Genomic DNA, 71,777 nt, shown 5'->3' with positions numbered 1-71,777 from the left:
GCTGGTGGCAGAGGTGAGCATCTGGGCTACTTCTTCTCTGGAAGTTGGAATTAGACCCGTAATCTGTGGGTTTTATTTATTTATTTTTTCCTCCCTCTGAGATTCCAAAACTCCCCACAGACCCACCATTGAGAGGGTCTCCTGGTGTTTGGAAACTTCTCTTTTAAGACTCTCTGCCCAGGACAGGTCTCCATCCCTAACTCTTTTGTCTCTCTTTTTATCTTTTATATTTTGTCCTACCTCCTTTCGAAGACGATGGGCTACCTTTCTGGGTGCCTGGTGTCCTCCACCAGTGTTCAGAAGTTGTTTTGTGGTATTTGCTCAGCGTTCAAATGATCTTTCGATGAATTTGTGGGGGAGAAGGGGTCTCCCTGTCCTCTTCCTCTGCCATCTTAGGACCACCTCCTCACTTATATATTTTAAATGACTATGAGGAAACACATTTATAGGAATCCACACAGTCACAAAAAAGACTATTTTAGTCTAGCTTCACAGCTAAGGAAGCTGAGATGTAGAGAGATCAGGTAACTTGCTGAAGGTCACTTTGCTAATAACTGGCATTAACAGAAAGTGTAATCCTAAATTACATCAGACCGATAGTTCTCAAACTGTGATCCAGGAACCTCTGAGGTTCCCAAGACAGTTGAGTTTGTACATTCAAAACCGCTTTTGTATGTGTATAGAATTTTCCCTGAGACTCCATGCCATATGATAGCAACACCTTGAATGCAGAAGCAGAGATATGAATCCAGCTATCTCTTGTTAAGTCAGCCACTCAAAAGATTTTCAAAAATAATGCCAATCTTTTCACTTATTTTTTTCTGTTTTGGAAAATATCGTTTTTTTTAAAACCTAGAAAGTCATACCTATGTTAACATGCAATGTGCTTATTATCATTAAAAAATTATATTGATAAATATTTTAAAAAATCCATCAGTGTCCATTTTTAATATGGTAAATGTCCATAGATACAGCCCACATAGTCAAAAACTCTTTGGAGTTCTCAATATATTTAAGAATATTGTGGGCCTGGTTGCTCAGTGGTAAAGAATCCACCTGCCAAAGCCCAAGATACAGGATTGACCCTGGTCCAGGAAGATCTACATGCTATGGGGGAGCAACTAAGCCCCATGTGCCACAACTGCTGAGCCTGTGCTCTAGGACCTGGGAATTACTGAGCCCATGTACCACAGCTCTGAAGCCCATGCACCCTAGAGCCCATGCTTTGCAACAAGAGAAGCCACTGCAATGAGAACCCCATGCACTGCAACTAGAGAGTAACCCTCGCTTCCCACAACTAGAGAAAGCCTACATGCAGCAACAAAGACCTAGCACAGCCAGAAATAAATTAAGAAATAATAATAAAGTATTATGGAGCCCTGAGACCAAGTTCTTTGAGAATAGATGTGTTAGATAATTTCTAAGTTTTTTCTCAGCTCTAGAATTTAAGAGTTCTCTATCCATTAAGCAGTTTTGGAGGGCAGGGACAGGAGCTCAAGATCATTAATCAGTGTCAGAAAAGAGGGGCAGTCTTGAGGCCTGACTCCATGCTGAGATTCTACATAGTCTGACTAGTCTTGGTTACCTGGATTTATTCTTAACTGCTTAACAGCAGAACTTAACTGCTCTGTAGACTTCTGAAAACTCCCATTCCTGCCTTGGACTTATGGATATCTTGCAGTCTTAATATTTCGTTCCTTTATCCTTCATCCTCTTTTCTGCTTGTCTGCCATGGCATTTTTTATCTCAACCCTGCTTCCAACTTTCTATACTTAGTCTTCCATAACTAAGGTTTTATAGTACCTGAACACTTCTGGGCTTCAGATTAGCCCCAAATGGTTTATCTCATGTTGCCCCTTCCATGGACATAATTACAACGGATTTCATGTTTTAAATTCTTTCTCGTTGATTACCTCTGGCAAAAGGAACAGGGTGGAAGAGAAAAAGAGTGGACAAGAAACCTCTTTTGTAATACCTTTTGCATTACTAGTCAAAAAATAAATGAAAACTTTGTTTCAAGTGAAGAAAAAACAAAAACAAACAAACCCCACCCCCAAAGTCTCCTGAAAAGTAATTATTTCTGCAAACTTCCTTATTTGGTCAGTGGCATTCCTTGCAGCAAGGGCATCACCTTGCAGGGTGGTGACAGAAATAGGAAATATGTCATAGGTCACTGCACAGTCAAGAATGAATGTGCATTTGAGGACAGAGACTACCTTTTCCTGGCTTCAGGTTTTTGTTTCTTTTCCTTTTCAGTTAAATGAGTCATGCTTTGGTGGAGTAAACTGAGAAAATATTTCTTGGCCTCTGTTACTGTTAAGAAAATGATTTAAAAACAATTTGAGTGTAGTATAAACTTAGATCTACGTAGGTATCCTATGTGTTGTCTAGAATATACATGCTAGATATGCTTCATACTTTGTGTGTATTTGCTGGTATTTAATTTAATTGATGGTTTCCTTGGGCTCTGCTTTTGTTGTTTTCTCAATATTTTCCCATGCTGATGTATTTGGAGAAAGGAGGTGCTATTCCCAAAGAGATCACTTATTGGCTATGACATCTTTTTTTTAAAAAAACTTTTTGTTTTTCATGGGAATATAGCCAATTAACCATGTTGTGATAATTTCAAGTTGGACATCCGAGGGACTCAGCCATACATATACATGTATCCCTTCCCATCATGAGATCTCTGGCAAGACTTGTCCTGCGTTTCCATGACCCACATCTTTGAAAGCCAGTTAGGAGGAAAGCACAAGGTCAAGACAACAAAGTCTTTCAGAAAGTTGAAAGAACTATTCAAAACCTGAGTAATATTATTAACTGCTTCTCTTGATTAGTTCTCAAAATACCATGGGAAGGAAACAGGTCACTAGGTATTGATTCCACTTTTCAGATTAGAACAAAGCTAAAGACTGTTGCATGAGTTCCAAAGCAAACTAATGGTCAAGTCTGCTATATCTACTTCTTCCCAGTCCACGGAAATGACTTCAGAGCTAGAGGCCAGCACTTAGTGTTCTTCTAAGTGGGAGCAGCAGCATGGACAGTCCTAAGGGAACCCATTTCCAGATTCTCATTTCATGCTTCATCTGTGAAAGCAGGCCTGCTTGCTCAGGCGGCTTTTCCCTTTCTAAAGTCTCTTTCATAATCTGACCTTCTCTTAAATACTCTTTCTCTGCCCTGGACTGCCCCCAGGAAAACCTCTTAGGCACCACACAATGGGACACTTGAAAACACGGATTTCTGAAAAGGTTCCTTGAGTAATTAGTCCAAGAGCAAAAACAAACTGCCCACAATATGTCTTCCATTGTCTTGTATTTTTTTATTGGAAGGAATTAGCCTGCATTGGAATATTCTGAATTCAGATATTATGGAGTGTGATAATAGAGTAGGAATGACTTCATCTCTTTTGTCTCTAGTTTATTATTGAAGAAAGCCTCATTCCTACAACAAACTCATGGAAGCAAAGCAAACATCAGATCCTCAGAATGCCTTTCTTGTTTTTTAGAATTCCATTGAATCCTCAATCCAGGACATGTCTTTTATGGAAAGGATTGGTACAAGTTAAAATGCTGATTTTTTTCAATGAGACGTGTGTTCTAGGACTAATAAATTATTCAAGATATGCTGGATAAACTTATCAACAAAAGTTTTATGTGATTTCTCCCAGATTTTCTGTGCATCAGTCTGGTAGTTCATGAAGGCAATTTTTTTCAAAACATATCATGAAATATTTATTCCAATAGCAGTCAATCCTCATCTTTTTTTCTCTTATAAAATGTCAATGACACAAAAGCTGGACAAATTAGTGCAATATATACATTTCTCTTTCATAGTAAAAGTTCAATCTTGATATAAAGCAAAATTAGTAAAGTTAATTGTGATATTTATACATCATTTTATTTAATTATTTTCAAAAGCTGAACACCTAGCATTGATATACACACATGCAAACATCAAAGAAATGCCATATTTTCCCTTATATTTCTTGCTTTATAAATAACTTACAATGTTAACTGCATATTACCTTAAAGTATACTTAATGACAAATGCATGATTATGTTGTTTTTATAAATTATTCTAAATGTGAATAAATTACATAAGAGTTATTGAGGGGCTCATATAATTTATTCACATTTAGAATAATTTGTAAATCTTAGTGTTTAGTAATATATTTTATACAATCTATTTCATGATTTATTTTTCAGTAATTTTTATATATTCCCCCAAAATGCCTATTAACATATTTACTTGGATATTAAAAGTCAGAGAAATTATCTCTGATTTAGTTTATTGATTTCAAAATGAGGATCAGAGTTGCCAGTTAGGTTTTATGATGAATATTTTCCATAAATAGGATGATTTAAATCTCTTAAGATTTTTTGACAAAAATGTATTTTAAATGTGGGGTGAGATAAAATTATTTTTATTGGAAAAATGTTGAGTTGGTTGTGATGCATTAGAGTTAATATTTTTATTTTCTCAACATCTTCTGAGTTTATCAAATTAAACAAATATCTCTGAAGTGAAGGAGTAACATATAATACATTATGATTATATAATCCTCAACATTAATAATTATGTATAATAATTCTTGAAATTTTAAAAGTTATGCTAGTTTACAGGGATTGAAAAAGTGAATGAATCTAATAAGAAGGCAACAAATTCTTTTGCAAGTTAGTGATTTGTTTTCATCAAAATCAAAGGAGGAACTTGTAACAAAATGATGACTCTAAGAAATGATCACTAGTGACTGCTAAAACCATTAGATGAAAAGCTGATTGGGACCTTGATAAGAGTGGATACACTGAGCCCACTGATTAGTACTGTCATGAAAAAAAAGATATATTCAGACTTTACGTACTTGCAGTGAAACCAGAAGCATGCAGACACCACTTCCTGAAGGATTCTTGCTAAAGTTATCAACTCAGAATCTGACCAAGCCTAAATATCAATTTTCAGGAAATACAGAGGCCAGAGAGATAGAATCTGTAAAATCCAGAATGTGGAAAACCATACAAGAAGAATGATCCAAATATTGGTTTTTCAACAAACCATTTACAAGAGGAAAGAAAAACAGGAAGAAGAGTCTACCATTAAAAGAGACAAGGGAAATATCAGCCAAAAGCAATTCGTGGGCATTGTTAGGATCTTGAGTTGAAAAAAACAACACTGAAATCCAAACCAAAACAAAAAACAAGAGCACAGTATGAGACAACCAGAGATCTGAATGTTGGCTGAATACTGGATTACTCACAGTTTTTAGGGATACTAGTTTGTTTTTAAATGAGTCCTGATTTCTTAGAGCTATCAGTTCAGTTCAGTCGCTCAGTCGTGTCTGACTCTTTGTGACCCCATGTATTGCAGAACGCCAGGCCTCCCTGTGCATCACCAACTCCCGGAGTTCACCCAAACTCATGTCCATCGAGTCGGTGATGCCATCCAGCCATCTCATCCTCTGTCATCCTGTTCTCCTCCTGCCTCCAGTCCCTCCCAGCATTAGAGTCTTTTTCAATGAGTCAGCTCTTCTTAGCGCTATATATAGAGGTATTTACACATGAAATGGCATGATACTTGGGATTTGCTTCAGAATAATCCAGCAGTGGTGAAGAGTGGGAGTTAGGGGAGAGGGGAGAGTGGAGAGATCCAACAGGACTGGCCATAGGTTGATAAAATTGTCTAAAGCTTGATACTGGTCACATTGAGGTTCATTTTATTATTCTTCTACATTTATATACATGAGCTTTTCAATAACAAAAAATGAAAAGATAGATTGAAAAAGGGAGTCTAAAAAAATAAACTCACTGAAGGAATACCTAATTTAGCTGTCAGCAGATAGATCACTGAAACTAATTTTTTGATGATTAACCACTGAGTGGCTTTTGGCACATACCTTGGAAGGGCTGAGTGACTGACACTGATATAACAAAACTCTATTCCCATCCACTTGTTTATGTGAACAGTGCTTGAACATATAGAAGCAAAATCAAGAAATAGGAGTTTATGTTGAACTCTTTCATTTGGCAAGAGGTAATAGTTACCCATGAATTCAAGAATAAACAGGAAAAAAAAAACCCCTATCCATCTATTAAGAGATCTGTATTGTCAACAATTTTTTGTGTTTAATCATTGTATTATATATCAAAATGTATAATACTTATGCTGTTTTGAAAAATGTATACTAATACCAATTATTATAATCCAATCCAGAAGAAATTTTTAATATTTGGAGCCCTTAGTATCAGGAAACTAAAACAAAAACAAAAACCTTAAAAAATTCACAAGGATAAAAATACGTGGGGACTGCTGGGCATACACACTGAGGAAACCAGAAGGGAAAGAGACACGTGTACCCCAATGTTCATCGCAGCACTGTTTATAATAGCCAAGACATGGAAGCAACCTAGATGTCCATCAGCAGATGAATGGATAAGAAAGCAGTGGTACATATACACAATGGAGTATTACTCAGCCATTAAAAAGAATACATTTGAATCAGTTCTAATGAGGTGGATGAAACTGGAGCCTATTATACAGAGTGAAGTAAGCCAGAAGGAAAAACATAAATACAGTATACTAACGCATGTATATGGAATTTAGAAAGATGATAACAATAACCCGGTGTACGAGATAGCAAAAGAGACACTGATGTATAGAACAGTCTTATGGATTCTGTGGGAGAGGGAGAGGGTGGGAAGATTTGGGAGAATGGCAATGAAACATGTAAAATATCATGTAGGAAACGAGTTGCCAGTCCAGGTTCGATGCACGATGCTGGATGCTTGGGGCTGGTGCACTGGGACGACCCAGAGGGATGGTATGGGGAGGGAGGAGGGAGGAGGGTTCGGGATGGGGAACACATGTATACCTGTGGCGGATTCATTTTGATATTTGGCAAAACTAATACAATTATGTAAAGTTTAAAAATAAAATAAAATTAGGAAAAAAAATACGTGGGGAATTTAATGGCAGTATCCTTTTAAGGAGAAATAGGAATGATGCAAAATATTGATAGTTCTTTTTTCTTATGTGTATGAGCCATACATTCTGGTTTCTTCATATATATAAGTGGCTTTTTGTTGTTGAAAACTGAATATTTTAAGTAAAATAATGTAGCAACTCTGGAAACATAAAATATTTGAGAGTTAAAGAAGGTTTTATGTATTTTTACAAATAGATGATGGGGTATCAAGTTAGAGCATTAAGATTGTATGGATATATTTAAAAGAATGATGTAACAGTTTTATTTTAAATTATCATTATTTATAGTATGCCAGAGAGCTGCCCTTTTAGCACAGCCAACAGAGCATCAGTGAAGTATAATACACCAGAAATTACATCTTTTGTAACTCTTTAAAATTCAGAAATGTTAATTATTAGCTAAAAATGAGTAAAATGGCTTCCCTTGTGGCTCAGCTGGTAAAGAATCTGCCTGAAAGGCGGGAGATCCTGGATTTGATCCCTGGGTTGGGACGATCCCCTGGAGAAGGGAAAGGCTACCCACTCCATTATTCTGGCCTGGAGAATTCCATGGACTGTAATCCGTGGGATCGCAAAGACTCGGACATGACCTAGCGACTTTCACTTTCACTTTGGGGCTTCCCTGATAGCTCAGTTGGGAAAGAATCCGCCTGCAATGCAGGAGACCCCAGTTTGATTGCTGGGTTGGGAAGATCCAATGGAGAAGAGAAAGGTTACCCACTCCAGTATTCTGGCCTGGAGAATTCCATGGACTGTATAGTATGGGGTCACAAAGAGTCAGACATGACTGAGCGACTTTCACTTTCAAGAATGAGTAGGGAGACTACTTAGGTCTTTTTTCCTTTTATTTATTTCTTATTGAGTAAAATTCACAAAACATAAAATTAACCATTAACCATGTTAAAGTATGCATTTCAGTAGCATTTAGTATGTTTACAGTGTTGTACAACCATCACATCTATTTCCATCACATCATTTTCATCATCTCAAAAAGAAACTCTGGACCCATTAAGCAGTCATTCCTCCTGGCAACCACTAATCTGTTTTCTGTTTCTGTTGATTTAATACTCTTCATATAAGTGGAATCATGCAACCCATAACCCTGACTAGCTTCTTTCACTTACTGTAATGTTTACAATGTTTATCTAAGTTGTAGCATGTATCAGTATTTCATTCCCTTTTTATGGTTGATTAATATTCCACTGAGTGGATATATCACATTGTGCTATTCATTCATCAGCTGATGGACCTTTGGGTTGTTTCTACCTTTTGGCTGTTATGAACAGTGCTGTTGTTATGAACATAGTTGTACAGATATTTGTTTGAATACTTACTTTCAGTTCTTTTGGATCTATACCTAGCAGTGAAGTTGCTGAGAATTCTATTTAAACTACAATTAGAAAACAAAATCTAGGGACTTCCCTGGTGGTTCAGTGGTTAAGACTCTGCTTCTATTGTAGTGGGCATGAGTTCAATCCCTGGTTGGGGATCTAAGATCCCACATGCAGCACGGCAGAGCCAAAAAAAAAAAAAAAAAAGGCAAAGAAAACAAAATTTTCTTTCTTTGCTGCTTACTAGATTAGCCCTTTTCTGTTTTAATGACATCCTTATAAATGCTAAGCTTCCAAGCCTCTATGATGAAATAGTGCCAGAGTTAGCTAGCCCCTTGCACATAGCGACCTTTCTCCAAGCTGATTTGTTTGGCATGACAACCGGAAGAGACCTCTAGCTGTGCTGAACTGTGCTTCTCATGGACTGAGTGGGAGTGCTAAGGGAGAGACATTTCTGTGTCAGGCTGAAGGAAAACCACTGCACTGGGGGCAAGACCCAGGCATCACAGTTTTAAAAAATCTTCCCAGGTGATTCCAGCGTGCATCCCAGTTTAAGAGCTGTGTTGATGGAATTTCCTTTGGGAAGTGTATCCTGGTGGAAAGTCCCGGGACCTTTGGAATGGGTTTTTATAAACTTATTTAATATTGGTTCAGTAAGGATGGATATATTCTAAGTCACATGAGCAGTTCCATTCATCCTATGTAGTAAGCATCCGTTTCTTTCAGTTAAGGGGACTTTGGAAAGCAAAGAGGCTGTGAGTATGGTGAGATGTCAGCAAAGCCAGCTGAGCCTATAACTTAGCCTATAACTTAACAGGGCATCTTTACAGTGAGCTAATGAAAGGGACCTGAGCAACACTTGCGGACCATTGGGGTGTGTACCTTATTGGTGCCAAGATAGTATTTACCACTGAGCGGAGGAGCCCTGTGGGCAAGGATTTGTGTTAGGGGATCTATGTGTGTGTGTATGCGTGCTTAGTCACTTCAGTCATATCCAACTCTTTGCGACCCCATGGACCGTAGCCTGCCACATTCCTCTGTCCATGGGACTTCCCAGGCAAGAATACTGGAGTGGATTGCCATACCCTCCTCCAGGGGATCTTCCCGACCCAGGGATAGAACCCTCATCTCCTGTTTCTCCTGCATTACAGGTGGATTCTATATTGCTGAGCCATCGGGAAGTCTAGGGAACTCTATTTACATGTCATCAAATAAGAAATCTAAGTTAATAATAATCATAATGAAAGATACTGAGTGAAGGAGTAGGTATGTTAATACTTTTGAAACATATTTTAAACCTAACTCGGGTACATAAGCATTTACACATTTCAAGTGTGCTTCTATTGTGGAGGGAACTGTAGGTTGGCTCAAACCAAACCCTTTCCATTTTCTTTCTGTTATAGAAGCCAAAAAGCAAAAATCTTGCCTTCCTAATTCCTCTGCTGTTGGAAATAGCCATGTGACATAATTTTGGCTGTTAAGAATGTAAGACTATGATGCCAGGGATTTTTGTCTCTTTCGTTCTCTACTGGTCAAAACTCATCAAATTATACACCCTAAAAATGTCCTGTTTGGTGGAAGGATGACAGATGTTGTTTAAAGTTACAAATTTGCAACAAGTAGTAAATAGGTCCCAGAGATTTAATGCACAAATAGTGAATTTGAAAGTGTTAGTCGCTCAGTCGTGTGTGACTGTTTGCACATGGACTGTAGCCTGACAGGCTCCTCTGTCCATTAAATTCTCCAGGCAAGAATACTGGAGTGAGTAGTCATTCCCTTCACCAGGGAAATCTTCCCAACCCAGGAACCCACATCTCCTGCATTGCAGGCAGATTGTTTACCGTCTGAGCCACCGGGGAAGCTATGGTTTTTCCAGTAGTCATATACAGATGTGAGAGTTGGACCATAAAGAATGCTGAGTGCTAAAGAATTGATGCTTTCTAATTGTTCTGGAGAAGACACTTGAGAGTCCCTTGGACAGCAAGGAGATCAAATCAGTCAACCCTAAAGGAAATCAACTGTGAATATTCACTGAAAGGACTGATGCTGAAGTTCTGATCCTTTGACCACCTGATGTGAAGAGCTGATTCATTGGAAAAGACCCTGATTCTTGGAAAGACTGAAGACAGGAGGAGAAGGGGGTGACAGAAAATGATATGGTTGGATGGCATCATTGACACAATGGACATGAGTTTGAGCAAACTCCAGAAGATAGTGAAGGACAGGGAAGCCTGGCGTGCTACAGGGTCACAGAGTCAGACACTATTTAGCAACTAAACAAATGAATGAATAATGAATATAGGGCTTCCCAGGTGGCACTAGTGGTAAAGAACCCTTCTGCCAATGCAGGAGATATAAGAGACGTGAGTTCAATCCCTGGGTCAGAAAGATCCTCTGGAGGAGGGCATGGCAATGCACTCTAGTATTCTTGCTTGGAGAATCTCATGGACAGAGGAGCCTGGTGGGCTATAGTCCATAATGTTGCAAAGAGTCCGACAGGACTGAGGCCACTTAGCATGCACGCATAGTGAATATAAAAATATACTATATAACCATCAAACTTTCTGAGAGACTAGAACTTAAAAATTCCAACCACTAAAAAGAAAGGATAATTATGTCATCTGGAAGAAGTGCTAATTATCACTATAATAGCAATCATATGACAATATATAAATGTCCCAAATTAACATATACCTTCATGGGAAATAGATGGGGAAACAGTGGAAACAGTGTCAGACTTTATTTTTTGGGGCTCCAGAATCACTGCAGATGGTGACTGCAGCCATGAAATTAAAAGACGCTTACTCCTTGGAAGGAAAGTTATGACCAACCTAGATAGCATATTCAAAAGCAGAGATATTACTTTGCCAACTAAGGTCCGTCTAGTCAAGGCTATGGTTTTTCCAGTGGTCATGTATGGATGTGAGAGTTGGACTGTGAAGAAGGCTGAGCGCCAAAGAATTGATGCTTTTGAACTGTTGTGTTGGAGAAGACTCTTGAGAGTCCCTTGGACTGCAAGGAGATCCAACCAGTCCATTCTGAAGGAGATCAGTCCTGGGATTTCTTTGGAAGGAATGATGCTAAAGCTGAAACTCCAGTACTTTGGCCACCTCATGCGAAGAGTTGACTCATTGGAAAAGACCCTGATGCTGGGAGGGATTGGGGGCAGGAGGAGAAGGGGATGACAGAGGATGAGATGGCTGGATGGCATCACTGACTCGATGGACGTGAGTCTGAGTGAACTCCGGGAGTTGGTGATGGACAGGGAGGCCTGGCATGCTGCAATTCATGGGGTCGCAAAGAGTTAGACACGACTGAGCAACTGAACTGAACTAAGTTTACACAATGTTGTGTCAAGTATATTTCAGTTTAAAAAATTTAAATGTTCAGTCTATTGTATATCAATTTTATTTCAACAGTGAAAAAAGAACAGTTGTTAATAAAATTAAAAGGCAAATTAGAAAATGGAAAAAAAACAGAAACAAATTTCTCAGCCCTACAGGAAGTTGAAGTCAGAATCCTGAAAGGAAAGGAGGCATCTGTTTCTCTGAATTTCAAGTCAGTTGCAAGGCTAGCTGAGATTTATCTAGCTAACACTAAGTGTCACCATTGTGCTTTTTAAAAAAATGTAGCTGATGGTCATGTGTGCTATTTAATATTCAGGACCAAGGAAGGTCTTAAAATCCTAAAAGATGATGCTGTGAAAGTGCTGCACTCAATATGCCAGCAAATTTGGAAAACTCAGCAGTGGCCACAGGACTGGAAAAGGTCAGTTTTCATTCCCGTCCCTAAGAAAGGAAATGCCAAAGAATGCTCAAACTACTGCACAATTGCACTCATCTCACACGCTAGTAAAGTAATGCCCCAAATTCTCCAAGCCAGGCTTTAACAATACATGAACTGTGAACTTACAGATATTTAAGCTGGTTTTAGAAAAGGCAGAGGAACCAGATATCAACTTGCCAACGTCTGCTGGATCATCGAAAAAGCAAGAGAGATCCAGAAAAACATCTATTTCTGCTTTATTGACTATGCCAGGCCTTTGACTATGCGGATCACAATAAACTGTGGAAAATTCTGAAAGAAATGGGAATACCAGACCACCTGACCTGCCTCTTGAGAAACCTGTATGCAGGTCAGGAAGCAACAGTCAGAACTGGACATGGAACAACAGACTGGTTCCAAATAGGAAAAGGAGTACGTCAAGGCTGTATATTGTCATCCTGCTTATTTAACTTACATGCAGAGTTCATCATCAGAAACGCTGGGCTGGAAGAAACACAAGCTGGAATCAAGATTGCCGGGAGAAATATCAATAACCTCAGATATGCAGATGACACCACCCTTATGGCAGAAAGTGAGGAAGAACTAAAGAGCCTCTTGATGAAAGTGAAAGAGGAGAGTGAAAAAGTTGGCTTAAAGCTCAACATTCAGAAAACGAAGATCATGGCATCTGGTCCCATCACTTCATGGCAAATAGATGGAGAAACAGTAGAACAGTGGCAGACTTTATTTTTGGGGGCTCCAAAACCACTGCAGATGGTGACTGCAGCCATGAAATTAAAAGACGCTTACCCCTTGGAAGAAAAGTTATGACCAACCTAGACAGCATATTAAAAAGTAGAGACGTTACTTTGCCAACAAAGGTCCGTCTAGTCAAGGCTATGTTTTTTCCAGTAGTCATGTGTGGATGTGAGAGTTGGACTATAAAGAACGCTAAGCGCCAAAGAATTGATGCTTTTGAACTGTGGTGTTGGAGAAGACTCTTGAGAGTCCCTTGGACTGCAGGGAGATCCAACCAGTCCATCCTAAAGGAGATCAGTCCTGGGTGTTCATTGGAAGGACTGATACTGAAGGTGAAGCTCCAATACTTTGGCCACCTGATGTGAAGAGCTGACTTATTTGAAAAGACCCTGATGCTGGGAAAGATTGAAGGTGGGAAGAGAGGGGGACGACAGACAGTGAGATGGTTGGATGGCATCACTGACTCAATGGACATGAATTTGAGTAAACTCTGGGAGTTGGTGATGGACAGGGAGGCCTGACGTGCTGCAGTTCATGGGGTTGCAAAGAGTTGGACAGACTGAGCAACTGAACTGAACTGAACCAAGGGAGGCCATCCAGTGTTTCAAATTGTTCCATTTCTCCCCTCTCCTTATCGCAGGATGCGATTGCTGTGGCCTTATTAAAACTCCCTGAACCCTGACTGTGTCTTGTATATGATTCATTCTATATGCCTTGAGCTGGGTGATGCTGGAGGCTATCCATGCTGGAAGGAAGAGGCCAGGGAGGGCACTGGCCTCAGTGCTCCTGGTGGAGGGCCTCTCTGGTGCCGTGGTTCCCACCTTGGAGTCTCTGCCTCAGCCCTGGGAAATGAACAGTCCCCTGGGTTCTGTTACCAAAAGCTAAGGCTTTAACCACAGTTGTTGAAGTGTCCAGTGGTCTTGGAGCATCCAAACCCACCAGTTTGGTACAAGAATCCACATGTAACACAGAACTTATTGTCCCCAAAGTCTTTAATGATTCCTGGGCTTTGGCAAGAAATATGTATTGCATATGAAATATAGGAAAATGGTTCATGAGACCTCACATTTAATTTGTTGCATTAGTAATTTAGAAATTTATGTTTAGGGTAGTGTAGTTCATGAGTATATAGGGTCTTGCCTTCAGTGAAAAGAGTAAGGGCTCTCCACGTATTAGAAACAGAACTGCTCTGGCTTGGAAGGGATGCCTTGGTAAAGGCTTATTCACAGGCTTATTTACCTTTGATTTAAGGAAACTAGCCCCAGTCATCTAGGCAGAGTATGTTTCATCTGTTTTCTGTATTGATGCATCTAAGAATTTTTAACCCACTTTTTTTAAATTTGTTTGACTGTGCCCAGTCTTAGTTGTGGCAATCAGGATCTTTGTTGCAGCATTTGGAATCTCTAGTTGTGGCGTGTGGGATCTAATTCCCTCACCAGGGATAGAACCCAGGCCCCCTGCATTGGGAGCACAGAGTCTTAACCACTGGACCATCAGGGAAGTCCCCCAACTTATACTTGTGATAAATTTTGATGTGATGTCTGTCATCTTGAATGCCTTTAATTTGTAATGATTACTTTTATCCTGTTTTGTGTCCCTTTTGCTTTTTCATCAATTTTTTAAAAAAAAGATATTTCTCCTGGTTTTATTTTACTAGAAAAACTGTTGAGGTTTAAAAAAAATTCTTTAAAGTATTTCAGATGTAGGAAAACAAAGAGAATAACAAACACCTGTGTACCTGCCCTCAGCTTTGTTTCTGACCATTTTGTCATGGCTGTTACATATGTTTTTTAGAACTAAACCACTGCAGATGGAATTGAAGCCCCCTGTGTACCTCTTTTGAATTGCTTTCCCTCTCTGTGGTTCCAGAGGTAGTTACCTTATGAATTGGGTGTTATTCATGCCCATAGATGCTTTTACACTTGTTATATACGGTTATTTCCATAAGCATCATAATACTATTTTACATGTTTGAATCTACATAAGTAGTAAACTTGATGTTTTCTTCTGCAGCTTGCTTTTTAAAAAATATCGCTTTTAATTTCTGGCTGCTCTGGGTCTTCGTTGCTTCTTGTGGGTTTTCTCTAGTTGCGGCAAGCAGGGGCTATTCTCCAGTTGCAGTGTACAGGCTTCTCATTGTGGTGGTTGTGGAGCACGGGTTCTAAATGCGCAGACTCAGCAGTTGCAGCTTGAGGGCTCCAGAGCACAGGCTCAGTAGCTGTGGCACACAGGCTTTAGTAGCCTTATGGCATGTGGGATCTTCCTGGACCAGGGATTGAACTTGTGTCCCCTGCACCACAAGGTGGATTCTTAACCACTAGAGCACCACTCACTTTTTAAATTCAACTTTATAGAACTGGTATTTAACCGCATAGCTCAAGTTCATTCATTTTCACTGATGTTTAGTATCGTGGTTTCATATTTCCCATCTCTGTCTAGCTGTGCTATAGTCTAGGTCTGCATTCAGTTTCACTTTCTCATTGACTGCGCTCTGTTGTCCAACCCATCCACTGAGGGTGTCTGTATTCACTTGTAAAATCTATTTAGTTCATTTTCACGTCTGTTTATAAAACATCACTTTCCTCAAGGTTTTGATTTCTTCTTTTACGTCTTTATTTATGTTCAGACTTATCTTACATTCTCTTTTCTTATTAATCCTAGATCTTGGACCTTGCTTTTTGTCTCATCCACTTAACCTCAATCAAAACTGCTTGTTTTTTTTTAAGTTTGTGTGCTTATCTCTAGTGGAGTTTACTTTTTCTGCTACTCTGAAGAGATAAGGAAGGAGGAGCCAGTGTATATATATATAAACCTCTGCTGGGGGTAGCGGACAACAATAACAAAAAAACCGTATCAAACATTAAAAGATTACTGCTAAACACAGAGCACAGGCACCTCAAGTTAATGATTTTAATGCTTTTCTTTGTATGGAAAGATTCAAGAATTTGGGTTCACTGAAAATTTTCCTTGAATATGTATCTATGTAACCAGGGGTTCTACCCAAAGCACAGAATGCTTCCTATTTTTCTCCACCCTAAATTGCCCTCAGGTGTATTATGGGTAGGAGTCTGCAGTGGCTAGTGTCTTGATCCTTGTAGAACTGAAATGGCAGGCAACATTATTTCTTTACAGTTGCTAGGGTATCTGAGTTAGCCATGTGGTGATGCCAAAACCATAGGAGACCTTGCAAGAAGATAGGAGGACCACCTCACAGGGTAGGCTCCAAGAAGACCAGGTGCATGCGGAAGAAAATACAGCTCTAGGAGGCAGTGGACCCAGTTCCTAGATTCCCCATTAAGGCTTAGTGGCAGTGTGGCACTGGCATTTTTGTTGCTACACTATTCGAAAATAGTGCCTTCATAGTAAGTGTCTGAGCCAGAGAGCTGGACCCCCGAGGTGCCTTTCATTTCTGAGGCACTGGAGTACCTCCCTCTTCCTGGAACTTGAGCACCTAGCAGATTATCCATGATATGTGACCTAGGGGCCACTGCTGGAGGCCCTCTCCAACTGATTTACATCTTTGGCTCAGACTTGGTTAGGTTCACATGCATATAACTGAAAATCCAAAATAATAGAGCTTAAAATAAGACTGGAGTTGATTTTTTCCTTTTTAAAAAAGAGATATGGAGATAGGCAGCTGCACACCATCAGCGGGAATCCTGGTTCCTTCAGGTTCACCACACTGCCATCCATCAGATGTGGCCATATTCTCATGGTCTAAAGCAACAACTGGAGCTCTAGCCATTCCAGGATGTGGGATGGAGGGAAGGAAGAAGATCATGTCACCTTCCTTTCAAGGGAATATTCTATGAGTACTGAAAATATTCCCACTTCATTGTGTAGACCTTGGTCCTGGGAGACCCACAGACTTACAAGGGTGGCAAGAAATGTCCTTGGCTGAGAGGCAAGGTGCCAATCCCTAATTCAGTTTTCTGTTACTAAACAAGATGGATGAATGGATGTTCGTGTAGGCAGCCTCTGACACTACCAGTATGTCTTAACTTCAGATGTCTAAAGTAGTTTGCATGTGCTGCCATGACAAAACACCACAGACTGTGAGGCTATGTAACAAAAATTTATCTTCTCACAGTTCTGCAGGCTGGAATTTCAAAATCAAGGTGTTATCAGGTTTGATTTCTCCTGAGGCTTCTCTCCTTGGCTTGCAGAAGGGCATGAGGGGCAGTCATGGAAAACAACCCAGACCATGAAGAGGTTATCAGTCCCACTGGGTACTATGGCACAGTAGGCAGCAAGTGGGTACAAGCATGTGCAGGGAGGCCATGTGAGATGCCTCTGAATGCACATGTCCGTCTGCCGGGAGTGCTGGGGTGTAGCTTGAGCAGCCCTGTGTTGAGGTATCCATTATGGGGTTCAGAAATGACATGTGGGGACAGACAAAATAAAGCACATTGTAGAAATCATGTTGCCCATACTTTCTTTTTTAAAAAAGTTATTTATTTTGTCTTGGCTGTGCTTGGTCTTTTGTTGCATGCGGGCTTTCTTTAGTTGTGGCGAGAGCTCTTTGGGTGTGAGCTTCTTATTACAGTGGCTTCTTGTGGCAGAGCACAGACTCTAGGGTGCTTGGGCTTCAGTAGCTGTGTGCACAGGCTTAGCTGCCCCTCCACATGTGGAGTCTTCCCGGACCAGGGACTGAACCTGTGTCCCCTGCATTGGCAGGTGGATTCCTATCCTCTGTACCACCAGGGATTCTGCCATTACTTTCTCATTAAAGATGTAGATTTGTCACAGATTTTTCTCCAAACTAGAATTTATTTTTTAATTTTTTATTGAAGGATAATTGCTTTACAGAATTTTGTTGTTTTCTGTCAAACCTCAACATGAATCAGCCACAGGTATACATATATCCTCTCCCTTTTGAACCTCCCTCCCCATATCCCACCCCACCCCTCTAGGTCATTACAGAGCCCCTGTTTGAGTTCCCTGAGCCATAAAGCAAATTCCTGTTGGCTATCTATTTTACATATGGTAATTAAGTTTCCATGTTACTCTTTCCATACATCTCACCCTCTCCTCCCCTTTCCCCATGTCCATAAGTCTATTCTCTATGTCTGTTTCTCCACTGCTTCCCTGTAAATAAATTATTCAGTACCATTTTTCTGGATTCCGTATATATGCATTAGAATATGATATTTCTCTTTCTGACTCACTTCAGTCTGTATAATAGGTTCTAGGTTCACCCATCTCATCAGAACTGACTCAAATGCGTTCCTTTTTATGGCTGGGTATTATACCATTGTGTATATGTACCACAACTTCTTTATCCATTCATCTGTTGATGGACATCTAGGTTGTGTCCATGTTCTAGCTACTGTAAATAGTGCTGCAATGAACAATGGGATACATGTGTCTTTTTCAATTTTGGTTTCCTCAGGGTATATGCCTAGGAGTGGGATTGCTGGGTCATTTGGTGGTTTTATTCCTAGTTTTTAAAGGAATCTCCATACCGTCTTCCATAGTGGCTGTATAATTTACATTCCCCCCAACAGTGCAAAAACATTCCCTTTTCTCCTCACCCTCTCCAGCATTTATTGTTTGTAGACTATTTGATGATGACCATTCTGACTGGTGTGAGGTGATATCTCATTGTGGTTTTGATTTGCATTTCTCTAATGATGAGTGATGTTGAGCATCTTTTCATGTGTTTGTTAGCCATCTGTAGGTCTTCTTTGGAGAAATGTCTGTTTAGGTCTTTTCCCCACTTTTTCATTGGGTTGTTTGTTTTTCTGGCATTGAGTTGTATGAGCTGCTTGTATATTTTGGAAATTAATCCTTTGTCAGTTGTTTCATTTGCTATTATTTTCTCCCATTCTGAGGGTTGTCTTTTCACCTTGCTTATAGTTTCCTTTGCTGTGCAAAAGCTTTTACATTTAATCAGGTCCCACTTGTTTACTTTTGTTTTTATTTTGGTTACTCTAGGAGGTGGGTCATAGAGGATCTCGGCTTTGATTTATGTCATTGAGTGTTCTGCCTGTGTTTTCCTCTAAGAGTTTTATAGTTTCTGGTCTTACATATAGGTCTTTAATCCATTTTGAGTTTATCTTTGTGTATGGTGTTAGGAAGTGTTCTAATTTCATTCTTTTACATGTTGCTGTCCAGTTTTCCCAGCACTGTTTATTGAAGAGGCTGTCTTTGCCTCATTGTATGTTCTTGCCTCCTTTGTCAAAAATAAGGTACCCATAGGTGCATGGGTTTATTTCTGGGCTTTCTATCTTGTTCCATTGGTCTGTATTTCTGTTTTTGTGCCAGTGCCATACTGTCTTGATGACTAGCTTTGTAGTATAATCTGAGGTCAGGAAGGTTGATTCCTCCAGCTCAATTCTTCTTTCTCAAGATGCTTTGGCTATTTGGGGTCTTTTGTGTTTCCATATGAATTGTGAAATTTTTGTTCTAGTTCTGTGAAAAAAATGCCATTGGTAATTTGATAGGGATCTCATTGAATCTGTAGATTGCATTTGGTAGTATAGTCATTTTCACAATATTGATTCTTCCTACCCAGGAACATGGAATATCTCTCCATCTGTTTACGTCATCTTTGACTTCTTTCATCAGTGTCTTATAATTTTATGTGTACAGTTCTTTTGTCTCCTTCAGATCAGATCAGTCACTCAATCGTCTCTGACTCTCTGCAACCCCATGAATCGCAGCATGCCAGGCCTCCCTGTCCATCACCAACTCCCAGAGTTCACTCAGACTCACGTCCATCGAGTCAGTGATGCCATCCAGCCATCTCATCCTCTGTCGTCCCCTTCTCCTCCTGCCCCCAATCCCTCCCAGCATCAGACTCTTTTCCAATGAGTCAACTCTTCGCATGAGGTGGCCAAAGTACTGGAGTTTCAGCTTTAGCATCATTCCTTCCAAAGAAATCCCAGGACTGATCTCCTTCAGAATGGACTGGTTGGATCTCCTTGCAGTCCAAGGGACTCTCAAGAGTCTTCTCCAACACCACAGTTCAAAAGCATCAATTCTTTGGCGCTCAGTCTTCTTCACAGTCCAACTCTCACATCCATACATGACCATAGGAAAAACCATAGCCTTGACTAGACGAACCTTTGTTGGCAAAGTAATGTCTCTGCTTTTGAATATGCTATCTAGGTTGGTCATAACTTTCCTTCCAAGGAGTAAGCGTCTTTTAATTTCATGGCTGCAAGTCACCATCTGTAGTGATTTTGGAGCCCCAAAAAATAAAGTCTGACACTGTTTCCACTGTTTCCCCATCTATTTCCCATGAAGTGGTGGGACCGGATGCCATGATCTTCGTTTTCTGAATGTGAGCTTTAAGCCAACGTTTTCACTCTCCTCTTTCACTTTCATCAAGAGGCTTTTGAGTTCCTCTTCACTTTCCGCCATAAGGGTGGTATCATCTGCATATCTGAGGTTATTGATATTTCTCCTGGCAATCTTGATTCCAGCTTGTGTTTCTTCCAGTCCAGCGTTTCTCATGATGTACTCTGCATATAAGTTAAATAAACAGGGTGACAGTATACAGCCTTGACGAACTCCTTTTCCTATTTGGAACCAGTCTGTTGTTCCATGTCCAGTTGTAACTGTTGCTTCCTGACCTGCATACAAATTTCTCAAGAGGCAGATCAGGTTAGGTAAGTTTATTCCTAGATATTTAATTGTTTGTTGCAGTGATGAATGGGATTGATTCCTTAATTTTTCTGATTTTTCATTGTTAGATACAGAAATGCAAATGATTTATGTCTATTGATTTTGTATCCTGCAACTTTGCTAAATTCACTGATTAGCTCTAGTAATTTTCTGATACCATCTTTAGGGTTTTCTATGTACAATATCATGTCATCTGCAAACAGTGAGAGCTTTACTTCTTCTTTTCCAATCTGGATTCATTTTATTTCTTTTCCTTCTCTGATTGCTGTAGCTAGGACTTCCAGAACTATGTTGAATAATAGTGGTGAAATTGGACACCCTTGTTAGAATTTATTTTAGTATGGCGTGAAGAATCTTATTTTCTTTTCCTATTGTAATATCCAAATGTTTCAGCATAGTTTACTAAGAAACCCCTCCTTTCTCCACTGCTTTTTTTCAGCTCTATCAAATGATTGACATACAATTGAATTGAATCAGCTTGTTGATTTCTGTTAAAGGGTCTTGCTGGGGATTTTGATTGGATTGCTTTAAATACATAGAGCAATTTGGGGATAATTGACATCTTAGTACTGGTTTTTCAATCAGTGAACAGAGTATCTCTCTCAGTTTATTAGGTGTTCTTTCATCTCTTCTATCATAATTTTCATCATGTGTATCTTACACATATTTTGTTAGATTTATACCTATTTCATGTTTTCTGTGCTGTTGTAAATGGTACTATTTAAAAAATTTTATTGTAGTACAGGAAATTTTATTGCTGCATATTTCAGTTTCCATAGTTTTATCTTTTTGCACCTTTAACTCTGTGATCTTGCTAAACTCACTTGTTAGTTCTAGCAGTTTTGTAGCGTTCTTTGGATTTTTTTTTAATGTAGATAATAACGTCCTCTGCAAATCTTAACAGTTTTATTTCTAATCTCTATGCCTTTTATTTCCTTTTCTGGCCTTTCTGCACTTGCTAGGACTCCAGTGAGATGTTGAATAATAGTGGGAAGAGCTGTCATACCTGCCTTGTTGCCAATCTTAGAGGGAAGGCATTCTGTCTCTGACCATTATGTTTTCAGCAGCAAAGACATAATCACGTCAAATCATATCAATATACACACTGCAACAAAACAGTTTAAATACTTTTGGGTCGGCTAAGGCAAAAATGATCGTGCATGAAACCGAAGTTCCCCTATAACTGCAATTGTAATGTGATAGGAAAACGTAGGATTCCTATTGCTGACAAAGTCAGCACTGCTGATACTGTTGTGGTCCTCGCCAACACAAAATGGAAGGAAATTCTAAATTTCAGCTAGAGATTAGCTTAACGATAAGCTTTTTCTATTTGATATCGTCCGTTAAAGTCACGCGCCTGGAGAGGAAAGCCAGGGACCACAGAGACGTGTGCTGTGGCTTCCTAGAGAGGAAGTTCGCGATACTTGGGTGCCACGGCCGACGTAGTGACGCACTTCTGCTCACACCACATATTGCCCTTTTCCTGAGGTGAGTTTCTGGGTCTTGTCGCCTCAGCGAGCCTGCTGGGAGCACACCTTTCACCCTGGAGAAGGCTGTCCGCTTAGTCCCTCGTGTCCAGGTGGAGGGAGTCGGGCGGCGCCACCTGGTCCGGGGAGCTAACGCGCCCGCCGGCCAGTCTCCCCCAGCCCGCGGTGCCTTCGCCCCAGTCCTTAGTGGCCGCCTTGTGTAAGGCTGTGGATGAAAAGGAGACGCCGTTTGATCTCACACAGCCACAGCCTCCCCTGCTCCCTGGGCTGCTGCTGCTGCTGCTAAGTCGTTTCACTCGTGTCCGACTCTGTGCGACCCCATAGACCGCAGCCCACCAGGCTCCCCCGTCCCTGGGATTCTCCAGGCAAGAACACTGGAGTGGGTTGCCATTTCCTTCTCCAATGCTTGAAAGTGGAAAGTGAAGTCGCTCAGTCGTGTCCGAATCTTCGCAACCCCATGGACTGCAGCCCACCAGGCTTCTCCGTCCATGGGACCCTCCAGGCAAGAGTACTGGAGTGGGGTGCCATTGCCTTCTCCCTGGGCTAGCAACTACTAACTGAGCCGCTAAATGCTAGTTGCTGTTCTAGGTTCCCAAGATGCAGCTGCGAATGAGAGGGCCGTGGGCCCCTCTCCCAGGGACCTTTCAGTTTAATTAAAAGTCCTCTGTTAATCCAGTGCGATCATTCTTGACGTGCACAAGTTCTTGCAGGACTTGATCTCTTACAACTTCACCTTCGTCTTAAGCACATTCCCCTTGATTCTTTGGACTTTCACTTCAAGAACATGTTTCTGCACATACTGTTAACTTTGGAAAGATTTTCCTTTCAACTTGAGTAATTCCTATTCTTAAGCTTCCGCATCTAGGATAAGGTATCCCTGTCACTAGTCACGATTGTGGTCTTAAAGCTAATTCCGAGGATCTTTGATTCTTATTTGTGTTTCTTTTAGTTTAAGCCCCGTGAAGGAAGGGATCACACCCTTCTTTCTCTACTGTTTGTCCTGTGTCTCACACTTGGCCTGGAATGAAATAAGTTTGTGATAAATGTTGGATAAAGAAAACACAGTGTCTTAAACGGAGAGAGGTGGTATACAAGAAAGAGAATACAGTGCTAGTGGAGTGTGTAGCCAGGGGCCCTGACCTGGTCTGTAGAGACAGGCTGTGGTGAGCTGGCAGTTACCTATATGAACAGAGGGCCGACTTCTGAAAAGTGTTGCACACAGTCTATCAGTTACAAAGGTTCTAAAGGTTGGAGAAGAGTGGTTCATGCAGAGGAAACAGCAGGTACAAAGGTCCTAAATTAGCATTATAGAGAAGCTGAAAGGCCAGTGTGGCAGATGAGGCTAGCAGGAAATGGCCACATGCAGTGAATTTCATTTGGGAAAACCCTGGCTTTTTGGTAGGATATGACTGCGGAACAAGAATACAAAGTGTCTGTAGGGGATCAGCCCTGGGATTTCTTTGGAAGGAATGATGCTAAAGCTGAAACTCCAGTACTTTGGCCACCTCATGCGAAGAGTTGACTCATTGGAAAAGACTGATGCTGGGAGGGATTGGGGGCAGGAGGAGAAGGGGACGACAGAGGATGAGATGGCTGGATGGCATCACTGACTCGATGGACGTGAGTCTGAGTGAACTCCGGGAGTTGGTGATGGACAGGGAGGCCCGGTGTGCTGCGATTCATAGGGTCGCAAAGAGTCGGACACGACTGAGCGACTGATCTGATCTGATCTGATCTGTAGGGGATGATATAATTAAAGTGGTGACCCAGACATTTTTGCCTGTTGAAGTGGTCTTTTCATGGTCTTTTGCTAATTGGTTTCTGGTTATCACTGGGTCCTAGAAGAGGGTGGTGAACAGAAAAAGATGTGTGCCCCAAGATCAAGAAAAGGAAACCTTACTTTAAGATGATTTTTCTGATTTGGGGGGCTACCTTTATCTGTTTTTTTAGCCTTAGAATCCCTTTATTGAGTTCTAAAAGAAAAAATCCTGTTGGGATTACTGTTGGAAGCAATTTGATGTAGTTATTAAAAGCTTGGCCTCTGGAAATCAGGCCCATCTGGTTTGGGATCCAAGTTCATCCATCCACTGGCTGAGTGACCTTCATAGAGAAAATTATTCTCTTAAGACTGTTTTCTTATTTGGGAAAAAGAAAAGGTTTAAAGAATTATTGAGGTGATTGAATGAGTGGATATATATTTATCATCCAAAAACATATTTCTTTTTTTTTAACCATTTATGTTCTCAGTAAAAGTTTATTTTTAAAAATAAAGATCTAGGTTGCTTCTTACAGGGTTTGCTTTGAGTTTTCTGATGTCTTGCTTGTTTGCTTTTTGTGTATTCGTGTTCCCCTGTTCTCATGTCTTAGGACAGACAGTGTTGCACGATGTTGGTGAGTACAAGCTCTGGTACCCAAGGTCAAGTTACTTACCTTTCAAAATCTTAATTTCCTAAGAATTCAAACCTCATGGCATATTGTGGGGAAATATTCATATACCATTTACTCAGTGGCATTTAGTAAATGGTTGTTGCTGTTATTGGCAGATTTGTTTTAAAAAAGAGCCTTTTTCTGGATTGGCTCACTTTTGTTTCTCTTTGCTTCTTCCCTCAGCCCCTGCCCTTCATTGAGAGAGAGCTCAATAATGGCTGTCATGCCCCTGAAAGTCTGGCACCAGGTGAGCTGTGATTCCCTCAGGTCAGCCTTGGAGAGATCTGATGTGAAGAAAGAGGGGGATGAGAGAGATGATTCTGGCAAGAAGTCTTAGAGCCTAAGCAATCGGAAGACCCTTGTTGATTCTCATCAGTAGGACTGGATGCTGGGGGAAAGCTGATGACGCGGGAATGAGCAGCCAGAAGTCCAGCAACAGTGGGTGCGTAGAGTGTCCAGGGATGCAAAAGGATAGTCTCCTGTACTCTGAGGATCTCTGTTGAGCTAGTGGGTTCCCAGGTTTAGTGGTTCCTCCTGCAGAGGGCCCTGTGAGAATGAGGGACTCAGATTGGCATTGTAGGTGTCCATTACACAGTGGGAGTAATCAAGATCAGGGAGACCACAAGGTTTTTGGGAAGCAGGGGTAGAGCAGTAGCGAGAAGAAGACAAGAAGAAGGGAGCTTGTACCATTTATTCAGAAGTTGACTTGGCTAATCAAGGCAGGGGCCTATGACAGGAAAAATCTGCACTAGGACAAAACACCTGAAGTTAGGGATCCTATAAAGCCTCTGTGACATTGTGGCCTTGAGCCAGTCACTTAGCTTCTTTGCACCTTAACTTCATCTGTAAAGTGAACATTAAATACATATATAGGATAAGGAAATTGATTTCTTGAGTTGATTTCACTTTTTGAGACTGATGAATTGCTGGGTGTTCCTTAACTATTTCCTTCTTTCTGAGATTTATTTATCTACTAACTCAGCATCTATGAACCATATCCCAGGTCCCTGTCCTGGATTTCTGATATCTGGCTTGTCCCTCTGCCTGACATTGTCTACCCTGCTGCTCCCATCTTCTGATATTACAAAAGTTGTCAGTTACTGGTATCACCGGGTCACAAGCCTGACCACTCAGTTTCTAGGTTGCTGAGTAGTTGTTGACTCTGTTCTCGCTTGATACCATTTTCAGAGTCTGACTCTTTCTGGCTACTCTATCTTCCATTTGTCCCATCTTTTATATTGACCTCCTTCAGGGTTTATCATTCCTTTTCTTAGATTTTGTTTGCAGAGCTTCCTAGATAGTTTATCTGTACAGTCTTGTGCTTTCCCCTCATCATTTGTTACCTGATAGAGCTTGGTTTCCTGAGCTCGGATTTTATCCTGTAGTCCAGGATTCTTGGACTTTAGTGCACATAAGAATCACCTGGAGGGCTTATGAAAGCACAGATTGGACTCGGATGGGGCCTGTGAATTTGCCTTTCTGGCAAGTTCCTAGGTGATCCTGCTAGTGTGGTGGGCTACCACACCTTGAGAACCATTGTTGTAGTTCCTGATGACTCATTCAAGGAAGTCATTCAGTTGACTGAGTCAGTTTGTCCTTACAAGTCCATGATTGTATAGCTGGCTGAGGATGGATTCAATGCAGGACAGGCCTAGAATTGGAGTTAAGTATTCCTAGCAGGTACTAGTGAACTGATTGTATGATAGTGAAGAGGAATCCGATTCCAGAAATATTTAGAAAATAAAATTGACAGGATTTGATTACTGACTACTTATTGGAAATGAGCAGTGAGTAGGGCAAATTAGTCCTGGATGAATCTCAAATTTCTAACTTAGGAGACTGGGATGAAATTCATACTATTTCTGTGTTGAGAAACAACACTTTCACTCTCTGTGCTGGTTAGTTACATGAAGATAGAGCAGTTTGGCAGGAGGCAGATAGAGTGGATTCATTTGGTGTTAGATGGTGACAGTGCTGACGAGATCTGCAGAGTCAAGTTGAGGTATTAAAAGGTGGAGGGGCATTCCCTGCATATTTAGGAAACCAAGTTTGATACCAAAGTCTGGGGAATGAATAAAAATTCTAAGCCAGATCCTGAGCTTTCTGGCAAGGTAGAGTGGGGCCATCAGGGATGGGAAACAGTGGCTATTGAAAAAGCATGATACTTAGTTGACAGAAACATTTACAGATTGTTTTGGAGGTGTATGAAGAAAAGCAGTTAAAAGAACTACCCAGCAGCAATTTGATTCCAGAAGCATATTCTCCCAGGAAAACCCATCTGGAAGCAGAATACACTGTCCCATGCAGCACTGAGTTCTCTCTGCTGGACATTCTTGAGCACAGGCTGCACAACCCCTTCTTCAAGCAGGAGATGAGGGTCGGATGAGGCCAGTCATCAGGGCAAACCATGACTCTGTTCCTGTCATTTGAACTTGAGGTCTGGGGTAGAATGAGCATGCGTGGGGAGCATATGGATTGATTGGGCACATGGGGCAATGAAGGGGAACAGGTTGGTCCTCCAATGTCACTTCTGAGTAGGTGTCTGAAGAGATTAAAGCTAACTGTTAGCTTGTAGGTGCAACAATAAAAGATTGAAAGTTTTATAGAATCAAAGAGATTTTGCTCTAGGGATTTTAATTCATGGGAGACTTTCCAGGGTTTTCAAAACATGATGTTATGTTTCATGAGACTAAATTTTGTGTCCAAATGGAAGCTCTAACTTTTAGTGAGAGAAGTTCCAGATTTTTTGTTGTAGCAACAGTCATTTAACAATCAGCTCACTGTCCCTGTCCCTGTGCCCCACACCCTGAGCCAGAGAATTGGCTCTGGCATAGCAGGAACCTCTTGTTTTAGGAGGTAGTGACCTTTGAGGATGTGGCTGTTTACTTCACCCGGACAGAATGGGCTGGCCTTTCTCCTGCACAGAGGGCCCTGTACAGAAGTGTGATGCTGGAGATCTATAGGAGCTTGACATCCTTGGGTAAGGCTGCTTTTCTCTTGGTGCTCAGATCTGTGCTTTCCTGTTTCCTTTTTTCCTCCTTATCAGCCAGGGGTGTGGTGTGGAAAGTGGGGAATTATCTCTTATACCCTCCATGGTCCTGGGACTGAGACCAAATGACCCACTTGAGAGGTATTGGGTAAGTCTTGGGTCAGTTTGGTCCCAATGTAGGGAATTGTTGTCGCCTGGTATGAGTATGCTCCATCCTCCCAGGGCTTCTGCAGGGTAAGTAGTGTCTGTTGTTAGATAAGTTTTCGCCTTACTTTTGTCTCCCTGTAGTCTAGGGAAGGGTATGACCCCTTCCCTTTGTTTGCATATGTCCCTCAGGATCACTAACTTACTCGTGGGTCTAGTTTTAGGAAGCCATCACAAATGCTTATTTTCCACTTAAGCAAAAATCTTGGCTTTCCCCAGTCCTGAGCCCTTTACTGTGGATCTGTTCTAGTCTCACTGAGAGTCTTGAGCTTTTCATTCTTTTGACACAGCAGACACAGGACTGACAGGTGCCATTTTCTGCCCTTTTCAGGATACCCAGTTCCCAAACCTGCGTTAATCTCACTTCTAGAGAGAGGGGATTTGCCTGTGGGCCTGGAGACACAGGATAATCCTCCTGCACAGGGTACCAGAGACATCTATAAAAGTAAGTGAGGCAGTGACTATAGAGCTTTACAGAGCAGTATGTTTTAAATGAACCATGCTGGGAAGGATTTAAATAGATGATTTCTTAAAATAGCCAAATATGAAACCATTTCCACCAACCATAACTCTTTTCCACATATTTCCAATTAATGCATCTCATAATTCTCAGATCTATTTCCTTGTCAACCGTTCTCTACCTGTAAATATTTGACACTTTGATTTTATTAGCCTTATCTGAACAGCAGGCTGATGTTGGGAGTTTAGTAATCTCTAAAATCTCTGTTGTGAAAGTGAAAGTGTTAGTCACTCAGTTATGTCCAACTCTTTGTAACCCAATGGACTGTAGCCCACCAGGCTCCTCTGTCCATGGAATTCTCCAGGCAAGAGTACTAGAGTAGGTAGCCATTTCCTTTTCCAGGGGATCTCCCCAACCCAAGGACTGAACCCAGGTTTCGTGCATTGCAGGCAAATTCGTTACTGACTGAGCCACCAAGGATAGTTACATATGGGGCATATGTTTTCAGATCCCCAGTGGATGCCTGAAACTGCAGGTAGTATCAAACCCTATGTAGTTATCCCTGGGTATCCACAGGGGATTGACTCCAGGACCTTTGTAACTGTGGGGTCTGCTTTCTTGGGTACAGAAAATCAACTATGTATCTATCATGTCTTTTTTTATATATGCATACCTGTGATAAATTAGACACAGTAAGAGAATATCCAGGTTGCCAGTGTCACTCCTCTTGCATGTTGGAGCCATTATGAAGTAAAATAAGGGTTACTTGAATACAAGTACTGAAATCCTGCAAAGGTCTATCTGATAACTGAATCAGCTACTTATTAATAGGCAGGTAGCATATACAAAAGGATGAGTTACATCTGGTTGGAGTAGGTTGGTGCTAGGTTTCATGCTATTCAGAACAGTGCACAATTTAAAACTTAAGGATTATTTATTTCTGGAACTTTACATTTAATATTTTTGGATTGTGGTTGACAGGGAAACTGAAACTATGGAAAGAGGGACTGCAGATAAGGGGAACCACTATAATTTTCAATATTCTTTTGTTTTTGCTATAATTCTTAGGTGGCATTTTTGTTTTCTGTTTGTTATATCAGATTCCAGGACCCACATGGACAGTGAGTTAACACCAACATGGGGAATTTCTGAAGAAAGAGACTTGATGATGTCACATGGGCCACAGAAGAATGTTCTTAACAAAAGCAGCTTCCTAGAAACATGTGAACTGGAGCAACACCAGGAAATCCCTACAGTGAAAAATATTAGAGGAAAGGTTCTAAGAATCCACTACGATAGGAAGCCCTTCAGATGTGAGGAGTGTGGGAAATGCTTCAGCTATTTTTCTTACTATGTTAGACATCAGAGAATCCACACTGGGGAGAAACCCTTTGAGTGTAATGAGTGTGGAAAAGCCTTTAATGGCAATTCTTCATTAATTCGACATCAGAGAATCCACACCGGTGAGAAACCCTATCAGTGTGAAGAGTGTGGGAGAGCCTTTAATGATAATGCAAATCTGATCAGGCATCAGAGAATCCACAGTGGGGACAGACCCTATCTCTGTAGGGAGTGTGGAAATGGTTTCACCAGTAGTTCTGAGTTTATTATACACCAGAGAATTCACACTGGAGAGAAACCTTATGAATGTAATGAGTGTGGAAAAGCTTTTGTTGGTAATTCACCACTTCTGCGACATCAGAAAATCCACACTGGAGAGAAACCATATGAGTGTAATGAGTGTGGAAAAAGCTTTGGAAGGACTTCTCATCTTAGTCAGCATCAGCGTATTCACACAGGGGAAAAGCCTTACTCTTGTACAATATGTGGGCAAGCCTTCAATTTCCATACAAAATTAACTCGGCACCAGCGAGTCCACAGTGAGGTGAAACCTTTTGACTGTATATGTTGTGGAAAAGTGTTTAGTACTCAGGCTCAGTTGAAAAGGCATCTAAGAATCCATATTCAGGAGACCTCCTGTGATGAGTGTGGAAAAGTCTTCACTAGCAAAAGAAATCTGCTTCAGCATCAAAGAGTCCATACTAGAAAGAAACCCCGTGAATACGTCAAGTATGAAAAAACCTTTAGGACATCTTCCCAGCTAGATTGTGCTCACCCTGGAGAGAAGCCTGTGCTGGATGTTGGTTGTTTTGGGCTCCCAGAATTTTTTACCCCCTTTTACTGGTAACAGTACACTATATTTCCTTTGCCTTCCATCTTCCACTCGGGTAGAATGTGTGACACAGGCCCAGCTTAGCTGCAGATTATTTCCCTCAAACTATAGCTGTTGGTTCACATGTCAGTAGATGACCCAGGATAGTCCAGTTAGAATCCCAGACTGAGTTAATAACCCTCCTAATGTTGAGCGTGGCCCTGGCCACAGCAACCAGACAGCAGACTGTGGCCCTGTAATCCTTTCACCTTCCAGTTGCAAACTTTTGGCATTTGTACTTTTTAAGAGTCAAAGATACGTGAACAATGCGGCCTCCTAATGGATGGTTTCACCGGCTTCCTGGTGTTTGGAGAACCATGTGCACCCATGTGGACTTTGGAAAGCCTGCCAGTTATGAATTCCATGGTATTGAATAATCCTTGAAACTCCCATTTCTTCATTGAGCAAGGATTTCCTTACACCCTTAGCATTTGGTGTCTGTTCTTTGCAGCACAGGGAGGAGAGGCTGGAAAAATGAGCGGTTTGGGGGAGTGGTTGATTAATGTGGCCGGGGGTAGGCTTGAAACCTGAGCTCCCACCTCCCAGGAACAAGAGAGGTCTGTGGGCCTTGCAAGGGCACAAGACCTGTTCTGAGCCAGTCTCTTGAGATGCAAGAACCTGATGTTCAAGGCTGGAGCCTGGAGTTTACCACCATCATCATCCTTGCTCTTCGGCAAATGGAAGAACTTGCTGTGGCTGGATAGCAAGAGCATTTGACAGGTAGCTGTAGCCACCGACTCTTAAGTAAATCTCTTTTTACCTTGTGCTTTAGATTCTGTGCTGTACAATGGGATCTGCTGCTTTCACCAAGCCAGAATCTGTCCACATGTCCAAGTACAGCACCTCAGCTTTCCTTAAGGAGCTACATCTCACGTGCTTCCAGTCCAGACAGTATCAGAGGGCTGACCCCACACTCCACCCATCTGGAAGATGCTTATATGATGCATGTCTAGCCAGTTCCATTTTCTGTCCTCTGATTGCTATGAGGGTGAGAATGTTATCCAAGCCAGGCCAAAGGCATTCCAAGTCATGAGTTTTCATGGAACCCTAGTGAAGGAGAAACCATTCCCAGTAGAATGGACTTTGAGCTTGTGTCATCCTGGAGGTGCTGGGTGAGAGACTGCCTGAGTGGAGTCACTGTAAGGCACTCAGCAGGACTGACAGTCAGAGAGGGGCCAGGTCACACACTATGTGAGCCCTTGGATCTGACACTTCTGAACCCACTCTTCAACTTGTCTCTTGTAAAGATTGCTTTCTATCATCTATAATATAATTATTTCACTTGAGTGTGTCTAGTCCCTTGTAATCAAAAAAGCCCTGACACATCAGGATCATTGATTGTTGAGGCTTCCTCTGGCATGGTGCCTCTGATGGGTGGGGCATGTTTAGGGGAGGTGGAGACAGTAGGAGCAGTCAGGTCTAAGGGGAGCTGCCAGACAGCTCTCCCTAATTTCTTGATGTCCCAGAACACTGAGAGGAGAACTAGCAGGGAGAAAGGGCCAGAGGATGGTCAGTTGGTCTGTTTGTATTTTCCGTATTTTAGGGTTTATTTTGTTTGTGTCTTTCACCTGTTGAAGTCTTTCAGCACATCTGCCAGAAACTCATGACAGCCTATTTACTTATTGGCTTCTTATACTGTATTTCATGAAAATCTATCAACTTTTTTTTTTACCTCTACCCTGAAACAACTGGTGATTCTTTAAGGACAAACATTTCCAGATTTCCAACAGAGTCATGACTGTCGCCAGGCCACTTTTATCAGCCTCATTGCCTTTTGTTTTTAAAAGTCCCTGTCTCTCCCTCCAGAATCTTTTTATTAAAACAGGAAGGTAGCTAGATATGGCAACCTACTGTACTATTTTGCCTGTGAAATTCCATGGACAGAGGAGCCTGTGTCCATGGGGTCACAAAGAGGCGAACATGACTGGGCAGCTAAACAACAAAAAAAGCTAGATGTGAGCAGAGAAAGGGGAGCATGGGCCAGATGGCAGGAAGCTATGCATCTTGTGCAGAGGAGAGGGGGATCCTTGGAACCTCCATACTGAAAGCCATACATTTGGAGATAAGTGTCCTGGAGGCAGAACAAAGAAATGTGGGGAAATGCAGGAATATCTGGTGTCTGAAAGTAACCTTTTGCTCATTATGCTTTCATTACAATAAAATAAGCCTTGCAGATAAGTGTCCATCCTGCACTGATGCCATGACATTTCTGATCAATGCTAAATAAGGACAAAAGTCCTTCTTTCCTCCAGGAAGATGGTGCTGCAATAAAAATCAGATAACTTGACCCCCAAACCCAGTGAATATTATGTTCCACATACCTGGCTTGCCAAAAAAACTCAGGGCAGCTATTCACCTGAGCCTGTCTGCTCTTCCCACTGGGAGGGTACTTTAACTTAAATAAATCCTTGATTTCTCTGTCTTATCTCTGAATTTTTCTGGGATAAAACAAGAACCTTTCACTAAGAACACTTTCAGGGTTACCTCAATCTGTCTTCCGAATAGCAATTCTTAGGACCCCAAATAAATTATTTTGTTTTTTGTCTCCTGCATTATGTTATTTTATATTTTAACACTTAGCAATATATATGTAGAGTCATCTTTGTCTCTGCTTGGGTTTGTGGTTCATTTCTTTGAATAGCTAAACTATTCCATTGCCTATGTAGGATGGGAAAAATGATTTTCCCTATACTTCATTCTTGGCTGAGGCCCCGTCTGTAGTGACCTCATAAAAAGGTAACTTCTGATGGATTTATAGATATGTGTTTGCAGTTTAAAAAATTAATCAGCCTAAAATAATTCTTACATTAAACAGGCATATTTGGGGTGCATATGCTCTTGCCCTTCACATGTCAGTGCCCCAATATGCTTATGCTTTCATCTACAGAAGAACATCCTAATATCTTTAAGCTTTTACCCATTATGAATACAGCTGATGTATATAATTTATGGCAGTTTGAACACAGTTTTTCAAAACAATTGTCTAAATACTGGAGGTCTGGTTTTTATATCCATGGTAGGACTTGTTTAGTTAAAGGAAAAATTTCCAAACTGTCTTCCAGAATGATTGTACCTGTACTCCACCAGCAGAGAAATAGAGTTCCTGTTCTTCCCCCCTCCAGCAATAGCTATTGTCATGTTTTGAAGTTTAGCAGTTCTAATAGATGTGCAGTACTGTCACGTTCTGATTTGTATCTCCCTAATGGTATGTGACGGAGAAGGCAATGGCACCGCACTCCAGTACTCTTGCCCGGAAAATCCCATGAATGGAGAAGCCTGGTAGGCTGCAGTCCATGGGGTCACTAAGATTCAGACACGACTGAGCGGCTTCAGTTGCACTTTTCACTTTCATGCACTGGAGAAGGCAATGGCAACCCACTCCAGTGTTCTTGCCTGGAGAATCCCAGGGACGGGGGAGCCTGGTGGGCTGCCGTCTATGGGGTCGCACAGAGTCAGACACGACTGAAGCGACTTAGCAGTAGCAGCAGCAATGGTATGTGATAGGGAAGGAAATGGCAACCCATTCCAGTATTCTTGCCTGGAGAGCCTCATGGACAGAGGAGCCTGATGGGGTACATACAGTCCATGGGGTTGCAGAGAATCAGACACGACTTACCAGCTGAACAACAACAGTTTTTGTGATGTTGAGTGTATTCTTGTGTGCTTATGTCTGCTCTGCATATCTTCTTTGGCCAGGAGTCTGTTCTGATCTTTGCCCATTTTTAATGAGGTTTTTTGTTCTAGAGTTCTTAGGACAAAATGAGAACAAATCCTTTACTAGATATGTGTTTTGCAAACATCTTTCTATTTGCGGGTTTGTCTTGGCTTTCTGAATAAGATCTTTCACAGAATAGAAGTTTCTAATTTTATAAAATCCACATTATTAACTTTTTTGTTATAGGCTTTTGGTGGTGTGTGTGAAAGTCATCCCCAGATCCAAGGTCATATAGATTCCTTTTTTTTATGTTTTCTTTCAGAATTTTTATAGTTTCCTAATTTAAGTTTGTCTGTGGACAATTTGGGGTAAGTTTGGGTGTAAGTTATAAAGTTTGTCTATATTCATTTCATCACATGTGTTTTCTAATTAATTACTTGGTGTATAGTGTCTAGTTTCCCTAACACCATTCTTTTCAGGGGACTGTCCATGTTGTATGTTCTTGGCCCTTTTCTCATGAATTAACTATCTGCATGTGAGTTTTTTGCTGGGCTTGCTCTGTATTCTTTTCCTTTATTGCACATCTGTGTTTGTGACAGTTCCACACTGTTTTTGTTACTTTAGCTCCACGATATAGTTTGAAGTCGGAGGCAGACTTCTGACCCAGCTGTTTTCTTTTTTCTCAGGATTTCTTTGGCTGTTCAGGGTCCTTTCTGGTTCCATACAAATATTAAGATGATTATTTCTAGTTTTATGAAAAAAGCCTTTGAAAATCTGATCAAGAATGCATTGAATCTACAGATGGCTTTGGGTAGAATGGACATTTTAGTAATAGTAATTCTTCCAGTACATGAGCTCAGAATATTTTTCTATTTTTTATGTCTTCTTTCATTTTTTAAATCAGGGCTTTATAGTTTTCCAAGTACAAGTAGGAGTCTCATATCCTTGGTTAAAATTATCCTAGATTTTCTTTTCTTTTCTATGAAGTTATAAGTAGGATTGCTTTTTAAATTTATCCTTCTCATGGTTCGTTATTAGTGCATAGAAAGTTAGCTGATTTTTATATATTAATTTTCTATTTTGCAACTTTATTGAATTTTATTCCAGCAATTTTTTTTTAATGTGAAGTGAAGTGGAAAATTGTAATTCAAAATCCCACTCTTGGGCTTTCCTGGTGGTTCAGTGGCTAAAACTCTGCTCCCAATGCAGGGAGTCTAGGCTTGCTCCCTGGTCAAGGAACTAGATCCCACATGCCACAACTAAGACCTGATGCCTCCAAATAAATTATTTTTAAAATTATTAAAAAAATAAAATCCCACTGTTTCTACTGTATTTCAGGTCATCCATAATACCAAAGACATGGTGGCTCCTAATGTAATCTTCTTATGATATGTCTTACTAACTTGTGGCCCCTACAAGGCCAGTTAATATCACAACTTTGGTTAAACTGGATCTAGGTAAGTCTCATTTATAACAGAGTTAAGGTCTTCTGTTTTTCTGGCATGGTATTGACATGGTTGTTTTGAAAAGTAAATTACCTTCTAATAATTTCACACAAAATTTCATAGCAGTAAAAAGTATTCACATTTGCCACTTCACACAGAATACTCTAGTATGTTTTACCCACAACAGAAATTCTCTCCTCAGAATGACACATAACCCTCCAATCAAGAAATTCTGTGGTTCCCACATTATAATTTAATCCACAAGCCCACTTCAACTTTTAACAGTTGTCCAAATGTGTGAAAATAATTTTTTCTGTTCTGATCCAGTTTTCTTGTTTTGGAATGATTACTTAGATTTTCCCTTATTTTTATAACCTTGATGGATTTAAAGCCCACAAGATGAACATGTGATCTGGGTGGCCTTCTCTATATGGCTTTTTTTCTACTGAGAACATTTTCAGTGTTCATCCATATTGTAACAATTATCAGTACTTAATTCATTTTTCTGTATTGTGATTAAAAATATATAACATGACAGTTACCATTTAAACATTTTAAGTGTACAGTTCTGTGGCATTACCTACCTTTATACTGTTGTACAAATATCCTCACCCTCCATCTCCAGAACTTTATCTTTCTCAAGTAAAACTATCTGTTAACATGGTGCCCTCAGCCCCTGGAAACCACATTATTTTTGTCCTCTCTGGATATCTGTGTAAGTGGAATTGTACAATATTTGTATTTCTGTGACTGACTTATTTCACTTAGTGTGGTGACTTCAAGCTTCATTCACGTTGTGGCATGTTTGAGAATTACTTTAGTTTTAAAGGCTGAATCATATCCCATTGTGTTTGTTCATTTGTACCATATCTTGTTTTTCATTCACCTTCATATCTTCATTTTCATTCAGTGGGTAGTTGAATTTCTTCCACCTTTGTCTATTGTGAATAATGCTGCTATGAAATGGTTGTACAAATACCTGTTTCAGTTTCTGCTTTCAAATATTTAGGATATTTATACTGGAGTGAAATTGATATATTAACTTTAAGTTTTTAAGGAACTACCATATTGTTTTCCATAGTGAGATTTGTATAGCTTTGCAAAAATCTTCCCAAATGTCTTGCAAAGTAGCTGTATATCCATTTCACCAGCAGTGAAGGATAGTTTCTGTTGTTCCTCACACTTGCATCAATTGGTATCATTTTTTTTTTTTTTTGAGTTCAGCAGTTTTAATAGTTGTACAGTACTTCCTCATTGTTTTAATTTGTAATTCCCTAAAGGTATGTGATACTGAACAGAGGGTAAAGCGTCTGTCTACAATGTGAGAGACCTGGGTTTGATCCCTGGGTTGGGAAGATTCCCTGGAGAAGGAAATGGCAACCCACTCCAGTACTTCTTGCCTTGAAAATCCCATGGATGGAGGAGCTTGGTGCAGGCTACTATCCATGGGGTCTTAAAGAGTCGGGCACGGCTGAGCGACTTCACTTCACTTCACTTAACTATCTTCATTGGCCAAGTAGGTCTCCTGTTCAGATATAAAGCCATTTCTAATGGGGCTGTTTGTTCTATAGTTGTTGGTATAATTTGAGTACAAATCCTTTATCAGGTAAGTGTTTTGAAATTCGTTTTCTTTCCATTTGTGGCTTGTCATGGAATTTGAGTTTTGAAACTTAGTGGATTCATCAGACCTCTCAGATGGGCACAGGGCCTCAACTGAAAGGTCTGAGTGGATGAAGCCTGCACTTCCCAGCAGGCAGAGCCAAGTCTGCCTCTCTGACTTTTGAGGTACCTGCATGTTCATCTGGAGGACTTGATTCCATGCAGCTGACAGGAGCTTGGTTGTCTCAGGATTCGCCAGGGCTTTGACTTCCAAACTGTGCCTGGCTGAGTTAAAACGCAGACAGAAGTTCAGTCTCCTCAAGACACACTCACATGTGCAGACAGGAGTTCAGTGTTTTCAAGACCTGCTGGGAGGCACTGCTGCAGGAGTAAAAAGCAAAGAAAAAGTGTGGTGAAGCTTCCTGTATGTGGCTGACTCTTGGGTGGGGGGCAGTGATCCATTTTCACAGGAGCCAGAAAAGGACTTGATGTGGAAAATTGTGGATTTTTGGTAATTTTGTGTGTGGTGTGGACAGTTTCCAGTGTCTTTGGTGTGTAGTATCTAGTTTCCTGGGCATCAGTTTATTGAGGGGACTTGATCCTAGTGTATGTCCTTGAGTTTACTTCTGGGTTCTCTGTTCTGTTCCTCTGGTGGGTGTGCCTGTTTTTGTGCCAATTCCACACTGTTTTGGTTCCTGAAGCTTTGTGGTGTAATTTGAAGTCAGGGAGTAAGTCGACTCCAGCTGTGCTTTCTTCTTTAGAATCGCTTTGGCTCTTTCAGGTCTTTTTTGGTTCTACACACATGGTAGAATTGTTAATTCTTTTTCTGTGAAAAATGCCATTTTAATTGTGTTTGAATTGAATGTGTACACTGCTTTGGCTGGTGGAATGTTTTAACAATAGTCTTCCAATGCTCAATCATGGAATGTTTTTGTTTATTTCTTCTTCAGTTTCTTTATTACTGTCTTCCAATTTTCATTTTGCAAGTGTTTCATTCACATCATTCGTTAAATTTACACCTAGATATTTTCTTTTTGATGCAGTTGTAAATGCGATTGTTCTTAATTTTTCTATCTGATACTTCTTTATTAGTGTGTTAAAAACTCAACTGACTTTTGTGTATTACTTTTGTATTATACAGCTTTACTAAATTTATGTATTACTTGTAACTTTTGGAAGTTTGATGTGAAAAATTGTAATTCAAAAATCTCATTATTTCTACCACATTCTAAGTCATCCACAACACCCAAGACATAGTGGCTACTAATATAATCTTCCCACAGTACCTCTTAATAATATTTGGATTCCTATAAGAGTAATTAGCTTAACCATTTTAGGAGAGCTGAATGTGGGTAGGGCTTGGCACCTATCATGATGTTTGATGTCTTAATACTGTGTCAGAAAAGTAGATGACGTGTTTGTTTTGAAAAGTTATTTACTTTCTGCTAACTTCAAACATATAGAAAACTTGAAGTAGCAGTATAATGTATTCTTTATCTGAAGGTTCACATTTCCTGGGCTTCCCTGGTAGCTCATGATATCAGGGATAGGCTACCTGCTCCAGTATTCTTGGGCTTCCCTTGTGGCTCAGCTGGTAAAGAATTCACCTGCAATGTGGGAGACCTGGGTTCTATCCCCGGGTTGGGAAGATCCCCTGGAGAAGGGAAGAGCTACCCACTTCAGTATTCTGGTCTGGAGAATTCCATGGACCATATAGTCCATGGGGTTGCAAAGACTTGGACATGACGGAGCAACTTTTCACTTCACATTTCCCAGTCATCACTGATTTGCCACATTTGCCAGTTTAAATGATAATTTTCTTTATGTTTTACCCCCCAAAGGAACACTGTCCCGGGGAACGCCCCTGTAACCCCAGGATGAGAAATCATTATGATTTTTACCTTCTGATACAATCTGCAGGCCCACTTCTACCACTTGTCCCAAAGTATGAAAATGTCTTTTTCCATTCTGTCCAGTTTTCTTTTTCTGGAAGTGATCTTGAGACTTTCATTTTCACAACCTTGATGGATTTAAAGCACACAAGACGAGTATGATCTGGGTGGCCTTTTCTATATGGCTTCTTTCTAGGGTATTTTCAGTGTTCTGCATGTTGTAACTTGTGTCAATACTTCAGTCACATTTTCCATTGTGATTAAATCTATTGAACATAACATTTACCAGTTAAACCATTTAAAGTATATAGTTATATGACATTCACTACATTTTCATTGTTCAAATGTGTCCTCACCATCCATCTCCCATACTTTTTACGTTTTTCCAAGTGAAACTGCATCCATTAAACATTAACTCCATTTAACCCTTGACAGCTGCATTCTACCGTCTCTGAATTTCACTTCTCTGAATACCTCATAGAAGTAGAATCATATAATATTCATCCTTTTATGCCCAGGTTATTTCACTTAGCATAATGACTTTAAGGCTTATACATGATGTAGCATGTGTTTGAATTTCCTTCGTTTTTAAGGCTAAATAATATACCTTTGTGTATATATCACATTTTGCTTATTAGTTCATGTATCATGGACACTTGGGTTGCTTCCACCTTTTGGCCAGTGTAATGCTGCTGTGAATATGGGTGTACAAATATCTGTTTCACTCCATCCTTCAAACCTTTTGGATGTATATCCTGAAGTGGCATTGACAAATCATACATTAATTTATGTTTTTGACGAACCACCATACTGTATTCTTTTCCACAGCAGATGCACCATTTTACTCTATTTCTGTGTATGGCAGAATAATATGGAACTTTATAGATCCACCCTATGTCACTTATCTATTCATCCACTGATGGGTTATTTGAATTATTTCTACCATTAGGCCAATGTCAACAATGCTGCTATGAATATTCATCTATAAGTTTTTGTTTGAACAACTGTTTTCAGTTCTTTGTGGCATATACCTCGGCATGGAGTTCTTAAACCAAACTCGAATTGTACTTTACCTTTTTTGAAGACATGCTAAACTATTGTACATATTGTCCACACCATTTTACACTTTCACAAAAAACGTGTAAAGGTTCCATTTTCTCTACATTGTTGCCAACATCTTTGTTTGTTCTTGATTATAACCATTTATTGTATGTGAATGGATGTCCCTTTGTGGTTTTAATTTGCATTTCTATCGTAACATGAAAGAAGTATATGTAAGAAGGTTTTATTAGAATCTCAAACCTCAGGATACTGCTCAGTAGACATAGCTGTTGTATAACCAAACAGTATTAAACATTCCCCTTAAAACTATTAAACATATTCCCCTTAAACAAATTTTAAAAATCATTAAGCACAAAACAATACACCAAAATTTATTACAGTACACAACCACTTTATTAACCCATAGAAGTGTGTGCTCAGTTGTGTCTGGCTCTTTGCAATTTCATGGACTGTAGCCCGCCAGGCTCCTGTGTCCATGGAATTTTTCAATCTAGAATACCCAAGCCCACAATAAATTTGTGAAGGGTTTGAAGAAAAACCTACAAAACTACCAAAATAGTACTTAAAGCAAATATAATGTGTGTCATCATTAGTCTTAGATGCAATGTATTCATAGCCAATGACTTGAAAAATCATTGTGTCCCAACTGTAGTAACACTAATGACCAACATTAATTAAATCCCACCCATTAATCAAAATTGTTAACAATGCATTTACTGATCTACTAGCCCTATCAAATAGCGCAGTCAGTCAGTCAGTCAGATCAGTCACTCAGTCGTGTCTGACTCTTTGCGACCCCATGGACTGCAGCACGCCAGGCCTCCCTGTCCATCACCAACTCCCAGAGTTTACTCAAATTCATGTTCATTGAGTCGGTGATGCCATCCAACCATCTCATCCTCTGTTGTCCCCTTCTCCTCCCACCTTCAATCTTTCCCAGCATCAAGGTCTTTTCAAATGAGTCAGCTCTATGCATCAGGTGGCCAAAGTATTGGAGTTTCAGCTTCAACATCAGTCTTTCCAATGAACATTCAGGACTGATTTCCTTTAGGATGTACTGGTTGGCTCTCCTTGCAGTCCAAGGGACTCTCAAGAGTCTTCTCCAAAACCACAGTTCAAAAGCATCAATTCTTTGGCACTCAGCTTTCTTTATAGTCCAACTCTCACATCCACACATGACTACTGGAAAAAACAGCCTTGACTAGACGGACCTTTGTTGGCAAAGTAATGTCTCTGCTTTTTTAATATGCTGTCTAGGTTGGCCATAGCTTTTCTTCCAAGGAGCAAGCATATTTTAATTTCATGGCTGCAATCACCATCTGCAGTGATTTTGGAGCCCCCCAAAATAAAGTTTGCCATCGTTTCCACTGTTTCTCCATCTATTTGCCATGAAGTGATGGGACCAGATGCCATGATCTTTGTTTTCTGAATGTTGAACTTTAAGCCAACCTTTTCACTCTCCTCTTTCACTTTCATCAAGAGGCTCTTTAATTCTTCCACTTTTTGCCATAAGGGTGGTGTCATCTGCATATCTGAGGTTATTGATATTTCTCCCGGCAATCTTGATTCCAGCTTGTGCTTCATCCAGCCCAGAGTTTCATTATTGCAGTTTTAGCAGTTCTTCACCTATTATTCCTTCATGAAACAGGCTCTAATAGTCCAAAATGGATCTCATCCTGAATGAACAATATCACATTTCATCTATACTATACTATACAATTAAAGATATCTTGAGTGCCTTGTTCCTATTTCTAATCTTAATATTACTAATACTAGTCTCAATCTCCTCACTGCTCTCCCTCACATCAAATAAGAATGATATTTTTTATTTTCATATGCAATTCTGTGATCCATTTACAACAAATACGAGGTGTACTAGCATTAACCATCTCATTCCTAATTTTATCAGTGGTCCCAATACTTCATATAGTAAAACAACGAAGTATAACATAATAACCTCTTAGCCAGTGTTTATCCTGAGTACTTGTTCAGTTCAGTTGCTCAATCGTGTCCGACTCTTCGCGATCCCATGGACTGCAGCACACGAGGCTCCTCCGCCCATGGGATTTTCCAGGCAAGAGAACTGGAGTGGGTTGTCATTGTCTTCTCCGCCAGGCTTCTCTGTCCATCACCAATTCTTGGAGCTTGCTCAAACTTGTACATCTCATCGGTGATTGCCATCCAACCATCTCATCCTCTGTCATCCCCTTCTCTTTCTGCCTTCAATCTTTCGTAGCATCAGGGTCTTTTCCAATGAGTTAGTTCTTTGCATCAGGTGGCCAAAGTATTTGTAGGGGATCTATTAACAGCATACTTGTAGGGGACCTCTTAACAGTGACATGAATTGGAGGACAAACTGTTGATCACTCATTTATTATCATTTGACAAAGAGGATCTGTTCTGCATTTTCCTATAATTGTAGTCCTTATACCACTAACAAGCATTATTATAGAGAACCTCCTAAAATGAAGAGTCTTTGTAGTGTATTTATTAGTTTGTTCTTCTACAACAGAAAAGGAAAATAACATTTTTCCCTAAGACTCAAGGAAGATGTTCCAGCCCTCCATCAACACCCAAAGCTGAACTCTACTTCAACGATTCCCTGAACAACTTGCTTACGGAACATTTTACATTATCTTTAAGTACTGTGTAAGTATTTAAAAATGACATCTAAAAACTAATATTATGGTGTGCTTTGTGCATTTTGTGCCCTTCCACTAATGTAAATAAATATATATGCCTTCTCATGCATAGTATATGATATGTATAATCATGAATCATTTATGTATCCTATGTATATAAGTATGTACATCAGCCTGTTGATATTACATACACATTAACAATTCAACTCACATTAGGTTCCAGTCCCCACAAACATTCACAGGGGTAACTGAAGTGATTAATATTGCACAGGACATATTTTTTTAATCATGCATATCACATAAAGCTAATCATTCCCAGTCATCATGCTTATCATAATTACTAGGCAGAGCATAATTATCAAGCCGTGATAAATCATCAGCCCACCCAAAAATGTGCCTCTTTCCTTGTACTAGGCCAGTGAAGCATTAGGATTTCTATAAATGAACTATATCTGGCATCTGGTTCTTACTTCAAGATTATCTCACTTAAAATCACCCACTCTTTCCCCTTCAGTAATACACCTCAATAGATTAATGATTAATCAGCCATGCTCACTCGTTTCATGCTTCTGGCATTTTTAAGTTGAGCAGGATGCTGGGACTCAGCTATAGCCATCAGAGGCCTTAACACAGTCAAGAATCTTGTAGCTGAGCTTTGAGAGTGAAGATGAAAGTTGATCAGTCTTGTCCAACTCTTTGCGAACCCCATGGATATACAGTCCATGGAATTCTCCACACCAGAATACTAGAGTGAAGTATTCCTTCTCCATGGGATCTTCCTAACCCAGGGATTGAATCCAGGTCTCCCACATTGCAGGTGGATTCTTTACCAGGGAAGCTGAGCCACCAGGGAAGCCCAAGAATACTGGAGTGGGTAGCCTATCCCTTCTCCAGTGGATCTTCCTGATCTAGGAATTGAACCAGGATCTCCTGCATTGCAGGTGGATTCTTTACTAGCTGAGCTGAAAGGGAAGCCCTTGTACAAGAAGTAGCTGAGCTTAAATTGAGTATTATTTTCCAACATCATCTATCACAATACATTACTGTGTCAGTGGTCACAGGATACAGAGCAGTTACACACATACCACACATGCACACTTATATCTACATGCACACTTATATCTGATAAATAGCTTGCCTAACCAAACCCCTACCATCCTCCCACTAATTCTCATACTTTATATACCATTATCACCCTGCCAAACCCCCCAAATAAGTCAAAGCATATAAGATTCTGCTAACTCACCTAACAAACATACTGCCCTCAATTCACCAACCCAAAGTTAGTTGAACTCCAAACTTGCCTCCTAACTGCACCATTGAGTTATTTACATATATAAGGCTTATATAGACAGCCAGCTACCTCAATCTGCCATTTACCTTCAACAAAATTAAAAGTAAAAATTACATTTTAATGATCATTTTGGAGTTTAACAGGGCTATTTTTGTCACAAGATTTGGCAGTGTTGATTGGGAGCCAGGAGTAACAAATCCTGCAGTGCACAACACAGACCTGCCTATGAAAAGTTTTCACAGGCTTTCATACGTCTTGATGGACATTCACATAGGTAAAAACTGCTTACAGATGACCTGAATCTAGAGCTTTTTTTTTTTTTTTAATCAGGATAAACACAGTGTATTTTTGCACAGTTTTGACATAGCTGATTCTCCAGAAATCAAACTACTGTGTATGTGTAATCAGGAGATTCTGTGATAAACCATTTTGGATCACACCTTGTAGTTTTTTGAAATACCAATATAAGATACAGCATTATGGCTGTGGACCCTGCATGTTCTATATGTAGAGGCAAGTTTTCTGAGGACTTACTAGGTCTACGGGCTTCCCTGGTGGCTCAGAAGGTAAAGCACCTGCCCGCAATGCGGGAGACCTCGGTTCAATCCCTGGGTGGGAAGATCCCCTGGAGAAGGAAATGGCAACCCACTCGAGTACTCTAACCTGGAAAATTCCACGAAGGAGGAGCCTGGTAGGCCACAGTCCATGAGATCCAAAGAGTCGGACACGACAGCAATTTCACTATTAGGTCTACAGCAGACTTACCAAACATTTACCTACTGAAATACATACACTTTATAAATTATTTCTCCTTTATTACTTAACATTACTTTTTAAAGAGTAGGTTGTTTATACTATGATCTTCTAAGCTATTATCTATGAGTTTCATGACAGGAGCTTATGGTGGTCATTAGGAAATATTTGTTTTAAAAGGGGGCCTTAGGTTTGACATCGTGTGATCAGGGGTCCAGTCCGGCAACTCCCAAATCTGGTTATACCTGCAGCTTTACTACGATAAAGATCCCCAACGCCAGCCCCTGGTTTGGGTCCATCGCTCGCCTCATTCTTGCCTTCCCTATCCCACCTCGAGGAGCACTGCTTTCTCTATTAGATAGATCCGCAGCCGGGAGAAGGAAGTCAGGCTAGAGTTCCCGGGATTCCGCTGCAGGGGGCGGGGGCAGAGCACATCCGAGAAGGAGCGATGCTGCTGCTAGAGAGACTCGGCCGCGGTCTAGTGACGTACTTCCGGCCGCGCCGTGGAGCGGCCAGCTACGGAGGTGAGTGTGGGCTGCGGGAGGCGGGGGCGGTGCCTGGTCAAAACCTCTGGTTGCGGTTGTGATGCTCCAATCTCCGTTGAGGTGGATCTCCTGTGTCTGTGGGCTTCTTCCGCTCCTCTTCGCGCCTACTTTAGATTTAGTAGCCGATTACGTTCCGTCGGGTAGAAGGCGAAGTCTGGGTTATTGTCACAGCCGCGAATCCTCGAGCAATTAGCACTTTGGAGAAGATGCTACTCGCCTTTTGGGAGCTTGTGTTGGAGCGGCCAGAGGGTGGAATATTCGCAGAGGTGAAGAGGCCTAAAATAGTATCACGAGTCTTTTGACGTGTTGGGTTAGTGCAGGGGTTTTTATCTGTATGCGTTTCAAGTATAAGCTTTATGTGCCTTACTTCCTAACAGGGTGAATCGAGGTCAGTGGGGGAACAGAAAAAGCCAAGCCCCTCCAGTGCACCTGAGAGCGGAAGAAGCCCGGATTTTGGAGGGCACTGTCTTCTGGAGCGATGTTAGTTCTAAAAGGTAACCTGGCCCCAACGTCTCTGGGGCTGTGGGATGACGATGACCTGGGAATGATTTTTACAATGTGGAATATACTGATTTTCTCAGTCCTAGAATACCCATAAAACAGTTGTTGAATTGCTCATTTATACCCTCAGGAAAGCATGTTTACTAAAAATGTAAAGTAGTAATGAAGACACACACACACACACATATATATATTTGAAAAGCTTTTGGAATGTGGTTTGTAGTGTATTCAAAGGAAAATTTGTGGTCTTAGGTTTTAACTGCCAAATAGGGAAGAATGGAAATAAATTTAAAAATCATACAACCTCAAGAAACCTTTGGGTACAGGTCTTTTTAGCCTTACAGTATTTAGTTAAAATACTATTTTTCAGAGCCATCACTTCCCATTACTGCTTCAGTGCAGTTATGTTGTGGTATGGTTAGGCTCACTTGCTGTTGTTTTTAGTTTTTGGAAGTTGTCACCCCCATCCCACCGCTGATTTTTTTTTTTTTTTAATATATGTATGTGTGTATATGTATGTGTGTGTGTGTGTGTGTGTATTTTGATATGCAAAGCAGTACTATGGTTAGAAAGAACAAAAAGACACACTCAGGTGTCATTTCCTGTCACCCCTTCTACTTCTACACCCCAGGTTTCCTTCTACCCTGTTTTCATTCCCTGAGTTGCTTTCACCGACTTCCAATCCACACCTGAGGCACCCATTCTCCTTAGTTTCTGGTTTTTCCTTTTATTTCTTTTTGCACAAATCACCAGATACACATATATACATATATTTTCTTACAGTTCCTTTTTGTTTTATACAAAAGATAGCACAGTACCTTTTGCATGTTAAAAAGTATTTCATATCATATAGATAAGTATATATTTTAAATGTAATTCATGTATTCAGAAGATTGATCTAGCATGGCATTTATGAAGCATAGTAGTCATGTGAGCACCCATGAAACACTCCAATAAAAAGGAGAACATTACCAATATGGCTGCATGTGTTCTTATGCTCCTCTCCACTCCAGCTCCCACTTTCTGTCCTCTAGAGGTACTCTCTTGAATTTTGTGTTAATCATAGCCTTTGCTGTTGTTGTTTAGTTGCTAAGAGTCATGTCTGACTCTTTTGCAGCCCCAAGGACAGTAGCCCTTCAGGCTCCTCTGTCCATAGGATTTCCCAGGCAAGAATACTGGAGTGGGTTGCCATTACCTTCTTCAAGGGATCTTCCTGACACAGGGATCGAATCCGATCTTGCATTGCAGGCAGATTTTTTTACCACTGAACCACTAGGGAAATCCATCATTCCCTTACCTATTTTAAAAAATAATTTTATCACATATACTTGTTTCTGTAAATAATGTGATTAATTCTGTTTGTTTTTGAGTTTTATGAAGGTAGTGTCATGGTGTCTGTAAGTCTTCTGGGCAAGTCTTCTGAGACTTACCTAATTCAGTATTATGATCCTAAATTCATCCAGATTGTGTGTGTTGCTGAGTCATTCATTTTTGCTACTGGGTGATGTTCCATTGTAAAAATAGTATGACAGCTTGTTTTGCTGAAAGTCTTCGCTTCATCTCAGGGTCAAAGGATTTGTTAACAAAATAAGCCACTTGTTACATACAAGTAAACAATAGCAATATTAGAGAATTATATAGCTTACTTTTAATATACTAACATTAAAAGAAAAGAGAAACAGCAGAGGATACATCACCAAATTGGGTTTTGACCAACATCCAGACTCAAACAGCACTGAGAAGTCCTGTGTCACAGCACATCTGGAGTCCCAATTGGGAAAAGGTCCCAGGCAGGACATCCTCTGCATGGGTGAGACTTCAAAGATTGCAGTTTGGGTTGTCCTTTATGATCCAGGAAGCAAACTGATATCATTGTCAATCTGAGCAAAACTGCAGCACTGGTAGTGATGTTAATTTTTTTACAATGCTGTTTGCTTTGTTCTGCAAATCTTGGAATGTTGCTAAGTCTGGGAGTGTTTGGCCAGACCTCCTCCAGGGACTTAACAGTTTCCAAGATCTGCTCCCTATCTATCTATTGTGTTTCTCTTCTGACACTCAGAGCAGGTATGGCTGGCACCCATAGCAGTAGTCAGGGCAGTGTGCAGGTAGGTCAGAAGCGAGATCAGAGGCCTGCTCTGTTGTCTCTGAAGCCTAAACAAGACTATTTAATTTCCCTAACACTGCTTGTTCATGTATTCTCAGTGGACATGTAAGGTGTTTCCAATTATTTTGTTACTAAAATACTGCTGATAATGAATAATTTTGTATGTATATCACCTACATATGAGAGGTTCCCTAGGGTATTAGTTTTAAAATTTAGGCGTGAATGTTGAATTTTATCAAACATGTTTGACATCCACTGAGATGGAGAGTATGTTTTTATTTCTTTGATTTATTAATGTGAAAAGTATAACCTGTATGCCAGTATTGAACTTTACTTGCATTCATGGGATGTTCCCTCTTAGTCATGATGTCCTGTTAATAAACTACTACTAACTTATTTTGCTGGTATCTGCTACAGTTTAAAAGTGTTAGAATTATTCATTTTTTAAAGATTTGAAAGGATTTGCCCATGATATATAAGGACTCAGAGTTTTGTGAGAGTTCAGTCTTTACTGGGTCTCTAAACAATTAGGTAAAAGTAATCATGGGTTATGGAGAAAACGTTATGTAATAAAATTGGTAGAACCTTTTGTAGTTTAGCATTCCCTAAAAGCAGAACATTGGACAGAGGCTTGTGGGCAGGCTGTTTATTTTCGAAATTTAGTCCTGGGACAGAGTTAAAGACAAGGGCAATGAAACAGAGAAGGCGGGACCAACACAAGGACGCGTCGCCAGACTGGTCTCTCAATGGGAGAGTGGTGCTCTGACTTACAGGGTCTTTGAAGAGCCTTGGAGTCTCATGGCTGCCCACCTGGGAGACTAAAGGGGAAAATGTTTATCCAATGACCTCTATCTGCTGTTGGTCAAGGGTGGCATCACAGATTTTAACTCCCCTGTCCTTCAGGACCCAGTGGATGTGTGCAGATGTCTGCACACAGGACAGAGAAGCCCCAGGGCAGGAGCCACTACCATGTGTGGTATAGACCCTTGAGGAAGCATTGGTAGGTTGTACTTGTGCAAAGCCGGTCAGAGCCTCTGGAACTGGATTAAGAGTGGACAAGAGGACTTGGTAAGGTGCATAAGGTATCTCTTACAGAGCTAGAGAAACAAATTTTACAAAGCAGAGCTTAGGGGGACATTTGTGCCCCCATGCATTCATGTCGATATATGGCAAAAACCAACACAATATTGTGATTATCCTGCAGTTAAAATGAATTAATTAATTAAAAAAAAGCAGAGCTTAATTAAAAAGTAGAAAAGGAAGTGGTGTTCAAAATTAAAAAGCTGGTTGTTTAAAAATAAAACAAAGTTAACATAGATAAACCACAATTCAGCCTAATGTTTTTAGTCTGCCTGGGTTGCTATAACAAAACACCATACACTGTTTGCTTAAACAACAAAGTGATTTCTCTTAATTTTGAAGGCTAGAAGTCCAAGATCAAGGTACTAGATAATTTGATTCTTGGTAAGGATTCTTTTTCGTTACAGATGGCTGCTTCTCACTTGTGTCCTTACATGGCAGAGACAGAGCGCTCTGGAGTCTCTTCCTCTTCTTAGGGCACTGGTCCTATCAGATTATGACCTCGTTTAACCTCATTACGTCTTCATGAGTCCCGTCTCCAAATATAGTCACATTGGAAATTAAGGCTTCAACATTCAAATCTTGAGGGGAGACACTCAGTCCATAACATTAACTAAAGCTAAAAGGTCTCGAGAACACATATATCAAAAGAAATAGGAAAAGAAGAGAAGCTTCAGATATGGAAAAAAGTGGAAAAAAAAAAAATCACAAGCCAGTGTTTCCCATAATCCTACATTTGTTTAAATTCTGAAAGACATGGATATTTTAAGAAAATATAACATCTCAAGACTGACTTTGGAATCAGTAAAAATCAGGAAATAACCAGTCCATGTTTGTGTGTACAGTATATGTCAGAATTGTAAAAATCCCAGAGTTCCTGGCAGTGAGCATCGATGTCATGGCTGGGAGGACCCCTGGGCACAGAACCATTGAACAAATCACTCCTTTCATTTGGAATATAATGAACAAGGAGTGCTACGTCATGGGACCCTGGATAGTATAGTGACTCCCTCTCTCAGGCAGCTGAGGCCTTGGCTTCTTTGCCATCAGAAGCCTGGAAGGTATGAGGAGCCAGCCTGGTATCTCACTTGCAGCCCAGCATCCTCATTGTAATGCTGGGCCTGGCAGGAGCCTAACTTCCAAGATCTCTACAGAGATATCAGTACTCTTGAGGGCTCTCAACTGTATTGGGGAACAGGCACATGGGAGAGAGCGGCTGTACCTTTCTGCATGAACTGCCTCCCTGGGGCCTGACTCAGGCCTCTGTATGGGGGCTGCAGCCTCTCTATCTTGGCTTCTCTGTAAAATAGAAGGGGAAGCTTATTTAGAGAAAGACAAATAAGCCCAAGACCTTGGGAATGTTCTGTCCCTTGATTTGAACTGTTGCTACATGAGTTTGTTTTAGTATTCTTCAGGCTCTACCTCCATTTTATGTACACACTTTAATGTGTACAGTATATGTCAGAACTGTAAAAATCCCAGAGTTCTGGCAGTGAGCATCGATATCATGGCTGGGAGGACCCTGGGCACAGAACCATTGAACAGATCACTCCTTTCTTACCATGGCTGGTAGCTTCTGCTCACACGTCTGTCTGGATGTTGGCTCCCCTGTGTCTCAAACCTTCTGTGGGGGTCTGTATGGTTCCTGGTGGGGGTGACTTGTCTTGTACTTGTTCCCCTGTTTTCCCTCAGCTCCAGTCCTCCTCTGAGAGGGAGATCAGGTGATGGCAGCCATGCTCCTGACATCCTGGCCCGAGGTGAGCTGTGGGTCCTTCATCTGTTCCTCTGAGCAGTTTCACATTGAAGAAAACTGAGAAGGGAAGCCGGTGAGCCTTGCTGTGAAAGCTGGAGGGGGCCTCCATGCTTCCGCCTGCTGGGCTGGAGCTTGTGGAAAGAGGGGTGATGTGGAGGGATGGGGTCCAGAGACCAGGAAAGGAAAGACACGAGTGAGGGGAAGGCAGAGGTATAGTGTTCTGCACAGCGGTTTGTCTTGCTCTACCGGCAGAGGGCTCTGGTGAATAAGAGAAGTGGAAGCTGCCTGTGAATGGAGGAAAATAGCAGAGGTCTAGGATTCCAGGAAGGGGAATATAGATAAAGAGGGACAGCAGGACCAGATCCACATAATGGTTACGCCTATAATTCCAGGGCAAGCAGAAGATGAGAGTGGGGTCAAGTGAAGTAAAAAAGAAAGGATATACTGTGGGGTGGGATGTCTCACTGTGTCCTGGAGAGGCTTTCAGGGCTTGGGGTGCAGTGGTCAAAGTTTAGTTCTCTATTAAGAGCTATGGATACTCTCCCCCAGAATAACAAGCAAACACAATTTTCCATACAATTTCAGGGATTTCATGGACCCCTTGATGTTCATCCATGGACCTCCATGGACTACCAGTTCAGTTCAGTTCAGTCACTCAGTTATGTCTGACTCTTTGCGACCTCATGATGCACAGTACACCAGGCCTCCCTGTCCATCACCAACTCATGTGCATTCACCCAAACTCATGTGCATTGAGTCGGTGATGCCATCCCACCATCTCATCCTCTGTCATCCCCTTCTTTTCCTGCCCCCAATCCCTCCCAGCATCAGGGTCTTTTCCAGTGAGTCAACTCTTCACATAATTTGGGAATAATCATAGTCACAGTGACTCTAGTTACACCATTTGAAGCTTACTATACTGCAGCCACCATAGTAAGCAGTTTACGTGGATCACTCAGTCCTGACTGCAGCTCTGGGAGATAGGCACTGTGTTGTGTTCATTCTGCCACAAAAGAAACAAAAGGCAAAGGGGATCGAAGTGACATGTCCACAGTCACACAGTCATTGCATGACTCTTTACTGTTCAGCCCTGTGTCACATGTGGGACCATAATGTATTCAGATTTCTTATGGCTATATATGGAATAGTTTTGAGGGGAGATTTGAAAGGAGAGTGACCATTTCAGAAAAAATCCCGTCAGTCTAGGTGATGTAGGCTTCATTAAGACAACTGGTTGCTAAAGAGGAGGATGCTTAACATAATTCAGGTAATGCTTAACATATAAATCTCTAGGACAGTGAGTCAAAGGATTGGGGTGGGGTAAAGGAGGGAGGAGCCAGGAATGAATCACCAGGTTTCTTTTTTATGCGGATTATGGTGGGAGACACCAGCTGAGATTTGAATTCAGGAAGAAGCACTGGTTGTGGGATAAAGTGGGTGGTGGCTGGTGTTGAGGGCATTTCATTTTGTACTGCAAAGTTATTTGACTTATCCAGGTCACACAATGAGTGACTCACAGAAATGCTTACAGGTTGGACTACAATGGTTGATGGGTTGAAGGCCAGTACAATTGAACAAGACACATCCTGGTAGAGAATAGTTGAGAGGCAGATCGCTGCCAGTGTGTCCCAAAGGTGTTTCAGAAGGCTGAGGAAGGAGTCTGTGCTGAGTGTGGAGTGATGCAGAGGAGTAACTGAAAAGATGGTGACCTTTCTTCTTTCCCAAACCTCCTTGGAGAGACAGTGAAGTCTTGGGTGAAGTTGGACAGGACGAGGCTTGAATGGGAGAGGGTAACAGAAAACAGGCTTTCAGTGAAACCCATTTGGAAGCAGAATGGGCAGCCTCCTCTTCCCTACTCTCCACCCCCACGCCACCCAGCTGATCTGGGCAACACTGAGCTTCCTCTGCTGGAGGCGCTGGAGCAGAGGCTGTGTATCCTCTTATAGAGGGAACATGATAGGAATCTGTGGCAGGTTGGGGGTGGATGGGATAGAAGCCATGGATGTGCTTTGGAGCTGGCTTGAGGGTGAGGGTGAGGTGTGGTAAGCTGGGCGCAGAAGGCAAGACCTCAAGGCCAGAGTGTTGAGCCTATGGGTGGGTCCAGTGCTGCTGCTGCCAGCGAGGGGCATGGTACCTTAACTGAAAGAAAGCAATTGCATTGGGAGAACTCAGTCATGCGAATTTGTTTTCTTTCATTTCAACTTAATGTCATCTTTTGTAAGTATGAAATATGGCATGAGGTTTCTCTGCTGTAAGCCAGATATGCCATGCCTTACTTTCCAGGTATTTTTTGTAAATATTTTCCCCTATTACCTCTGTGCTCTCCACAAGCGCCTCTTCAAGCCCTCATACTGCCCTCTGCCCCTCACCTAGGGCATGAGCCATGGAATTGGCCGTAGGGCAGCAGGAACCTGTTGTTTCAGAAGTCGGTGACCTTCGAGGACGTGGCTGTGTACTTTACCCAGACGGAGTGGGATGGCCTGTCCACTGCACAGAGGGCCCTGTACAGGGATGTGATGCTGGAGAATTATGGCAATATGGCTTCCCTGGGTAAGCACTTTCTCTCCCCAGGGCTCAGACTGCTTATTAGGGTTTCCTGGCTTCCTTTCCCTTTACTGGTTGCAAGGGGGCTTCTGGTAATCCTTTACGGAGTAGGAACCTCAGGAGCTGATTCCTAATCCCCTAGACCCAGGGGTTGCTGGGAAGGATGAACCCTAAGCCCTTTTGGGGCCAATATAGGACTCTGCTGGGACTGGCATGCACTCTTGATTCACCCTATAGGCTGTTCTGGATACAGAGAGGAAAAAAAGTAGCTTCCTGTTCTGCGGTATTACCTTCAGGTTCCCCCTACCCATACTGCATCTCTTGAGTCTTTCTAGGAATATCAGTGTACTTGGAATATTATTTAGGCCATGGTCAAAAAATGGTATCTGTCCCTTTAGGCAGAATGTCTTTATTTGCCCTGCATGAAGTGTCTCAGTCTGGCCCTGCCCAAATCCTCCCACGTCTTCTCAAGCTTCTGCCTCCCACCCCACCCTACACATACACCTTCCTACCCATACACCCCACCCCTTTCCCATAGTTCTTAGACACAGGACCACCCTAGGGCTTGTTCCTTCTCTCCCCATTACTGACACAATCTGAGAAGAGGTTCAAGAAATCAGCTGTGAGAGATTATTCACCTGCCTTTCCTTTTTCCTTTCCCTGAAACAGGATTTCCCCTTCTCAAACCTGCTGTGATCTCACAACTGGAGGGAGGAGGTGAGCTGGAGGGCCCATCTCCACTGGCCTCTGCAGCAGGCACAGGCCCCCAGGGCCTCTGGACTGGTAAGGGAGGCACATATTGCCCTTATGCTGGAAAGTAGTTTAACCCTTTAGGAAGAAAGTCAACTTCAGCAACATAGAAGCATGCCATGTTTATTGGCCAGATGTACAGAGTAACATTTAAATAAATTTTGATTTCTAGAGATAGGAACATTTGAGACCTTTCTGTTTTTGTAGTTCGCTATTTCTTTGTAATTCCAAGAACAGATCTTTTTTTGAATGCTTCATTCTAATTCTTTTCAATCCTAATTTTGTTATTCTATCTGAAACAAAAGGAATGGATTCAGTACTTCTTTGGGTCCTTGCTATTTCCTGTGCACTATCCACTTAATATGAAGGATACAGAATTAAGTCTTTTAACCTAGGCTTTGGAGTAGACTTTCTCAGATCCAGTCCTAACTGTGCTACTTCATAGTTGTGTGACTTTGAGCAGGTCAGTAATTTGCCTTCTCTAATAGTATTCTCACTCTTGAAAATGGAGTAATAATTATAAAATGAGGTAATAGTCCTGTGGGTTGTGGCTTGGTGATAAAAAGAGAACATGTACCAAGCGCCTAACTTATAGTGTATGTTAAATTTCGTTTCATTATAAATATCAATAACCTCAGATATGCAGATGACACCACCCTTACGGCAGAAAGTGAAGAGGAACTAAAAAGCCTCTTGATGAAAGTGAAAGAGGAGAGTGGCTTAAGTTGCTTAAGCTTAAGTGAGCTTTAAGTTGGCTTAAAGCTCAACATTCAGAAAAGTAAGATCATGGCATCTGGTCCCATCACTTCATGGGAAATAGATGGGGAAACAGTGTCAGACTTTATTTTTTGGGGCTCCAAAATCTCTGCAGATGGTGATTGCAGCCATGAAATTAAAAGACGCTTACTCCTTGGAAGGAAAGTTATGACCAACCTAGATAGCATATTCAAAAGTAGAGACATTACTTTGCCAACAAAGGTCTGTCTAGTTAAGGCTATGGTTTTTCCAGTGGTCATGTATGGATGTGAGAGTTGGACTGTGAGAAAGCTGAGGGCTGAAGAATTGATGCTTTTGAACTGTGGTGTTGGAGAAGACTCTTGAGAGTCCCTTGGACTGCAGGGAGATCCAACCAGTCCATCCTAAAGGAGATCAGTCCTGGGTGTTCATTGGAAGGACTGATGCTGAAGCTGAAACTCGAATACTTTGGCCACCTCATGCGAAGGGTTGACTCATTGGAAAAGACCCTGATGCTGGGAGGGATTGGGGACAGGAGGAGAAGGGGACGAAGAGGATGAGATGGCTGGATGGCATCACTGACTCGATGGACATGAGTGTGGGTAAACTCTAGGAGTTGGTGATGGACAGGGAGGCCTGGCGTGCTGCAGTTCATGGGGTCACAAAGAGTCAGACACGACTGAGCGACTAAACTGAACTGAATGTATTTTAGCAGAAAGCTGTATATAATAAGCTGTAGGAAGTAAGGTGGGAGGAAGTACTGCTATCAGTTTGGCATTTCTCAAAAGAAGAATGAATGCATCACCTGGGCATTTGCAGATGTGCAGGTTGTCATTCAGTTAGTTTGGGGCAGGGCCAAGATTCTCTTTTGAAGTAATGAGGTTCTCATGGGCTCACACAGAGTAGCTGCCAGGTGATTTCCTATTTCTCATGAGGCCCAACTTTAATTCCTGTCTTTGGGGTCCACAAGATACTCTTGCATCCTTTTGATAAATCTTTTTTTTTTTTTTTTTAAAGATGGTTTTATTGGATTTTTGTTCCTTGTGATTGTACAACCAGATGTTTACTGACAAAGGAAGACATGTTTTGGAAATGAAATGGAGAGTTTAAAGTGTTTGACCAAACAGAGGGGGAAGTCAGTGATGTTGTGGAGATTCTCAGTCAGAGAAGTCTAGATTTCATTCTGTAGGCAGCCCACAGTCCTGAAGTCTTTGAACAACCCATCATGATGTCAGCAGAGGATAGAAACATTCATCTCATCAGTGTATGTAGGTTAATTGGGATAAGGAACCAAATGGGTTCTAGGCAGGCAGAAGGGGAAATCATAGGGCACAAGACCTATGTCAGCAGAGTTGATTTCTTTTTTAATTAATTAATTAATCTCTGCACTTGGTCTTTTATTGCTTCATGTGGGTGTTTGCTACTTGTGGCAAGCAGAGGCTACTTTTTATTGTGGAGCATGGGCTCTGGGCTTGCCGGCTTCAGTAGTTGCAGCATGCAGGCTTAGTTGCCCCATGGCATGTGAAATCTTCCCAGACAAGGGACTGAACCCATGTCCTGCAGGAAGAGAAAGATGATTTGGGATTACTGTTTCGCATTATCATCTTGGTATTATAATGAAATACTGGGGTATGGGGCTTATTACATGTGATTGAGAAGAGATGAGACATGAAAAAATGGAGGCAACATTTTGGGGCCAATTTTGAGAAATTTGAGAATAAGTATAGAGATCATTAGTTCTACTAGAACTGTGGGGATTATAGAAGAACTAACAAGATGACAGAAAGAATGTTGGAGAGTGACCAATTTTAGGATTGTAGGAGGTATGAGGAAAGACAAGGTGAATGCAGCAGTGTTCTGGTATGGGTGGGAAGAGGTTGGGTCAAAGGGATCAAATGGGCCTGAACAGAGCCATTCACAAGTACAGAAAAAGAAGTTAAAGGAGAAAGTTTGGAAAGCCTAGAAATTCAGTTCTAAGAAAACAAACAAAATTCATTCCCACTTGCTTCCTAGTGCTGTCAATACTTGCCATCCCTTGTTGCCACATGTTGGATTCTGTGCCTTTTCCTTCTTAAGCAGTTTCCATTTTTATTAACAGAAACTGCAAAGTGTAGTAAAATATGATGTGATAGAAGGAATCTTGATCTGGCAGATAGGACCTAGAATTTTGTCTCACTGCTGTTACTCTTAACCTTCTTGTTATTGGCTATTGGTTTAGAGACTGGTGATCTTTAAAAATCATTACTTTACTATTTGTAATATTTGCACATGCTCAAAACAGTACAAAAAGTGCATAAAGTGGAAGCAGTGGGGAAGGTTCCCAAAATTCCTGTGCCAGTTTGCTCAGTTTCTTGTGTATTCCTGCAGTAGACTCCTAGGCATATTCAAATAGACGTACGTCGGCCCTTTTTACTTTCTGTACACAAATGGAAGATATTTTACATACCATATCTCAAGTTGTTTTTCCAGTAAAAAATGTATCTGACATCTTTTCACATCAGCACACATGGGTTTATTTCATTTTTTTAAATAGCTACATATTATTCCAGCTTTAGATTCTTTGGCCCAATCTGATGATTTTAAAGAGCCCTCTCGATTACTTTGATCATGTATTCTGTCACAGTTCTTTTTCTTTTTTTTAACATGGTTCTTACATGATATTTTATGTTTTGTTTTTTATATTAGATATTGATATCCAGACTAACAATAATTTGACAGAAGAAATGTATGAAGAAAAATATAATATATCATACGAACTTCAGAGGAACTCTTTTAAGGAAACAGACTTTTCAGAAACCTATATTCTAGAGAAACAGCAGGACATCCACTCAGTAGGAAGTGTGAAGAAAGAAAACAGCAATGTCATTGACAAGATGGTCAAAGACAGTACTAGCCCCATGGAGGAGTGTTTTTTTAGTCAGAGTCCAAATTTGAATCAGTGTCATATCATCTCCACTGGAGAGCAGCCCCCTGAGTGTACAGGACTGGAGAAAGCCTTCAGCTTTGACACAAAACTTATTCAACAGGAAATAATTAATTCTGGGGAAAGACCTTTTAAATGTGAAGAATTAATGGAAAACTTTAGCTGTAACTCTCAACTTAATCAGGGTCAAGATAGCTACACTGGGGAGAAGCCCCATGAGGATAAGGATTGTGGCAAAGCCTTTAGCATCAATGCAAAATTAATTTGGCATCAAAGACTTCACAGTGGGGAGAAGCCCTTCAAATGTGTAGAGTGTGGTAAAAGCTTCAGTTACAGTTCCCATTATATTACACATCAGACAATCCACAGTGGGGAGAAGCCGTATCAGTGTAAGGTGTGTGGAAAAGCCTTCAGTGTTAATGGGAGTCTAAGTAGGCATCAGAGAATCCATACAGGAGAGAGGCCCTATCAGTGCAAGGAGTGTGGGAGCAGCTTTAGCTGCAGTTCTGCATATATCATACATCAGAGAATCCACACTGGAGAGAAACCTTATGAGTGTAATGACTGTGGGAAAGCTTTCAATGTTAATGCAAAATTAATTCAACATCAGCGGATCCACACTGGAGAGAAACCTTATGAATGTACTGAGTGTGGGAGAGGCTTCAGGTGCAGTTCCCAGCTTAGGCAGCATCAGAACATCCACACTGGAGAGAGGCCCTTTCAGTGTAAGGAGTGTGGAAAGGCCTTTAGTAGTAATGCAAAACTCATTCAACATCAAAGAATTCACACAGGGGAGAAACCCTATGAGTGTACTGAATGTGGAAAAGCCTTTGGCGTCAAAGGGAAATTAATCCAGCACCAGAGAATCCACACGGGTGAGAAACCCTATGAGTGTAAAGAATGTGGCAAAACCTTCAGATGTAACTCCCAGCTTCGGCAGCATCTGAGAATCCACACCGGGGAGAAGCCCTATGAGTGTAATGAGTGTGGAAAGGCCTTCAACGTTAATGCAAAATTAATGCAGCATCAGAGGATTCACACTGGGGAGAAACCATTTGAATGTAATGAGTGTGGGAAATGCTTTACTTCTAAAAGAAACCTACTCGATCATCACCGAATCCACACTGGAGAAAAGCCCTACCAATGTAAGGAATGTGGGAAAGCCTTTAGCATCAATGCAAAACTAACTAGGCATCAGAGAATACACACTGGGGAAAAACCTTTCAAATGTATGGAATGTGAGAAAGCATTCAGCTGTAGTTCTGACTATATTGTGCATCAGAGAATCCATACTGGAGAGAAACCCTTTCAGTGTAAGGAGTGTGGAAAAGCCTTCCATGTTAATGCTCATTTAATTCGGCATCAAAGAAGCCACACTGGGGAGAAACCCTTCAGATGTGTGGAGTGTGGCAAAGGCTTCAGCTATAGTTCTGACTGTATTATACATCAGACAGTTCATACTTGGAAGAAACCCTTTGTGTGTAATGTGTGTGGGAAAGCCTTCAGGTTTAGCTTCCAACTTAGTCAGCATCAGAGCATCCACAGTGAAGAAAAGTCCTAATGAAAGGGATGTATAAAATTGTCGGCATTAATGCTGAACTGGATCAAGTGTCCTCAGATTCACCATGGTGGAAAACTCTGAAAGGGAAATTAATATGGCCGAGTCTTCATAAGGAAACAAAACTTTCTCATTTTACTCAATTTTAAATCAAGAATGATGACCAGTTTTCAAATAACATCCAAAAATAAATAGTTTGGTTTATACCAACAACAAATAGAAAATACAATGAAGGAAAATATTCCATTGCCAACAGCATCAAGAAGAGTCAATTTTCCGGATATAAACTTATTATGTAGGACTTATGTGGAGAACTTACAGATCTCCACTGAGGGCCACAGAAAGGAAGTTAAATAAATGGAAGACAGCAATACCTTCTTCTTAGAAAAACTCTTTAACTACTTACCTAAATTAATTGCCCTTTAATTTTTGACAACAAGCATGCATCAGTTTGTAAAGAGGTATAACAATAAAGCTTTCCTTAAAGGAAAAATATGAGTAAATCTTTTTATTTTCATGGAATGGAGAAAACCTTTCTAAGCATCAGATGAAAGCTAGACACCAACCACGAGGGAAAATACTGATAAATTGGCTTTTCAAAATGGAATCTTTATGCTTCCATTTTGAATAATTCCAAATAAAAGATAAAGCACCAAAAGTGGGAATACATTTCTAAAATGTGTGTTATTAACATGTATGTAATATACAAAGAAATCTTATAGTTAAGAGAAATTCTAAAACCCAGCAAACAACAATAGCAGGCAGCTTTTAAAAAAGATATAAAAGTGACTAATAAAGGAAGATGTTCAGTCTCAGGAGTACTCTAAGGAGTAAATATTAAAAGCATACAGTCACACATAGTAAGCCCTCAGACCTCTGTCCCACATCAAGATGAACACAGACTCTCAGACACACCATATGCCCCACAGCACCACTTACCCCATAGCTGCTCCTGCACTTTGTAGCTCAGAAGACCAGTGTTTTCTGGGAGTACTGTCTTGTGTATCTCAGAGGAACCACTCCTGCCAGAAAACTAATGACATGGTGTAGCACCTCAGCGGAATGTCCAGGACCACTGTGTAAGTGACCCCTCCCCACCCGACTCCAGCTTCTGGAAGCTGCACATGGGTGGAGGCAGACCCTGGAGGCCCCCGGACACGGGAGAGCATAGTCCTTCACCCAATCATCTGCCTCCTCCTCTGGGCAGATCTAGACCACACAGACCCAGAAGTGCCCCAGGCCATAGGATCCAAGTTCTTCATTTATTTACAGAAACACTGAAAACCAGAGACAGATGCCACTGCCCCTGGTCACTCAGCAAATCAGTGGCTAGCTAATGTGTCCCATTACCCAGGCCAGAGAAGAGGGTAGAAGGCCGTGGCTCACCCCACCCCACCTAGGTCATGAATATTCTCTAGCTAGTCTCTGGATGTGACAGGGGAGATGGGGACAGGAAGTCCTGCAGTCCTGGCTCCAGGTAGAGTCTTAGCACTGTCTCTGCTGTGGCAGGACCAAGGCAGGGACTCTAGGAAGGCTGAAAATCACTGAGGACAGAACCTATCTTCCAGATCTGCCCCCAAATCCTGTGTGAACTTGGCCTCTGGGTCTCAAGGTTATTGATCTGCAGGTTTGGGGCTGGACCTAGGGCGTAAGGCCCATCTCACCCAGACGGCTCCTGAGAGTTTTCTCCCTCTCTGTAGCTTTGTTACTATCCATGGCAAGTCCCCCGCTTAGATCCCAAGGATACGGGGGTGAAGAAAGCAGATAACCGCAGTCTCATGAAGTCATGTGGCCTCTATGGCCCAGAAGTCCTGACACCCTGTCGCCTCGATGTTCACTACTCCAGTGAAGAAGCTGCCTGGGTCCAGTCGAGGCCTTCCAGAGACTAAGAAGAGCCATGGCACTGGAGACCTCGCAAAAGCACTTCTTTTCTCAATAGGAGCCATGAGCCTGGAAGGGTCAGGATTAAATCAAGTGTCTCTCTCAGTCCAGGTAAGCATGGTCCATCCCTGCAGCACAGGGCACCCTTCTGCCCAGGCCTGTCACACTGGAAGGGACCACAGAGAATACCTGATCTGCTCTGTCCAGATTAGGAGGGAAAACTGAGGCTCAGAAGAAAACATGGCTGCTTCAGGGCATCCAGCAGGTCTGGGAAGCCTGGTGAGCAGAGGCCCAATCAGGGAGGGAGGGTGTGTGCAATGGGTGGAGGCAGGGCTTCTGTGACATCTGGTCGGGGTGGGGTGGGTTGGGGCGGGGGGGAGACAAGAGACAGCACAGCTCCCCCTGGGTGGCAGCCCTCTCCTTGTGGTGGGGCTGGGGGTTCTGAGAAGAGGCTCCTAAGATGTTCCGCTTCCGCCTCTGACATCCCTGTTATTCCCAGACCATAGTGCCGCTCTGATGTTCTTTCTCCTGGCAAGGAACTGAGGACACCCCTTCCCTTACACAGTCCACTCAGTTCAATTGAACATTTGCGGACCCATCCACAGGCCAAGGTTACCGAAGTGCCTGGGGAATCTGAAGAGGAGCGAACTTCGGTCTTCGCCGCCGCGAGCTCCCTGAAGCCCCTTCCGCCTTCTCTCGGGCCCTATTCGCACCACAGACCACGTGGTCTCAGCAAATTCCCACACCTCACAGGGTTCCTGGGGCTTCCGCCTGAGGTCTGAGCCCGCTCTGCAGGGGCCCGGCGTTCTCCGCCTGCTCCTAGGCTTCCCAGGCCGACTCTGAGTCCCAGTCCGGCTCTGGTTTCCACCCTTCCCTCCCCACTCACCAGCCCCTACCCTGCGCAGGTCCGTGCTCAAGTGTTTCCAGTGCCCCCGAGGGCAGGCCCCCTCCTCGCCCCTCCTGGCCACTGAAATCCCACCCACACTCAGCCGAAGCCCAGCCTCCAGGAAGCCCTCCCAGCGGCGCGGCCACACTCACCTCTCTCGCCCCTCTCCTCGGCTTGCCAAGGTAAGGGGTCGTCCTGCCCAGGGTTTGACGCATCTGCCGGCCGTGCTGGCCGGGGCTCCGGGGCCCACCAGCTGCAGGTGGGGGCCTGAGGCTCTGGGTCCCATCCGTCCTGGGCCATAGACGTGCGGCGCTGGCAGCCGGTGGCCGCCTCCAGTGGTTGCCTCCCTTCCTGTCGCCCTTGGGCGTGCGCCTCGTCGCCCTGGGACTCTGTTTTGGTCTCGAAGTGAGAGAGAGCGGAGAGGACGGGCCTGCGGGTCCAGGGCTCGGAGGCCGGCGCTGTGGGCACGAGGAGCCAGCCATTAAAACGCACAGACCGCCAGCTTGGCCCCTGCTGCCCCCGGCGGCCGGTCTGCTCACTGCAGGGCGGGAAGAAACAACTAGGAGCGCGAGGTTGCCGGGGTCACCTTGGCGCGGGCCGGCTCTCCCTGCTCTGGTCCTGAGGAGTCTCCCGGGCGGAGTCCTGGGGCAGCCGGTCTGAGCCCTTGACGGTAAGTCTCCTGTTGATCTGCGGAGCGGGGGTGGGGGAGGACACGATCTTAGAGACCAGGGCGCAGGGGTGGGAGTCGGGGTGGGGGAATGCTGGGGTGCGTGAAGCCGCGGAATTGGACTGTGTGCGGCAAGGATCCCGAGTTCTGCAGGTCAGTCAGAAGGACGCATAGAAGGCGTTGCAAACTTTTCTTAAAGAAGCACAACCTGTTTCCACCCCCACCCTCACTCCTACCCCCCATGAAATCTGACTCGAGGCTTATATTGTGAACACAATATAGAGCTTCTGTAGGACTGCGTGCTGTGCTTAGTCGCTCAGTCGTGTCTGACTCTTTGCGATCCCGTGGACTGTAGCCCGCCAGACTGCTCCATCCTTGGGGATACTGGAGTGGGTTGCCATGCTGTCCTCCAACCCTGGGATTGAACCCAGGCCTCCCATGTTGCAGGTGGGTTCTTTACTATCTGAGCCAGCAGGTGAATGCAGGTAAATAGAACTGCTGTAGGACTTCAAGGCGGAGGCAGTTCCAGGCCCCTGGGAGTAAGGGGAAAGGGCTTTGCTTAAACATCCCTTGGGAGGTAAGAGGTCGTTCCATCAGGAAAAGTGAAATGCAGAATTCAGAACACAAGCGTTCAGTAGCCAGGCTGTGGGGGTGAGACGGGTAGGAAGAACCTACAAGATGGGGGAGGTGGGATCCACCACCATGCTCTCCTGGGAAGGGCTCAAAGTAAGGAGTGGTGAGTTGGAGGCTCCTGAGGACAGGAAGGAAGGAAGAGAGAGGAAGCAAAGGGACCCAGGGAACTGTGAGAAGAGTCCTTTACCTGGAGAACTTTTCCCCTCCCCCTTCACACACCTCAGCCAAAGGCCACCTCCCCTTTGCTGGCCTCCCTGATCTCCTTGATTGGTTAGCACTGTGTCCCCTGTTCTGTGTCCTCACCTCACCTCTGTCTAATTGATATCATTTTCTGCCTTCTCTACTTGGAGCTGCTGGTTTACTGACTCACCTTGCAAACCACAAGCTTATTGTGGGTAACTCTTTGGGTGAGGTCGGAACTTCAGTTCAGTTCAGTCACTTAGTCATGTGTGACTCTTTGCGACCCCATGGACTGCAGCACACCAGGCTTCCCTGTCCATCACCAACTCCGGGAACTTACTTAAACTCATGTCCATTGAGTCAGTGATGCCATCCAACCATCTCATCCTCTGTCGTCCCCTTCTCCTCCTGCCTTCAATCTTTCCCAGCATTAGGGTCTTTTCCAGTGAATCAGTTCTTCACATCATGTGGCCAAAGTATTGGAGTTTCAGCTTCAGCATCAGTCCTTCCAGTGATATTCAGGACTGATTCCCTTTAGAATGACTGGTCGGATCTCCTTGCAGTCCAAGGGACTCTCAAGAGTCTTCTCCAACACCACAGTTCCAACACCACCTCCAACATTCACAAGCTGGGTGGAACTTGCCTGTGAATAATTTCTGTTGAGTGGAAGATGTCAGTGAATTAGTAAGGGAAAAAGTGTTTCGTGCCTATGTTTATATGGTTTATACATTTTCATCCACAACAGGGGCCCTAGTCAGTTCTCCGGAGGCTGTCCTGCAGAAAGAGAAATTCCAGGGTGGGGGAGTGGCACCCTGAGTACAACCATCAAGTGCTTTGGGATGTGAGTACAAATATCTTCAGTTCAGTTCAGTCGCTCAGTCATGTCTGACTCTTTGCAACCCCATGAATTGCAGCACGCCGGGCCTCCCTGTCCATCACCAACTCCCAGAGTTTACCCAAACTCATGTCCATCAAGTCAGTGATGCCATCCAGCCATCTCATCCTCTGTCGTCCCCTTCTCCTCCTGTCCCCAATCCCTCCCAGCATCAGGATCTTTTCCAATGAGTCAACTCTTCACATGAAGTGGCCAAAGTATTGGAGTTTCAGCTTCAGCATCAGTCCTTCCAATGAACACCCAGGACTGATCTCCTTTAGGATGGACTGGTTGGATCTCCCTGCAGTCCAAGGGACTCTCAAGAGTCTTCTCCAACACCACAGTTCAAAAGCATCAATTCTTCGGTGCTCAGCTTTCTTCACAGTCCAACTCTCACATCATGACCACTGGAAAAACCATAGCCTTGACTAGACGGACCTTTGCTGGCAAAGTAATGTCTCTACTTTTGAATATGCTATCTAGGTTGGTCATAACTTTCCTTCCCAGGAGTAAGAATCTTTTAATTTCATGACTGCAGTCACCATCTGCAGTGATTTTGGACCCCCCAAAATAAAATCTGACATTGTTTTCCCTGTTTCCCCATCTATTTCCCATGAAGAGATGCTAAGTGGTTAGAATTGGGTTGCTCTTCGATTGCCCACCAGAGGGTGAACAAACCCTTGCCCCTTAGGCTGTCACTGGCCAGGGTCTCTGGGCACGAAGGGGTACCTACCTGCATCTTGCTGGTTCTTCTCTTACCGAAGCAAAGGTGAGAAAACTACCAGCTAAACTGTTTGGGGTTTGGTGGATGAAGAGGAAGAAGGGGAAAATGCTACTGGGACTTGCACGGCCTCTAACTCATTGACACAAAGCCTGTTTTCATTGGCTTTCTAATTGTGGTAACATACACGTAACATGAACTTTACCGTTTTAACTATTTTAAAGTGGCATTCGTACTTTCACAGTGCACTGATCACTACTGTCTAGTTTCAGACCTTTTCATCACCCCAGAAAGAACTCCATGACTATTAAGCAGTTGCTCCCTGTACCCCACCCCCACCTTCCAATCCCTAGAAACCACTAATCTGCTTTCTCTATATATAGATTTGACTATTCTGGGTATTTCATGTAAATGGTCTCTGATCTCTGTTGTGGCTCAGATGGTAAAGAATCTGCCTGCAATTCAGGAGACACTGGTTTGATCCCTGGATCAGAAAGATTCCTTGGAGAAGGGAATGGCAACCCACTCCAGTATTCTTGCCTGGAGAATTCCATGGACAGAGGAGCCTGGTAGACTATAGTCCATGGGGTCACAAGGAGTGACTGAAGAACACTTTCATCTTCATTCTGGGTATTTCATGTAAATGGCCTCATACAATATGGAGCTATTGTGTCTGTTTTTTTACTTAGTGTGATGTTTTCAAGGTTCATCTAAGTTGTAGCATGAATGTATCCTTCCTTTATTTTTATTGGTGACTGATACTCTAGTGCATGAATATACCATATCTTGCCTATCCATCCGTCTGTTGATGGACTTTTGGGTTGTTTGTACCTGTTGGCTATTGGGAATAATGCTGCTGTGAACACTGGTATACAAAAATCTGTTAGAGCCTCTGTTTTCAGTTCTTTTAGGTATATACCTAGGAGTGGCATTGCTGGGTCATATGGTAATTCTGTGTTTAAGTTAGTGGTTTTGGCTGCTCTGGGTCTTTGTTGCAGTGCACAGGCTGTTCCTTGCTGCGCACAGCTGTTCCTTGCTGTGCACAGGCTGTTCCTTGCTGCACACAACTGTTCCTTGCTGCGCACAGCTGCTCCTTGCTGCGCACAGCTGTTCCTTGCTGCGCACAGCTGCTCCTTGCTGCGCACAGCTGCTCCTTGCTGCGCACAGGCTTTCTCTAGTTGTGGTAAGCAGGCTCTCCTCTCTAGCTGTGGTGGGTGGGCGTCTCACTGTGGTGGCTTCTCTTGTTGCAGAGCACAGGCTCTAGGGTGCATGGGCTTTAGTAGTTGTGATACATGCATGGGCTTCGTTGCCCTGTGGAATTTTAGTTCACCAACAAGGATGAAACCCACATCCCCTGCCTTGGAAGATAGGTTCTTTACCACCAGGCAAGTCCCCACTTGCATTCTTATCAGCAGTTGACAGTTCAACTCTTAGCATTCTTGTGTCTGTCCTGAGAGTGCCCAGAAAGCGCCCCTCCAGGCTGCTGCAGCCAAGTGGCCCCTGTTCCTACCGTCCTCCGTCTCCCTGCACTCCAACAGAAGGCTGTGTGGGGTTGTGCAAACCTAGTCTCAAACTGTTAACTCTAGCCCTTCCTTGCTGTGTGATCTTGAGCAAGTTATTCAAACTCTCAAAGCTTTAGCTCCCTTCAGTGTAAACCTCCCTCCTGGGTCAGCTCTGAGAGTGGGCTATGATGATGATGCAGAAAATGAACGTCTAGTGCCCAGCAGTGCTCTGGATTGTGATCCAGACCCTACGCCCCTTTTATGAACCCTCTTCTCCAGGGGCTGCCTCGCTGACCACTGGGGTCCTCTCACTGGCCTCTCTCAGGCTGGCAGACTGTCTGAAAGTGACAGACGTGGTCTTTTTTTTTATTTTTGATCATTTTTTTTTTTCAAAATAGGGGTCCTAGATGAGAGAACAAACAGCATGAGGGTGGAAACATGAAGTCTTGACAGGACAACTCTCTCTCTCTTTTTTTTAAATATTTAGTTATTTGGCTGCACCTGGCCTTAGTTGCAGCATGGGGGATCGTTTAGCCGCTGCATGTGAGATCTCGTTCCTGACCAGGGATCAAATCTGGGCCCCCTGCGTTGGGAGCTGGGAGCATCAAGTCTTAGCCACTGGACCACCAGGGAAGTCACCTAGGGATATACCTTAAATACAGGCATTATCTAGAAGACTGTCAGTTCAGTTTAGTCGCTCAGTCGTGTCTGACTCTTTGCAACCCCATGAATCGCAGCACGCCAGGCCTCCCTGTCCATCACCAACTCCTGGAGTTCACTCAGACTCACGTCCATTGAGTCAGTGATGCCATCCAGCCATCTCATCCTCTGTTGTCCCCTTCTCCTCCTGCCCCCAATCCCTCCCAGCATCAGACTCTTTTCCAATGAGTCAACTCTTTGCATGAGGTGGCCAAAGTACTGGAGTTTCAGCTTTAGCATCATTCCTTCCAAAGAAATCCCAGGGCTGATCTCCTTCAGAATGGACTGGTTGGATCTCCTTGCAGTCCAAGGGACTCCCAAGAGCCTTCTCCAACACCACAGTTCAAAAGCATCAATTCTTTGCACTCAGCTTTCTTCACAGTCCAACTCTCACATCCATACATGACCTCTGGAAAAACCATAGCTTGACTAGACCATAGGCAGCGGTAATAGTTTTGGAGACAAGGGCTGTGTTCATGAGTGGGAAGAGAGAAAGGGAGAGACAGAGAGCTTTGGATATTGGAAGTCAGGGGTGGTAAAAGATTTCTTTGTAAGCAGCAGCAATTTCAGGACTTATACTTCAAAAGAAGGAAGGCAAAAAGAAAAAACAGAACAGAAGTGAGTGTGTTCAGTGGGAGGGGTGGGCCATGACTGGAGGTGAACAAGGGGAGCAGAGCAGGAGAGGTCCAGGCTCGTCACCCCTTCCCTTCCTGCCAGAAAAGGACCCCCAAACAGAGGGATTTAGGCGGTGCCTCTCCAGTGGGGTCCCCAGACCGCCAGCAGCAGTGTCACCCTCACCCAGGAAGTTGCTAGAAATATCAGGTCTCAAACCCCACACCAGTTCAGTTCAGTCCCTCAGTTGTGTCCAACTCTTTGCGACCCCATGGACTGCAGCACACCAGGCTTCCCTGTCCATCACCAACTCCCAGAACTTACTCAAACTCATGTCCATTGAGTCAGTGATGCTATCCAACTATCTCATCCTCTGTCGTCCCCTTCTCCTCCCGCCTTCAATCTTTCCCAGTATCAGGGTCTTTTTAAGAGTCAGTTCTTTGCATCATGTGGCCAAAGAATTGGAGTTTCAGCTTCAGCATCAGTCCTTCCAATGAATATTCAGGCCTGATTTCCTTTAGGATGTGAAGAGAAGCGCAAGGCAAAGGAGAAAAGGAAAGATATACCCATTTGAATGCAGAGTTCCAAAGAATAGCAAGGCTAGATAAGAAAGCCTTCCTCTGCAATCAATGCAAAGAAATAGAGGAAAACAGTAGAATGGGAAAGACTAGAGATCTCTTCAAGAAAATAAGACATTACCAAGGGAACGTTTCATGCAAAGATGGGAACAATAAAGGACAGAAATGGTATGGACCTAACAGAAGCAGAAGATATTAAGAAGAGGTGTCAAGAATACAAAGAAGAACTATACAGAAAAGATCTTCATGACCCAGATAATCGCAATGGTGTGATCACTCACCTAGAGCCAGACCCCACCCCAGGGCCACAGAATCAGAATCTCCTGGGGTGGGCCCAGTGCTGGGTTTTAACAAGCCCTCCAGGTGTTGAGCACTCCAGTGTAAGAATCACTGGTGAGGCCTCCGCAGAGAAGAGTTCCCTGATCCTCACTTTCCGAGAGAGACTGGTGAGAGATGAGAGATGACAGGGCTGGCCTCCCCATGCCCAGGGGGTTCACCTGGAGATGAGAACGTGAAACTGCTTCCGGGTGTAGCTCCACCCAGCTCTCCATCTTTGCGCAAACACTCCCTCGCATGGGGTGCCCCGAACCCATCCCCTGAAAAATGTCTCACTGCACCTGGCCTCCTGCTGTGAATTTATTGGGCAGATCCCAGTCTTATCCCAGGACTCTTATCCCAGCCTTATCGGTAAAGGCAGCCCAGCTCTGTGGTGGGTGGTGGCCGAGGTCACGCCCCGTAACTGATGAGCCATCCAGGGCCCTACACCTGACCCAGGTTCTGACCCAGGGCTTAATCATCAATTAGTCTAAACTAGCAGCCTGCAGCACAAGGGGCAGTGCCTGAATGAGGGAGGGGTGGATGAAGCTGGAGGAAGAGATACCCATTACTAACCAGATGTGTGCAGTTCTCACCTCCTGTCTCCAGGGTCTGACCTGCCTACGGAGGTGAGTTGCGTGCTGTGAGGGACTGGTGAGTGCTCGTCTTGCTGGCAGGGTGAATCTCTGCTCTAGCATTTTGTGTTGAAGCTTGAGAAAGAGAGTTGCCTTTATTCCCAGTTCTGAGGGTGGAGCGGAGAAGGGAATTGGTGATGCTGACTCTTCCTTGGACACTTCAGAAAGCCTTGTCTTATTCTTAGCATGTAATCCTTCTCATCCATGAAATCCTGTCTAAATGGCTTCACTGCCTTTAAGCTTTACCCACACGTGGGCCTGGGCTCATGCCCGTCTCTCTCTGCGCATCCCCATCCCCCTGGCTGGGAAGGTGTGTGCTCTGCCCTTCCACCACCCTCAGGGCCAACCCAGACCTGGGGTCCCAGTTAAAGGAGACTGCTGCATGTCTTGGCAAATTTGCTGAATTATTTAAACAAGTAATTAAGAATTGGGCTTCCCTGGTGGTTCAGTGGTGGGAAATCTGCCTGCCAGTGCAGGAGACCTGGGTTTGATCCCTAGGTGGGGAAGATCCCCTGAAGAAGGAAATGACAACCCTCTCCAGTATTGTTGCCTGGAGAATCCCATGGACAGAGGAGCCAGGGGGGCTACAGTCCTTCGGGTCTTAGAGTTGGACACAAAGTAGCAATTAAACAATAACAACAAGTAAGAATCATGAGAACTTCAAATTGCCAGTTGGGGAAAGTGACAAAGAAAGGACCTGGTTGAGGGAAAAGGCTCATGGTCCAGCAATTTTAATTTAGGTCTAAAGAGCCACAGGCATGCAAAATATATCCCGGGTTTTGCAGTGATATCCTCCTGCCATTCCTCTTCCTACTTGCCGATTTCTATTCCTAAGGGCAGCGCCCTTCCTAATTTCTTAAGTCTATACAAGCATATGCAAAGATAGGCTCTAATTTCCATCCTTTTACACCAAAGCTGTGCCTGATACACATTGAATCCACTCCCTCCCCCATTAACTTCTCTTGGAATTTTCCACGTCCAGACAGCAGCGTCCTTGTTCCTTTTCACAGTTGTGTCACATTCTGCTTTACACAGATTACTGTGACTTATTTTACCATTCCCTTCGTACAGATTTTGGGTTTGTCCAGTCCCAGTCATTTATCACAAGCAATGCTATAATGCTTCTGTTTAGACATAGATTATTTAGCTTATATTTGAGGGCAACTTGAGGATAAATTGCTGAAAGTGGAACTGCTGGGGGTTGGGTAACTACATCGCGACAGTGGTGGATAGTACCCTCCTCCCTCTGATGGGAAGGGAGGAAGGAGACGGTGGAGAGCCAGACACGGCAGAATTTGAACCTCTTCTCCATGCTTTCTAGCTGTTTGCTTACCCACTCAGAACCTCAGCGTTTAAAGCCTGTCAAATGTGGCCCGCACAGGTGTGCGGATGAAATGGGACCAGCTATGTGAAGTATTTGATTCAGGGCCACAGGCACAGTGAGACCGCCAAGTGTCAGGAGGAGCTTCCCAAGGGCAGGCAGCCTGGGTACCCCATTGTGGTTTTCAAGGCATTGGTTCTAACTGGAAGATCCCGTCTTCAGCCCTGCCTGTCGTCTTGTCCCTACAGCTTCTGATCTGTCCTGTCAGCGGAATACTGGGTCTCGCCTGGGACTTCTGGGGTTGGCTTTTGGGCAGACTGAAGGAAGGCATTTGGTCTGCCTTTAATCCTCAAAGCTCTGGTCCCTGGCACAGCCCTCAGATAAACGCACTATCTGCCATGTATTAAGTGTTTGCCACTAGCCTTGTATCATTCTGAGTATTCCACATGCATGTTTGCATTCAGTTCTCAGAATTAACTCCTAGGATGGGAAAGATTAAATCCCCACCAGCCAACCTCTTCATCCTTCTGCAGCCTTGCCCAAGGCTTGTTGCCTGACTGCTGAGTTCTTCCATGCTGTCCCCTCTAGGGGAGAGAGACCCCGTGACGTGTGTATGGTTTCCTGTGGCCTCATGTTTCTTTTACCCGGTGGATGAACCCTCACTTGAAAACACTATGCAATGGTCAAGAATCGGCCTGCCAGTGCAGGAGACACAAGAGATGCGGGTTTGATCCCTGGGTCAGAAAGATCCTGTGGAGTGGGAAATGGCACCCCATTATTCCAGTATTCTTGCCTGGAGAATCCCACAGACAGAGGAGCCTGGTGGGGTACAGTCCATGGGGTTGCAAAGAGTTGGACTCTACTGAGCACGCAAGTACAATCGTTGCTCAACAGTGTGTATGCGCTTAATGCCACTGACCTGATCTGTATGTTCAAATCGAAGGGCGAGTTTGATTTTAGAGGATAGGAAGTACAGTCTGTGTGTCTGGAAGGAAAAACAAAACACACACCTGGTACTATTATAACATCTCAAAGTGTCCAAGTGACGTTTCACCCTCAGCACCATCGCTGCCAACATTTAGTATCAAAAGTGAGTCTGTGACCAAATTGCGAATCCTCTCTCTCAGAGGAGTATTCTCACAGTCTTCTCAATAGACCCCAAAGATCACATCCACATGTCAGCATCCCTTCTCT

General features: G+C 42.6%; 2 protein-coding genes across 8 annotated transcripts in view; both read left to right on the top strand.

Annotated features, from left to right (window-relative positions):
* Positions 1 to 21,902: 21,902 nt before the first annotated feature.
* LOC113876631 (zinc finger protein 23) lies at positions 21,903 to 59,574 on the top strand. Of its 7 annotated transcripts, XM_027516066.1 has the most exons (7): positions 21,903 to 21,953; positions 24,563 to 24,626; positions 27,233 to 27,359; positions 27,904 to 28,017; positions 29,133 to 29,849; positions 54,393 to 54,398; positions 57,833 to 59,574. In XM_027516066.1, exons 2-7 carry the CDS (start codon positions 24,594 to 24,596, stop codon positions 59,080 to 59,082), a joined length of 2,247 nt encoding a protein of 748 aa, XP_027371867.1. In that variant the 5' UTR covers positions 21,903 to 21,953; positions 24,563 to 24,593; the 3' UTR covers positions 59,083 to 59,574. The 7 variants fall into 7 exon arrangements, with proteins under 7 accessions (XP_027371867.1, XP_027371862.1, XP_027371861.1 ...); XM_027516061.1 differs by lacking the exons at positions 21,903 to 21,953; positions 24,563 to 24,626; positions 27,233 to 27,359; ... (1 more) ...; positions 29,133 to 29,849; positions 54,393 to 54,398 and adding exons at positions 45,049 to 45,110; positions 45,509 to 45,625; positions 50,509 to 50,573; positions 52,993 to 53,119; positions 53,783 to 53,896 and having other exon boundaries at positions 57,284 to 59,574; XM_027516060.1 differs by lacking the exons at positions 21,903 to 21,953; positions 24,563 to 24,626; positions 27,233 to 27,359; ... (1 more) ...; positions 29,133 to 29,849; positions 54,393 to 54,398 and adding exons at positions 45,117 to 45,397; positions 45,509 to 45,625; positions 50,509 to 50,573; positions 52,993 to 53,119; positions 53,783 to 53,896 and having other exon boundaries at positions 57,284 to 59,574.
* A 4,291-nt stretch (positions 59,575 to 63,865) lies between these two features.
* TLE7 (TLE family member 7) overlaps positions 63,866 to 71,777 on the top strand; it is an 11,793-nt gene continuing 3,881 nt past the window's right edge. The window contains exon 1 of the mRNA XM_027516059.1: positions 63,866 to 64,167. The gene's annotated coding sequence lies outside the window, so the exon portion shown is untranslated. The remainder of the gene's footprint in view (positions 64,168 to 71,777) is intronic.

This window comes from Bos indicus x Bos taurus, chromosome 18 (genome assembly GCF_003369695.1).
Source record: "Bos indicus x Bos taurus breed Angus x Brahman F1 hybrid chromosome 18, Bos_hybrid_MaternalHap_v2.0, whole genome shotgun sequence".
Classification (NCBI taxonomy): Eukaryota; Metazoa; Chordata; class Mammalia; order Artiodactyla; family Bovidae; genus Bos; species Bos indicus x Bos taurus.
The sequence above is the reverse complement of the archived record's forward strand: the minus strand, read 5'-3'. Positions and strand labels throughout refer to the sequence as shown.

Bases quoted from the DNA above. Each gene is read 5' to 3' on its own strand.
- LOC113876631 (XM_027516066.1), top strand. From the start codon at position 24,594: ATGGCTGTCATGCCCCTGAAAGTCTGGCACCAG. The intron at 24,627-27,232 runs GTGAGCTGTGAT...CTCTTGTTTTAG, and splicing joins CCCTGAAAGTCTGGCACCAG to GAGGTAGTGACCTTTGAGGA. The intron at 27,360-27,903 runs GTAAGGCTGCTT...TGCCCTTTTCAG, and splicing joins TAGGAGCTTGACATCCTTGG to GATACCCAGTTCCCAAACCT.